Source organism: Trachypithecus francoisi, unplaced genomic scaffold (genome assembly GCF_009764315.1).
Source record: "Trachypithecus francoisi isolate TF-2019V2 unplaced genomic scaffold, Tfra_2.0 Lachesis_group5, whole genome shotgun sequence".
NCBI lineage: Eukaryota > Metazoa > Chordata > Mammalia > Primates > Cercopithecidae > Trachypithecus > Trachypithecus francoisi.
The window spans coordinates 689,669-761,757 of record NW_022681470.1 but is presented as its reverse complement, the minus strand read 5'-3'; the positions used below and the strand labels follow the sequence as shown (position 1 = coordinate 761,757).

The window sequence follows — 72,089 nt, the reverse complement described above, 5'->3', positions numbered from 1 at the left end:
CATTTTCTGAAGTCCTCTCTTCATATCCCTGTTCCTTATGGTGTAGATGAAAGGATTCAGCATCGGGGCCACCACTGAATACATGATGGTTGACACAGTGTCACTCTCAGGCATATGGGAGGATGAAGGACTGAAGTAGACAGCGATGGCTGTGCCATAAAACACCACCACCACTGACAGGTGGCAGCTACAGGTGGAAACAGCTCTCTGCTTCCCCTGAGTAGAGGTGATCTTCAGAACAGTGGAGAAGATAATTCCATAAGATATGAGGATACAGACAAGGGGCATGATAGCCAGTAGACCTCCTACTGCAAAAATGATCATTACATTGAAGGAGACGTCAGAGCAAGAGAGCTGCAGGAGAGGGTTGAGATCACAGAAGAAATGATGGATGATATTGGAGGCACAGAAGGACAGCCGTGCTGTTAGGACAGTATGCAGGAGGGCATGGAGGTAAGTAACAAACCACAGTCCAGCCATTAGCTGGACACAAAGGCACAGGTTCATTGTGGCAGTGTAATGTAAGGGGTGGCAAATCGCCACGTATCTATCATATGCCATCACACACAGAAGGAGGCTGTCCATATTCACAAAAGAAACAAAGAAGAAGAGCTGACTGAGGCAGCCTGAAAAAGAGATAGTCTTGGTGCCAGTCAACATATTCACTACCATTTGGGGGACAGTAGTCGACGTAAAACAAATGTCAACGAAGGCCAAATTACTAAGGAAGAAATACACAGGGGAATGGAGACGAGAGTCAAAGCCAGTGGTCACGATGATGAGCATGTTCCCCAAGGTGGTGGCTAAATACACACAGAGAAAAAGCACAGACAGGAGGTGCTGCTGCTCTGCTGAACTAGGGAGTCCCAGAAGGATAAATTCCCTGACGACTGTTAGATTTCTTTTTTCCATGTTCCCAAGAAATCTAGAAAAAGAAATTATTAAATTGTAAAATCCAGCAGTGTCCAGTTTCTTTTGAGAGAGAGAGAAAGCGAGAAAGAGAGAGAGAGAGTGTGTGTGTGTGTTTGTGTGTGCGTGCGCATGCAGATAAGTTCCATCCAAACTCGTGGTTGCTTGAATGCTTGCCAGTTATAGCTTGTGTTTATGATAGTCTGTCTTCATAGTCACATAGACATGCTGGATACGTCAGTATCAACTTCTTTCAAGATTGATTTCTTCCTTCAAAAGAAAATGCAAATTATGTGAATAATAACCATTTTAATTGGGTTATTTTGCCTTGTCTATAGTAATCATGTAATTCATATCGACTTTATATGTAAGGTTATTTGTTATTTTTTAGTAGTCAAGCTATTTACTCTTACCCAGTAGAAATAGTTACCTTTAATAAATAATTTTCCTCCTAATCTGATGCTTATACTTGTGATGGAAGATATCCTCATGTTAGCTTTCTTTTCTTTTAACGTATTTGGTCACTGATAATTGCAAGCTCACCTCTGTTCCTTGGGTTGACCGTTGCTGTTTTGGTCTCTGATGGTCATTTGGTGGAGCCTCTGACGTGTGTAGTAAGTTATCGAGAGCCCACTGCTTGTGGCCTGTGCTTTCAGGACCCTTCCTTATGGCATCTTGGGTGTACTACATTCTCTAGAAGATGCCAGTATTCTCCCATACCTGTCAACATTTTTCAGAGTGTTTTGCATCTTGATGTCCCTCACTGTACTCTCCAAGTTGTCATTTCTGTATCAATCCCATTTATACCTTCCTTTTAGTTATAAAAATGGTCAAATTATACAAATTTTTTATTACAATAAGCAAGCAAACATACGTCATCCATGTAATCCATATTTTCCTTCAGCAAACATTTATTGAGCAACTTCTATGATCCAGGTGCTGTGCACAATTTAGGACCAAAGTGTTTTTCTAACTGAAGCAAAATTTGTGATACTTTCCCATTCTCTTTGACACCTGAGGCCTTTCTAGTCTTTTCAAACTTACATTATTTCAGTTTATGTTGCTTAAGTCATATGGCTATCAAGTAAAGGGCACGTTGTAGAAGTGGGAAGAGATTTGGGATTTTTAGTCCAAGTATCATCATTTTCTCACAATATTCCAAGAGTTATCTAGGACTTCTATTTTACTGATTTTTACGACAAGGATCCTAATGAAAATCACATAATGTAACACCATATAATATACATGTTCTGGTTTTATGCTAAGACAGCTGATTAACCCTAGAGAACACAATGCAGTATATTTGTTTCTATTACAATGTTTTGGATTCCAACTTAATCAGGAACCTCACTAACATTAGTGATTACATTCATCTTCCTCTGATTCCTGTCAACTTTAATTAAGTTCCACGCACCCCCTTTTACCCAATTTGAAGCATGTCAGGATAAAATCTGTGCGGAAAAGAAACTACACACTCTTGTATTTGCGTGCCTTTGAGGGAGAAGCACTCTTTCAAAGACAATTTCCTTCCCCGTAGGCACTATCAGTTACGTCGTTTTTATTAATCTCATACTCACTGTACAATATTCCTTTCATGACAAGCATAACAATTTCCCTTTTTCTTGGTCTACTTCATTGTAGTTAGTGAAATTTTAGGAAAGAATTGCGATTTATTATATTGAATCCTTAGGATATAACACATATATGCATGTAGTTTGCACAGAGTTGGTGCAAAAGACTGCTTATGGAAACCACAAATGAATGAAAAATTCTGGAGAAATCATTTGATTATACAATGAATATATGAGTTTTGGAAGATATTTTTAAATTCTATATTCTCATTTGCAGCACATCATCTTAATTTCAAAATTTTCTCAACTCGGATTTGGAAAATGTTAGTCCATCTTTGAAAGGCTTAACAGCTTCATCAAAAAACTTTCATGCATTACAACCCAAAGGATTATACATTAGGTATGTCTTCACTAAAACAAAGAAAAAAAAGTATGAATACACACCCTTTTCTGAGACCTTTGCCACCTGTGAGTTTTCTCTTTCCTGAATATCCAATGACAAAAACATAGATGGACCTATGCATTGATTCCCATTTCTAGTCAAGAGTGAAAAAGAGAAAAATGAGATACAGACACGTGTGTTTCTTTCAACAGAGAATAACACTATCTCACAAGGGGAGTATTTGGTTAGATTTATTTATTTTGATAATACAAAGGGGCAGGCCTTTAACATGGCACCGTTTTATCCCTTGAGATCAGCACCCAAGAGGCTTCATGAAGTTCTAAATTTAGCTTCTAATGACTTTTATTTAGTTTATAAATTGGTATTTCTCTTATTTTGAAGAGAAGGCAAACACAGGGGGAAATATTGTATGCAGGAAGAAAGCATGAAAGCTCCTGAAGCTTCCAAGATACATTCTTGTTTTCTTTACAGGCTGCTTGGGTGAATGAATGATACAAAAAGATGGAAAACTGAAGCCACAATTTTACAAACCTATCTATTCCATCTCCATAAAACTTACAGCTTATCATGACTCCCTAGTGCTAAAGAGAGATACAGTGATGTAAATAACCACTTTTGGAGTAAGACACATTTTAGTTCAAATCTTAATTTGTAAGTTAATTCATAGTTGCTTGACCTTGCACAAGGCATTATATTTTGTATGCTTTAGTTTTTTCATCTATAAAAATTCAAATACTGCTTATCTCATTTAGTTGCTATAAAATCTATAATATTTATATAAAAACCTAGAATTGTGCATAGACCCAGAGGTTATCCTGAAGCTTCTGATCATCTAATGAATTAATGGCTGGGATAATCAAATATGTGCCAATAAAAATGAAAACCAAAAGAGAGTGTGTTTGGAAATGAGATTTTTCACTGTACATTAGATAAAGATTATGTGTGTGGGCGATTGCAGATATATACATAGATAAACAGTTTTAAATCATACCGTGAGCTACACTGTTACTCCACAGGGCTATATAACTTGGTCTGAAGACTGCAGCTAAACCAACCAATATTCTGAACATTTGAAACAGAGGCCCATTTATCTGAATCCAAAGATGCATTTATTCTTCTTTATTGAAATCAATATTTTATTAAACACATAGTTTTTGGTTTAATGTATTTTGGTAAATATAAGAACAGACTACAATGACAAACATTCAAATAACCTTAATGTATGCTATACGTGTATGTGTGTGTATATATATGTATGTATGTATGTATACAGACACACATATATAGAATGAAAGGTATACATTGTATATTATATACATATACAATTTGTGTATGTGTGTATAAGTGTACATATATATTTACAAACACATTTATACATTTTTTTCTAATATGGGGAAGACCTCTATATTATCAATTGAAAGGAGATTCATTTACATTTATGTTTAGTGATAATGTATGTCTCAGAGTTGATACAATGTGGATAACTTAACAGCTTTTGTAAATTCTTTTAGAACATAAATATAAAGCATTAGACTCTTGCAGAAGATCCATGAGCTGCTGAAAATACTTTAGATTTAGAAATCTGGAAAGGAGCAAGACAGGGATGATCTGTTAATAATTACCATGTGTGGTGCACTATGAAGTGGCTTTTCATGCATCCTCTCAGGTAATACCTAAAACAGCTTTGAGACAATTAATTTTCCTTTTAGAGAGAAAGAAACAACACTTAGAGAAGTTACGAAGCGCCTGGGTGTGGTGGCTCACGCCGGTAATCCCAGCACTTTGGGAGGCCAAGGTGGGCATGCATGCTCTATTTGTACATGTTGAATCTTATAAAAACACCCAGGTAATCGTTGCTTACATTCAAGAGACAAAATATGTTTGTGTCACTGCCAAACAAAATTTGATTTACGCTAGCTCGTGCCTATGAAGAGATGGGGTGAATGGTAAGCTTCATGTTAACAATTTGACATCCAAGCAAAACTCCACTTTTGACTAATTTCTATCTAACAGATGTGTGTGTGTGTGTGTATGTGTGTGTGTATGTGTGTGTGTGTGATGGCAAAGATCAGAGGGGGACTGAAATAGATGATGTGTTGTGGGTCTGGTGGTAGGGAATCACAATTAAAAACTGTCTGTGGTTGGGGAATGCCTGGGGTAGCCATGACCTGTCCACAGGCACTGCAGTAAGGATGTTGGAATAGTACACAAATACTACATAAAAATTTATACCATAATAATAGACAAATTCAGTAAAATTATAGAATACAAAATCAACAAACCAATCTCAGTAGTATTTTTATACATAAATAATGACCTGGCCGGGAGTGGCGGCTCACACCTGTCATCCCAGCACTTTGGGAGACCGAGGTGGGTGGATCATGAGGTCAGGAGTTCAAGACCAGCCTGACCAACATGGTGAAACCCGTCTCTACTAAAAATACAAAAATGAGTCAGGCATGGTGGCACGCACTTGTAATCCCAGCTACTCAGGGGACTGAGGCAGGAGAATCGCTTGAACTCGGGAGGCAGAGGTTGCAGTGAGCCAAGATCGCACCACTGCACTCCAGTCTAAATGACAGAGCAAGACTCCATCTCAAAATAAATAAATAAATAAAATAATAATAATGACCTAGCTGTCAAAAAAATTAAGAAAAACAATCCCATTTATGATAACATTTAAAAACCTTAGCAAAAAATGTAACTAAGGGAGTAAAAGATCTGTACACTGAAAACTAAAAAACATTGATTAAAGAAACTGAAGAAGGTGCAAATAAATGGAAAGGTTTCCATCTTGGATAAATCGCATGGAGCAAAACAAATTTACTAAAACAGGAATTGACTTTGAATTTTTGCCAAAGGATCATAACGTGTCATTGATATAAATGTGGAATTTGGGAAAGTTGAGAGGACCTTAGAATCCTCTGGGTTATCAGATCACCAAAAGCAGGAAAATGTTGAGCTCTGATGGCTCAGAGTTTCAGGATCTAAGCCTGCTCTGTGAGGAACTGTTCAAACCTCAGGATCACAAACAAAATCTGACTTCAATAGGACAAGTTTTTCTGCACCAGGTCTTCCTGGTGTTTAGAAGATAATCAGTTTAATTAATGAGAAGAAATAACACAATTTGAGGAGATCCGGAAATACATTTCCAGAGAAGGGGAAGCAAATGGTGGTCTTCTCATGGAATGATCCTGAGACCCAGTTAGAGTGTGGATCTATGACTGCAAGGATGAAGCTTGACCAGCTGCATCCCCCACAGACCGGAGGGAAGAAGGAGCTGCTTTGAAAGCATTAAGGGAATCTTCACATCAGTTCTACTGAACTTCATTTCTAAGATGCATTAACCCACTTTATAAATTCAAGACATATTAAAACTCCTGACATCTGCAAGTTCAGAAGAACTGGCAATGTGAGGAGAAACAGAAACTATTTTTCTCTTATTTCAATAAGAGAAATGAATATTTCATTTAATAAATGAAATAAATAAGCTTTATTTCATTGTTTATTGGACATTTGTATATTATGTTTTGTTAAGTGTCTTTCAAGTCTGTTTTTGTCATTGCTATTGTATTGCAGTAATTCAATATACATTTAGAACACAAATCCATGATTAAATACACATGTGTTAATAATATTTTCCCACAGTGGCTTGCCTTTTTATTTTCTTCAACACGTCCATTGATATGCATATATTTTTAATATCCTGTCAATTTTATCATTTTGGTGAAGATTAGTGCTTTCTGTGTCTTCAAAAGAAGTTTTTGCATACCCCACTGCTTTCTTCTAAAACCTTAGAATTTTACATTTTATGCTCAACTCTATGATTTCTCTCAAATTAAATGTTGTGTACAGTATGAGGTAGTAATTAATAGTTTTTTCCAATATGGATATACAGTTTTTCCAACATAATATTTTGAAGAGATTTTTCAATAGCTTTGATGTCTTCCCTGACAACAACTTGATCATAAATGTATCAGCCTCTTTCTGGACTCTCTGCTGTTTCATGGATCTGTTTGAAAATTAAAATACATATAAAATAATACTCAAAACCATCTTGGAATATATGTGTAAATTTGAAAGACTTATTCTAACTTCAAGAAGTATCAGGAAGAGTGTGGTAATGATGATAAATTATAGACAAATATATTTTAGAATCAACCTGTCAATAGTCTCAAAAAATTTATCTGTGACTTAAGTTGGAAATGTGTTGAGTATATACATATAGAGCCTCATTTGGAGATACTTGGAAATGTATTGAATATATACATATAGAGCCTAATTTGGAGATTCTGGACATTTACCAGCAATGTGTCTCCCAACATGAGAGAAAGTTGTAACTTTGAATTTACATGGGTGTTTTTTTATTTCTCTCAGCAGTGGTTTGTAGTTTGCAGTTTATTTCAGTCCACTATTCTCTAAGAATTTTCCATTGTTTTCATTATATTTTAAATGACACTTTTAATATCACTTTCCAGTTGTTGCAAATATACATTAAGATGGTTGATTTTTATATTGTCTTTGTATTTTGACCATGAACAATTCAGTAATTACTTCTAAAGTTGCTTTTTAGATTTCTAAGGGTTTCGTATGTACATAATTGTGTCATCTGTGAGTCAGCACGGTTTTCCTTCTGCCTTTCCAATACGTATTTTTTATCTTTAACGCATTATTACACTGGCTAATACTTCTTTTTTTTTTTTTTTTTGGAACGGAGTCTTGCTCTATCACCCAGGCTGGAGTGCGGTGGCGCGATCTCGGCTCACAGAAAGCTCTGTCTCCCGGGTTTACGCCATTCTCCTGCCTCAGCCTCCCGAGTAGCTGGGACTACAGGCGTCCACCACCACGCCTGGCTAATTTTTGTATTTTTTAGTAGAGACGGGGTTTCAGCATGTTAGCCAGGATGGTCTTGATCTCCTGACCTCGTGATCCGCCCGTCTCGGCCTCCCTGGCTAATACTTCTAATCCAGTGATGAATGGGAAAGTTAAGAGTGGACCTGCTCGTTCAAATCCACATTTTAAGGAAAAAGCATTCAGTATTTCACTGTTTATTAAGATATTGACTGTAAGCTTTTTGTAATTGTCCTTTATCAATGGAGGACATTTCCTTTTATTTTTGGTTTTCTGAGAGTTTTTAAGTTGCATGTGTGATGACTTTGTCAAGTGCTACTTCTACATCCACTGAAAGTCATATACATTTTCTACTTTAATCTGTTAACATGGTTAAATTCCTTGATTTTTAGAAAATTTTATATACATTTTTAATTGTTGATATACACAACTGTATATACAGTAATTGTATTTGTATTGATATGCAATGCTTTGATCTTGTTACTTGCTATTGTTCTGTTCAGGCTTTCTGTTTCTTGATGGTTCAATTTTGGTAAGCTGTATGAGTCCAAGAAGTTTTTATTTTACTTTATTTATTTATTTTTGAGACAAAGTCTCACTCTTTCACCAGGCTGGAGTGCGGTGGCGCAATCACGGCTCACTGCAGCCTCAACTTCCCAAGCTCAGGTAATCCACCCACCTCAGTCTCAGGTGTACCTGGGACTACAGACATATCCACCACGTGCAGCTAATTTCTTTTTTTTTTCTTTCTTTTTTTTGTATTTTTTGTAGAGACAGGGTTTTGCCATGTAGCCCAGGCTGGTCTCAAACTCCTGGGCTCAAGCAATCTGCTCACGCTGGCCTCCCAAAGTTCTGAAATTACAAGCCTGAGCCACCATGCCCGGCCTATTCTTTTCTTTTAGGTTTTATAAGTTGTTGACATATAGTTGTTCAAATAGTCTCTAATTATCCTTTGTATTTTTGTGGTATCTGTTGTAATGTCTTTTTGTTTGTTTTTAACTTTATTTATTTGGGTTGTTTCTCTTTTTTTCTGAGTTGATCTAGCTAAAGTTTTATTTAAAAAAAAACTTTTTGTTCAGTTAATATTTTGCATTTTGTTTTAGCTATAATTTCGTGTATTTTTGCTTTGATTGTTATTATTGATTTCCTTCTACTAACTTTGAGCTTGGTTTGTTTTTGCTTCTCTAGTTCCTTGAGATGCATTGTTAGGCTGTTTATTTGACATATTTTTCAGTTTTTTGATGTAGGTGTTTATTGCTATAAACTTTCCTCTGTGTATTGCTTTTGCTGTATCTTATAGGTTTAGGTATGTTGTATTTCCATTTTCATTCATTTTAAGAAATTTTTAAATTTTCCTCTTAATTTGTTCACTGACTCATTCTGCAGTCAGGAGCATGTTGCTTAATTGCTATGTATTTGTATAGTTTTCAAACTACCTTTTCTAATCTGTTTCTAGTTTAGTACATCATGGTAAAAGAAAGAAAAAGATACTTGAATAGCACTGCAGTGAACATGCAAATTCATGTATCTTTGTAATAAAATGATGTATATTCCTTTGGGTATATACCCAGTAATGGGGTTGCTGGGTCAAATAGTGTTTCTGGTTCCAGATCTTTGAGAAATCGCCACACCATCTTTCACAATGGTTGAACTGACTTACATTCCCACCAAGAGTGTAAAAGTTTTCCTATTTCTCCACAACCTCACCAGCATCTGTTGTTTCTTGCCTTTTAAATAATCGCCATTCTGACTGGCATGAGATGGTATCTCATTGTGGTTTTTATTTGCATTTCTCTAATGATCAGTGGGATCAACCCAAATGCCCATCAGTGATAGACTGGATAAGGAAAATGTGGTACACATACACCGTAAAATACTGTGCAGCCATAAAAAGGAATAAGATCATGTCCTTTGCAGGGACATGGATGGAGTTGGAAGCCATGCTTTTCAGCAAACTAACACAGGAACAGAAAAACCAACCACCACATGTTCTCATTTATAAGTGGGAGCTGAATAATGAGAACACATGGACACAGGGAGGGGAAGAACGCACCCTGGTACCTGTCGAGGGGTGGAAGTAGAGCATTGGGAAAAATAGCTAATACATGCTTGGCTTAATACCTAGGTGATGGGTTGATAGGTGCAGCAAACCACAATGGTACATGACACGTTTACCTATGTAACAAACCTACACATCCTGCACATGTACCCCAGAACTTAAAATTAAAATTAAAATTAATTTTAAAAATCCAGTGGGGGAAAAATGCTACTTGATATGATTTAGCTTTTTGAATTTGTTGAGACTTTTGTTGCCAAATATATGATCTATCATGGAGAATGTTCCAAGTGCTGATCACGAAAATGTGTGTTCTGCAGCTGTTGAATTTAATGTTCTATAAATGACTCTTAGGTCTATTTGGCCTGGAGTGTAGGTTAACACTAACATTTCTTTGCTGGTTTTCTGTCTGGGTGATCTGTTTATTACTGAAAGTAGGGTATTAAAACCTGTCTATTATTATATTGCAGTCTATCTCTCTATTTAGGTCTATTAGTATTTGCTTTCTATATTTTATTGCTCTGGGGCTGAATCCATATATATTTACAATTGTATCCTTTTGCTGAGTTGATATTCTTTTGTCCTTACATAATAACTTTCTTTGTCTCTTTTCACAGTTTTGACTTTAAGGCTATTTTATCTCATAGAAGTGTAACTATTCCTACTCTTTTGTAGTTTCAATTTGCATGATTTTTTATTCATTTTTTCGTTTCAGTCTGTGTGTGTTCTTATAGCTGAAATGAGTTTCTTGTAGGCAGCATATAGTTGGCTCTACCTTGGATTCAACTGCTCAATGTCTTTTAAATGAAGAATTTAGTCCATTTACATTCAGTGTTATTATTGATAGATAAGAATTTACTATTGCCATTTTGCTACTTGTTTTTTGGTTGTGCTATAACTCCTTTTATCTTTTCCTTCTTTCTTACTGTCTTCATTTGTGATTATGTGATGTTTTTCGTGATATTATGTTTTAATTATCTGCTTTTTATTTTCAATGTATATATTATAGATTTTTGCTTTGTGGTTACCATGAGGCTTACAAAAATATCTTATAGTTCCAACAAGTTATTATGAACAGGTAACAAATGAACGTTCATCACAAAAAAGGGAAAAAGGGAAACATGTTAAAAAAAATCCTCTGCATTTTAACTCCATCTGCCCACAGTTTGAATTTTGTTGAATTGCCTACCTCTCAACAAATTGCCTTAGTTATTATTATTTTGATATATTTGTCCTTTAGTCATAACATTCAACATATGAGAGATTATTGGATTACTATTAGATTCTTCGTGTTTGAAGAACAGGTTTTCTAAGTAGGTATTCTCTATTGACAGGTAGATTGCATGCTATAGGGATTTGGTGTACACATTATTTCATCACCAGATAATAAGCGTAGTGCCTGATAGGTAGGTTTTTGATCCTCTCCTTCCTCCTATCCTCTGCCCTCAAGTAGGCCCTGGGATCTGTTGTTCTCTTCTGTGTGTCCATATGTCTCTCTGTTTAGCTGCCACCTGTAAGTAAGAATATGTGATATTAGGTTTTCTGTTCCTGCATTAGTTTACAAAATGGGTTTATAAAAACTATGTTTAAAATAGAAAAAACCTGGCAATAACTTGTGTAATTATTAATATAAACAATGGAAGAATTCAATAAATTAAGAGTCAGTAAAATATCACACAGTTGTTCAAAATGAAGTTGATGCCTATTTAAAGAAACTGAATGTGGAGGAAAAGTTAAATATTAAATCTGAACTCAGTTGGACATGGACACAAACAATGGTCACCAAGTCCTGGAACAGGTTCCATGAGCCTCCTGAGGCATTCATCCAGCTCTGTTTTGGAGAAATCTCTTTCCATACATTAGTTATTGAAAACAACAGACAATCCCCAAAACAAGTTGACCTTTTTGTGTTCCTCGAATCCAGTCGTGAAGGGCCCTCACGACTGGGCACATGCCAAACAACTAGTTACAGAAAGAGCTAGGGTCGCAGACCACCCCAAAGCTTCATGAGACCTCTCCTCTTCTGTGCATGGACAGGTGGCCGACTCTGGAGCCCAGGCTGTTTCTTCCCATCTAGTGAGGAGTCCTCCACTGTCTGGTGAATGTAGTGGCTGACTCTGGAGCCCAGACTGTTGCTTTCTGGTCTGCTCATGCTTCCTCCATAGTCTGGTGAGTGTAAATATGTATATATACTTTTTCTTATCCCTTTCCCACTGTGATTTGCTTATTATATCTGTATTGCCATATACTTGGGATAAAGGGTGTTTACCCTTAAAAGTATTATGTGTGCCTTGTCTTCTACCTCGTGTGTATTTCCTGCACAGAACACTGAATGATGACAATTTTAAATATTAAATATATATTCAGATAGGGTTTTAAAAATTTACTTACAAAGACATATAAACAAAATGTAGGGTCCAATACCTTTTTATGAATATAAATACCATACATGGGCAGTGTGTTTGCCTATGTGTCTATGTGTGTGTGTGTATATATGTATCTATATATACACATATATACACACATATATGTATATACACACACACTCTATGCTATAGAGAGATACACAGAGAGAAGTGTATAGAGATTGTTCATAGTTATTTTCACACACACACACACACACGTTTCCCTATATTCTTTCTCCCACTTAGCCTTATACTGTACATGTGCAGTATGTCTGCCTATGTGTCTGTGTGTATATACATATGCATATATATGTATATACACACAATCTATATGCTATATATAGAGAGATACACATACAGAAGTGTGTGGAGATTATACATAGTTATGCACACACATGCACACACACATGCACACATCTTCCCATATTCTTTCTCCCACTTAGCCTTATACTGTACATGTGCAGTGTGTCTGCCTATGTGTCTGTGTGTATATACATATGCATATATATGTATATACACACAATCTATATGCTATATATAGAGAGATACACATACAGAAGTGTGTGGAGATTATACATAGTTATGCACACACATGCACACACACATGCACACACACATGCACACATCTTCCCATATTCTTTCTCCCACTTAGCCTTTGTTCACAATTAAGTTTCATCTGAAACAAATCTCTCAGTAAGAGATAATTGAATTAATTACAATCATACACAAAGTAAGAAGTAATTTGATTGCATAGTTCATTAATTTAGCCAAACATTTGATAACAATACTTGTAAAAAAGCATAAATGATTAGTTTGAATTATTGAATTGGCTGGCAGATGAAACCATGATAGTTATTCAGATAATCCTAAATAGATACAACATACTTTATCTTTCAAGAAAGTGTTTTGAATTAGGCAAACTTATGTGAAAAGTTGATATTACCTTATGTTACTCCAGAAGTTCACATGTAAGTTAACCACCTCTTAGGCCTGGTTAAGAAAAATTTAAAAAATATTAAGTACAGTCAAACCCTGTTTGCTTGTTTTCCCTTCTAAAAGGATTAGGTAGAAATTGTGCAAGCATACATTTTTTCTCACCATAAATCAATTTTCTGTCTCCTCCTTGCAGATTTCCTAAACTCTGTGTATTTTCTGCCTTTAAAACTTCTATTGCTATCTACCATTACACACCTCCTTTGCTGTGTTTTTAAAAAATCTTTATGTCAGTTTTTTTTTTTTTTTTTTTTTTTGAGACGGAGTCTTGCTCTGTCGCCCAGGCTGGAGTGCAGTGGCCGGATCTCAGCTCACTGCAAGCTCCGCCTCCCGGGTTCACGCCATTCTCCTGCCTCAGCCTCCCGAGTAGCTGGGACTACAGACGCCGCCACGTCGCCCGGCTAGTTTTTTGTATTTTTTAGTAGAGACGGGGTTTCACAGTGTTCGCCAGGATGGTCTCGATCTCCTGACCTCGTGATCCGCCCGCCTCGGCCTCCCAAAGTGCTGGGATTACAGGCTTGAGCCACCGCGCCCGGCCATGTCAGTTTTATCACTCAATCACAAACACATGCAGACATGAAGGTATTTATTTACTTTGTTGTTTGTCCACATTTTCCCACAACATGCACAACATTTTATACATCATGGATGATATCTTTGCATTCATTATATTTTTTTAATCATGGTGCTAGATTTCTAAATAAGAGAGATCATTTCGTTTTGTCAAGTTTCCCAAAACGCATACTAGAATTTAATGCTTATAGAATAGAATCAATTTCAATAAGTCTTCAGGGAATATGAGGGCAAACTGCATAATCCATGAAGTTAGTTTGCATTTTATTCAAATTCTAACTCCATCAGTTACTCTGTAAATAATGTTTCAATGCTTTCTTTTTTTTTACATGTCGTGTGATTCTATTAAATATTTGTATAACATTCTTAAAATGACAATTACAGAAATAAAGTACAGGTTAGTTGTTGTGGGGGTAGGGAATGGAAGAGGAAAGAGAAGTGGGAGGTAAGGAGGTGTTGTTAAAAACGGGCTACACGAGGGATCCTTTGGTGATGGAAATGTTCTGGTTTTTTTGTATTTTTTGTTTGTTTGTTTGTTTGTTTGTTTGTTTTTTGAGACAGTGTCTTGCTCCGTTGCCCAGGCTGGAGGGGAGTGGTCTGATTTGGGCTCACTGCAACCTCTGCTTCCTGGGTTCAAGCGATTCTCCTGCCTCAGTCACCGAGTAGCTGGGACTACAGGTGCGCACTACCACGCCCTGCTAATTTTTGTATTTTTTTTTTTTTTTGAGACGGAGTCTTGCTCTGCCGCCCAGGCTGGAGTGCAGTGGCCGGATCTCAGCTCACTGCAAGCTCCGCCTCCCGGGTTCATGCCATTCTCCTGTCTCAGCCTCCGGAGTAGCTGGGACTACAGGCGCCCGCCACCTCGCCCGGCTAGTTTTTTTGCATTTTTAGTAGAGACAGGGTTTCACCGTGTTAGCCAGGATGGTCTCGATCTGGATTTCACTATGTTGGCCAGGCTGCTCTCAAACTCCTGACCTCAAGTGATCCGCCTGCCTTGGCCTCCCAAAGTGCTGGGATTACAAGTGTGAGCCACTGCATCTGACCTGTTCTGTATCTTTTTTTAAAAAAAAATTATTTCTATAGGTTTTTGGGGAACAGGTGGTATTTGGTTACATGAGGAAGTTCTTTAGTAGTAATTTGTGAGATTTTGGTGCACTCATCACCCGAGCAGTATACACTGAACCCAATTTGTAGTCTTTTATCCCTCAACCCCCTTCCCAACCTTTCCTCCTGAGTCCTCAAAGTCCCTGTATTATTTTTTGTATCCTTATGGCTTAGTTCCCACTTATGCTTAGCATGGTGGCCTCCAGCTCCACCATGTTGCAGCAAGGAACATGATCTCATTCTTTTTTATGGCTGCATAATATTCCATGGTGTATGCATACCACGTTTGCTTTATGCAGTCTCTCATTGATGAGCATTTGAGTTGATTCCATGTCTTTCCTATTGTGACTAGTGCTGCAACGAACATACACATGCATGAATTCTTCATGCTACTCATTTTCCCTGACTTAGAAACCGAAATTTTAGTGTTTTGATGCCAATTTCTGGCTGGGTTTGGTGGCTCACGCCTTGTAATCCCAGCACTTTGGGGGGCCAAGGCAGGTGGATCACCTGAGGTAGGGAGTTCGGGATCAGCCTGACCAACATGGAGAAACCCCGTCACTACTAAAAATACAAAACTAGCCAGGCAAAGTGGTGCATGCCTATAATCCTAGCTACTTGGGAGGCTGAGACAGGAGAATCACTTGAACCTGGGAGGTGGAGGTTGCGGTGAGCCGAGGTTGTAGCAAGTCGAGGTTGCACCATTGCACTTTAGCCTGGGCAACAAGCGGGAAACTCCATCTCAAAAAAAAAAAAAAGCCAGTTTCCAGAGATGGTACATCAATGTTAGTCTGGCACCTTAAAAGCAATAGGTAGCAGAATTTCCCTCTGTCCTATATTGGGCATATGCTGTAATAGAAAAATAAAGTTTCATTAAGTATTAGAAATTTGAGGCTTAAATTTCCATCACAGAAGATTGCGTTGGATGAATGAAGGATAGTGCAGGAGTTAAGCATGAAGGCTGCAGAGCAGTACTCCCACCAGAACTTGCTGCGTTAGTGAGAATGGTCTGTGTTGGTGTTGTTTCTTGTGTGGAACAACATGTGGCAACTGAGCACTTGAAAAGTAGCTAGTTTAATCAAAAAGTGGCACTTCAAATTATAGGTAATTTAATGTTATTTAAATTCAGATATAGTTGTCCAGTGTGGCTAGTAGCCACACACTGCGAACCACAGTTCTATTGTCCAGCAATGTGAGTAACAATCACTGCCCCACAATTATTTGCTTTCAAGCCTTGAGGACATTACTTGAATCTTAAGTGACTCCATTTCCACTTCTGTAAAATGTATATAAAATATATTATAAAATGTTTATACTGATTAAATAAATATATGAGTGTGAAAATTACAAAAGGCAACCTTGAGGGAACTCTTTAAAATTTTTTCTATATTGCTGGTGATACTGTTTCTTGAGATGGGTGCTGTGTACATGGATGCCATCAGTTAATGAAAAACGAATTATATTATTAATATATAAATTTTATAGGCTTTTTTATTAGTTTTAAATATTCTTATTTATTTGGTCTAGAAGATGACGATGGGAAAACCTTTGTAGACATTGGCTTAGGCAAAGACTTCATGACCAAGAACCCAAAAGCAAATGCAACAAAACCAGGAAAATAGATGGGACTTAATTAAGCTAAGAAGGTTCTACACAGCAAAACAGATAATTAGCAGAGTTAACAGACAATACACAGAGTGGCAGAAAATCTTCACAATCTATACATCCAATAAAGGACTAATATCCAAAATCTACAATGAACTCAAACAAAAAGCAAGAAAAAACAATCCCATCAAAAAGTGGGCCAAGGACGTGAATAGGCAATTCTCAAGAAAGAATATACAAATAGCCAAAGAACATGAAAAAATTCTCAACACCACTAATTATCAGGGAAATGCAAATAAAAACCACAATGTGATACCACCTTACTCCTTCAAGAATAGCCATGATAAAAAAATCAAAAAGTAATAGATATAGGCATGGATGCAGTGAAAAGGGAACACTTCTACACTGCTGAAGGGAATGTAAACTAGTACAACCACTGTGGAAAACAGTGTGGAGATTCCTTAAAGAACTGAAAGTAGATCTACCATTTGATCCAGCAATCCCACTACTGGGTATCTACCCAGAGGAAAAGAAGTCATTATACAAAAAAGACACTTGGACACACATGTTTATAGCAGCACAATACACAATTGCAAAAATGTGGAACCAGCCCAAATGCCCATCAATCAATGAATGGATAAAGAAACTGTGGCATATATGTACAAAGAAATACTACTCAGCTATAAAAAGGAGTGAATAAATGGCATTCGCAGCAACCTGGATGGGATTCGATACTATTATTCTAAGTGAAGTACCTCAGGAATGGAAAATCAATGCTTTCTTGATGTTTCAACCCCTTAATTTTTTAATGAACAATTCAGGAAATAATAAATATTTCAAAGATAATATAAGCAATCACTTTCTTGTATTATATGGGTTAATACCTAACATATATTTACAGCAATTATTATAAGTGCTTTGGATATTAGTTGTCATTATAATCAGAAACATATAAAACAAAGTCCTTATTTCTTTTTCACTACCTATTTTCTATTAAAATCACTGTAACCCAAATATAACTTTAAATGTGTTAAGAAGTATATCTAAATAATGTATTTTTATCCTTGAATTTGCTTAGGTCATCAGAAATCTAGACACCTGACAGATATGATATAGATTTGATCATATGTGTTTATTCTGTTCTACATCTGTGGTCATGGGGCCTAAAGTAAAAGCTGATCAAATTCTATTAAAGTTTTCATCCTCAAAACTGACAAGTATGATAAGTATGATATACTTATTATTGTTTAAAAGATAGGCTTGTGATTGGGGTTTCTTTTGTTTTGTTTTGCTCTCAAATCTTTACTCTGGGACTTCATTCTGTCTTCTTGCCAAGTTATAGCCCTTGAGTGAGTCAAACCACTCTTGTTACAATAAAACCTTGGGGAATAAATCTCAAATGACCAACACTGAGGAAAACAATATTATAATTCTTGTTCTTATTCCTGGAAAAACAGTGCTGTGGAAATTTTGTGTGGACTTTACTAACTGCAGAGTTGATGAGGCACCCGAGAGCCAGCAAGGAAGAGAAAGAAGTCATGCATGAAATTTAGGTGAGATTTATTTTACTGAGAACGTAAAATGATTATACAAAGACCCTGTAACCAATTCAATTAAATGGATATAAATTCTAGTAAATTAGGTGAGCAATATAAGTCAATCACCGTTTACTGATGAACTCCAATTAATCTATGAAAATGGCAGACCTCAATTTAAACAATATTGGCAGCACTTTGGCAGGCCGAGGCCGAGGAGTTCGAGACCAGCCTGGCCAACATGATAAAATGCCGTCTCTACTAAAAGTACAAAAATTAGTCAGTGTGGTGGTAGGTGCCTTTAATCCCCGCTACTCAGGAGGCAGAGGCAGGAGAATCACTTGAGCCAAGGAGGCAGAGGTTGCAGTGAGCCAAGATCGTACCACTGCACTCCAGCCTGGGTGACAGCGTGAGACCCCATCTCAAAACAAAACAAAATAAGACAAAACAAATAGCATTGGTCAATAATATACTCAATAATAATATTAATACTGACTTAGATTGTATTTATTATACTAAAAACAATAATGACAGTATGTGCATTGCATTTACATTGTACTAAACATAGTATTATTAACAATGGAAATACTTACATTGTGCTTATTTACCAAGAGATCTCCAAAGTACTTTCATCTGTGAAGTGCTTTAGCTTTCACAGTGAAGCACATGCTCTTAATACTTACATTTGATAGGTCAGACTAATAAAATATAAAAAGAAAGAGGCATTTGTCCAAGCGAGTACAAGTGTTTGAACTAGGGTTGCTGGTCTCAGAGTTCTTGATGTTAACCACTGTACTCCCTAGAGTTCTTGATGCTAACCACTGTACTCCATTGACATTTTGTAGTATAGTGCCCATGTCACTGTATTTCTTCCACACGAGTAAAATGTGTTTCTACAACATCATGTATCATGGTTATTTAAAAGTACATACACCAATATTTAGATCTTTTAAGTTGAGGATCACTGATACAAATTTAAAATACAAGTGTATCATAAAAATAATAATGCTTTGACTTCATTTTGTAAACGTAAAAAGACAAAATTTAAAAGTATGAACAGTTTATTCCGGTCTCTAATAAATAGGCAGAGGGGTGTGGGTTCTGGAGCCAAATGTTCTGGGCTCACATTGTGACTTCCCTGTTTATTAGTAGTATGAACTTGGATAACGCCTCTGACTTTCTCAATCTTGTTTTTCCTCTCTGTACAATGAAAGTAATTATAGGGAAACCTCATATGGTTTTCAGAAGAATCAAATGACCCAACGTTTCTATAATGGTCAGGCCCTGCCTCACATGGGAAATCTACTCAATCCGTCTTACTACCGAACATCACAAAGCACATTGCTCAACTCTTTTATTGGGCTATTGGCAGATTAGGAGCTAGAAATGCATTTCCAGATTTAGAGTTCAGGGAACACTCTAATATTACATTGATTTTTCACACCATCATATCCTCAAATATTCTTTCATTTATAAGTTTGTATTTTCTGATAATATTAATCCAAAGAAACAACGAAGTATTGTGACATCATGGTTAATGTTTCATTAGATTTTCCACCTTATTTCCACAGATATAACAAACAGATAGAGTAAGATATAATACAATGAAAAAAATTAATAGTATTAACAATGAATGAATCTTGGCAATCAGCTATTTCAAGGCTTCTGTCTCAAAAGATTTTATGCATATATTTCTCATCACAAAACTCATTATTGACCTAATCAGAATTAGACACCATGCTTGATGAATTGCATTGTGCTACCTCTTAAGATAGTGGGATTCTAGTGAGTACACTGAATGTTTTGCACCAAGGGATAATGATCCAGCAAAAAATCTGAAACACATTAGCACACAGCATTGCCAGAGACACTGATCTTGACATGAGGGCTTGGATTAAAACAATGGCAAGTCAATGAGAGGGCAAGAGATTAGGCCCTGGAGTCAGGCCAAAAAACTCGGTTATTTTCTAGAGGGAAAACCTGGCACATTTCTTAATTTCCCTTGAAGAACTTACTAATATTAGCATGTGCTTGGGGCTTGGGGCTTCTGTGAGCATTAAATAAAATAAAGATCATTTAATTTTTTTAGATTGATTAGCCTATAGCAATTGTCCAATAAATGTTAGCTTTTTATCTCAGAATTAAATTTGTGCTCTTTTATTTTCTATATCAGTTTATTAGATTGGTGCAAAAGTAATTGTGGTTTTTGCCAATGTAATATTAGTTAATAATTAATTGCCACTAATATTACAGTGCAACCATGAATACTCATATCAAAGCACCCAAAACTGGGACCATCAGTTAAATGAATGTTAAGTCCTCCAGTGTTCACAAAAAAGGAAAAATCAGGTACATAATTTTTCTGTGGTTGTTACTGATACTTCCTTTGTTTTGTGAGATTCTGTTGCACTGGCTTTTCTAGGAAAATGAATGGCCTTTGGTGAGACGAGAACATGCATTGTTTCTCTGGGAGTTATTTGGTTTATGCTACTCTAAAATGTGCCTCCCTCTAAGATAAAATAATACTATCTACACCATGTTTATTGGATCTCAAAAGTGCGGCAGCATGCACTTATGACCATAAACTGTAACTACTGTTTAACATAAAAATGACTTGCTTTGCTTCTCCTTAAACATGGAATGGCTTTGTGATTTGTTTGTTTCTACTTAGACTTTACTTTAGATCTTGGAATCTAGACTTCCAACAACATAAACTCTAATACTCAAAAGTAAGGAATTGTGTTATACTTTGCCCATGATGAAAAGCATGTGAAATCAGTTCCACTCATGAAATCATTCCATTCATTGAGGAATCATTTATTCATTCATTCAATACATTTATTAGAGTCTTGAATCTCAGCCAAGTGTTATTCTATTTGCTCAAGTTTGATTGGTGAAGTAAACAGCACAATCTTCTCCTGGAGCCTGGAGCTTACATAGAAACAATGTGCTCCCATATTTAGTTGGGCTAAATTATCAGAACACAAGGAAAGTCAAAAAATCATAGAAGCATGATTATAGTTTCATGAAATCCCAAAGATCTAGAGAATTGAAAGTTGTAATGAATTTTTAAAAAAAGTTTCTGATACCTTCTCACCGAGAAAGTAAGAGTTATTGAATTAATGGTACAAATTTTATGAACCATGGTACATAAGAAAAGAGAACAAATTCATCTCCATTTTGCATTTATTCTGAACAAAAATGTCCATTTACTCTGTCTTTGAATATTCCCAGGGTAGGTTTATTTCCATTTTGTATAGAGTAAGAAACAGTATCAGGAAATTTCCAAATGACAAATTACCACACACATGCAAACACACACACACATATACATGCACACATACAAACACATGCATTGCTCTATCCCATGCTTCCTGTTCCACAGATGCAAGTCACACCCCACAGTGGAATTCCAACTTATTATAGTTCAAGTAGTCCTAAGGTAAACTGCCTAAATATATTACTGTTTTGTATACAATATTTAATAAATAATGGAATGTACGAGAGAGAGAGCTGTTACAGGTAAAAAGAAATAAAAATAGGTTGATAATCACTGATTCAGAAAGATGCCACATCAGTGATTACAATAAAAAGGTCTAATTTGTATCACTAACCTAGCACATATTGTTAGATTTCTTTCACCTTATAATATAACCAAAATTTCATAAATCTATTCAAAATATATCAAACAGATAGTATGGTAGGATAAAAAGTGCCCTTCCAAGATGTCCATCTGGTAAATTATGAAGCCTGTGGATATATTACCTTACATGGTAAAAGGAAATTTGCAGATGTGAATACTAAAAATGTTGAGATGAGATAGCATCCTGGTTTATCTGGAAGGTCCCAATGTCATCACTAAGTTCCTTCTAAGAGGGAAGTAGGATGGTTGGGTACAGGAGATGTAAGACCAGAAGCAGAGGTTGGAGAGAAGATGCTGTGCTGCTGTCTTAAAAGCAGAAAAAGGGGCCATGGACCATTGAAAAAAGGTGGACTTTAGAAGCTGGCGAAGGAAAGCAAACACATTCTTCTCTAGAGCCTCCAAAAGAAACATGGGCATGCTAACACACTATAGGTCTTTAAAACTTACTCTGCACTTTTGTCCTCTGGAACTGTAAATTAAATAATTCCTATTGCTTAAGGCCATTAAATCTAAGATAGTTTGTTTTAGTAGTACCAGGAAACTGATAGAAATGTGACCAAAAATTCTAAGTTAATTGATTTTACGCACATCATCAACTCCACTTGCCAGCATCTCCCTCAGGCCAGATTAACAATTCTTGAAAAGAAAAACTAACTAAATAGTTAAGTCTCAGGTGTCGTCATGTTTTTCTGCTCTGATTTTGAGACCTCTTTAAATTAAAAAAAAAAAAAGAGCTAATGATGTGGAGTAAAAAAAAATTACTCATAACACCTGAGTATTTTGAGATTAGAGTTGAATTATATGGCGCCATATTTATAGATGCAGACTATTTCTACATAAATGATTATTTATTTCCCATTTCTTTCTCTTACAGCTGAACTTTTCTCTTTACATGAAATGCAAAACATAGTAGACCAAGACCTTATTGCATTAAATAATTTTTGCCTTGGCTTACAAGTGTTTTCCTTCTTCCTCCTCCTCTCCCATCTCTCTCTCTCTTTTTCTCTTTCTCTCTCCCTCCCTCTCTCTCTCATTCTCTTTCTCTCTGCAGTTACACAATGGTGAATTTTACACTTGTCTCAGAGTTTGTTCTACTTGGATTCCAAGGGGGTCCCGGAATGCAGGCAATGCTATTTCTGATTTTTCTGATCCTCTATGGCATAGCTGTGGTGGGAAACCTTGGCATGATTGTAATTATCTGGGCAGATGCACACCTCCACACCCCAATGTATGCCTTCCTGCAAAGCCTTTCGTTGTTGGACATCTGCTATTCTTCCACAATTGCACCCAGGGCTCTGGTGAACTCCATGCAAGAGGACCACACAGTTTCCTTTGGCGGGTGTGCTGCTCAGTTCTTTTTCCTGTCTCTCTTTGGTACCACGGAGGCTTTCCTCCTGGCTGCCATGGCCTATGACCGCTTCATCGCCATCTGCAACCCTCTTCTGTACTCTGTGAGCATGTCTCACCGGGTCTGCGTGTTGTTAATATCAGGATCCTACTTGTGGGGTGTAGTCAATGCCGTTGCTCAAACAACCATGACCTTCAGGTTGCCTTTCTGTGGGTCCAATGAGATCAACGACTTTTTCTGTGATGTTCCCCCACTCTTGTCCCTCTCATGTTCGGATACGTTTATAAACCAACTGGTTCTTCTTGGTTTATGTGGCTCCATTATTGTCAGTACCTTCTTGATTGTCCTGGTCTCATACATTTACATCCTCTCAACAATTCTGAGGATTCCGACCACGCAGGGACGCCAGAAAGCCTTCTCCACGTGCACCTCCCACCTAACAGGAGTGTGCTTGTTTTTTGGTACCGTTTTCTTCATGTATGCACAACCCAGTGCCATCATCTTCATGGAGCAAAGTAAGATAGTGTCCGTATTCTACACTATTGTCATCCCCATGCTGAATCCCCTGATATACAGCTTGAGGAACAAAGAGGTCAAGCAGGCTCTGAGACGGAGCATGCGGAAGCTGTCTTTGTGATCTCCATGGATCTCCTTAGTCATCCTGGACCTCACCCCAAAGCACTGCTGCCCATGGAGGTTATGTCTTAGGAATATGGCATTCCAGGGCTTCTTAATTTCTTTCTTGAAGTCTGTGATCCAGAAGACCAGGGGTATTTTAATTGTCTTTATATGTTTAACGATAAACAAAATCAAGGCTTATGAGGAATAAAATGCAGACTGGCGGAAAAGGTGACTGAATATTCTTTCAATAAAATTATTAATTCTTCTGATGAATTCTGGTAAGTTTAAGAGGTTATTAAATTTGATGCAATGCTTATTTCTTGATTTATTCCTTTTATCTATTTTATTATCCCAGTACATGTAACTTACAATCACGATTTGGCTTACTACAATTAAAAAGAATTTCAAAAAAAAGTATTCACACTTTTTTTTCTTTACAAATATCTTGCTTGTCTGGCCAATTAATATTCTACAGACACATAATATTTGCTTCTTGGCCTCATAAACCTCATCAATACCATTGACTGGTATTTTCGTGCAAATTTTGGATAACTGATAATAGCTTTTTGACATTGAAAAATTCTATTCATGAACACAGTATATAATCCTATTCAATTATGTTTGTTCATTGTTCATTATATTTTTCACATGTTTATATATTCTGCCAACAAATAATATATTTGATGCATTATCAAATGGGATATTGAAAAACATATCTCAAAGTTGATAGTGGTATATGAACTTGCATGGCTTTCATGTATTTATCTCACGGATTCTCACTAACTTTCTAACTTCTCTTAATATCTAAAATCGATGTTCATAAATTATTATAATTATTGACAACAATAACCCAAGTCTGCTAAGTCATAATAGAGGAAATTCTTCTTAGCCATCTTATTTTAGCTCAGTGTAATTAATTAACGAGATGGAAGAGAAAACTTATTTCGCCCTAGTGTCCAGGGGTGGCTTTTTTCTTAAATGATACTTTGTTGAATGTGTTTCTATGGTGAGATAATTTTAGCATTTTATCACGTGTTATTGTGTTGATCTGTTATAATAGATTTCATTACATTGATGCAAATTTGCACTGCTGGAGTAATTCGAATGTGGTCATGATTGTTTATTGATGTAGTGTTTTATCTGTTATACTGAAACCTATGCCTCCGGTAAGGACTGGCTTGCCACTCCTTTTCTTCTAATGCCATTGTGTGGTTTCGGTGTGAAGCTACACCTAAATAGCTAAAACATGTTAGATCGCATTTCTACTTTCCCCTCAAGACTTTACATGCGTTAAAAGCACATATATTGCTTAAATATTGAGTACAATTCACCTTTGCAAGGATTCATGCTGGATTTTTTTTTCTTTTTTAAAAAAATTGATTTAGAGCATGCAAGTGCGGTTTTGTTACACCGATATATTGCATAGTGGTAAAGTCTGAGTTTTTATAACTTACCTATCACTCAAATAACGAACGCTATACCCAATAGGTAACTTTCCAATCCCCACTTCCACACCAACCTCCCCACTTTTGGAGTCTCCAATGTCTATTATTTTCTTCTGTATGCTGGAAGAATACAGCATATTCTTGGAAATATTTTCTCATCCCTGATTCAGTTTCTATAGTATTGTAGGATAATTTGGGCTTTACATTTCTTCCTGAGTCAGTTCCATACAATTTAACTCATTTAAAAATATTTTCATACCAGGCATGATGGTGAGTGTCTGTAATCCCAGCTACTTCAGAGGCTGAGGCCTTGAGTTCACTTGAATTCAGGGGTTTAGGCTGTAGTGCGCTATGGTCACTCCTGTGAAAAGCCACTTTGCACTGTAGCCTGGGCAACATAGCAACAACTATGTTGCTAAAAAAATAAAAATGAGCCAACAAAAGTGTTTAAAAGTATTTCTATTTCATGTAAGTCTGCTATTCACTAATATATAATAATAGTTTCAGAATGTTTTAATCTTTTAAAAATGTACGTGACATTATAATATAATTTTGTGACATGACATGTAGATAATATATAAATTATATTATAAATATAATTTATATCATTAATCAATATGTTACACATATAATTTTCCAATATTTTCTTCCATTCATCATGGATTGTCTTTTTGATGACGTACTTTTATTATGGTAGGAAAATGATGTGGCATTAAATTAACCATCTGAACCATTTTTAAGAGTACAGTACAGTAATGTTAAGTATATTTGTATCGTTAAACAACAGATCTCTGGGAAGTTTTCATCTTGCAACACTGAAACTCTGTACCCATCAAACACCAATTTCCTGACTCTCATCCCCCCAGAGCTTGGGAACCACCTTTCTACTTCCTATTTCTGTGATCTTGACTACTCTAGATACTTCATGTAAAGGGAATTACACAGTATTTGGCCTTTTGTGTTGTAGCTGGCTTATTTTGTTTAGTATAAAGTTTTTGAGGTTCCTCCATGTTGTAATATGTGACACGATTTCCTTCTTGTGTAAGGCTGCCATAATATTTCCCTGTATGTAGATGTCACGTGTATTAAACCATTCATTTACCAATGGTCATTTGGCTTGCTTGCACTTCTGGCTATTGTGAATAATTCTGGATGAACACAGATGTGCAAACATCTCTTTGAAATCCTCCTCTGAATTCTTTTGGACATAAATTCAGAAGTAGGGTTCTTGAATTATACAAAAATTCTGTTTTTAACTTGTTGAGGCATCTCTGTACTATTTTTCATAATGACTGCATCATTTTACATTCCCACCAACAAGGCACAAACAAGGGTTCAAACTTCCCCAGTTCGTCACGAACACGTTATTTTCTGTTTTCTTGATAGTGTCCATACTGATAAATGTGATGTAAGATCTTGTGGTTATTTTGATTTGAATTCCCTAATTTTGATTTAGAAATATTGAACATCTTTTCATGTGCTTATTGGCCATGTGTATATCTTATTTGGAGCAATATCTATTTAAGTCACATGTCCATTTTTAAATCAGGTTGTTTTGTCATTATTTTTTAACTCTTTATCAGATACATGAATTTGGATTATTGTTTCCTATTCCACAGATTGCCTTTTCAGTTTATCAGTTGTTTGTTTTATTTTTACTTACTTTTTGAGACAGAGTCTTGCTCTGTCACCCAGGCTGGAGTGCAGTGGCATGATCTTGGCTCACTGCAACCTACGCCTCCTAAGTTCATGCTATTGTCCTGCCTCGGCTTCCTGAATAACTGGGATTACAGGCGCCCACCAACACACCCGGCTACTTTTTTTGTATTTTTAGTAGAGACAGGGTTTCACTATGTTGGCTAGGTTGGTCTCAAACTCCTGACCTCATGTGATCCACCCACCTAGGCCTCCCAAGGTGCTAGGATTACAGGCATGAGCCGCCATGCCCGGCCTCAATTAGTCAATTATTTATTTTAAATGCTACCCTGAAACATCGGACTTCAAGTTCTCCTATATAGGGAAGTTTATTAAGGAGTATTAAACTCACATGATCACAGCATCCCACAATAGGCCATCTGCAGGCTGAGGAGAAAGGAAGCCAGTCCGAGTCCCAGAGCTGAAGAATTTGAAGTCCAATGTTTGAGGGCAGGAAGCATCCATCACGGGAGAAAGATGTAGGCTGGGAGGCTAGGTGAGTCCAGTCTTTTCATGTTCTTCTGCCTGCTTTTATCCTAACTGTGCTGGCAGCCGATGAGATTGTGCTCACCCAGATAAAGGGCGTGTTGGCCTTTCCCAGCCCATGGACTCAAATGTTAACCTCCTTTGTCAATACCTTCAGAGATACACCCAGGATCAATACTTTGCATCCTTCAATCCAATCAAGTTGACACTAAGTATTAACCATTACATATCCACTCCTTGTCAACTTGAAGCTATACACGTCTCCTGAGATCATACATAATTTTCAAATAAAGACAATAATAAGGTCTTATGCCCAACATAATACAAGTATCCTTCGTACAACCAGAAACACACCAATCCCCACCCAAATGCTGTTATATAAAGTGAACAACACTAAAATGCTGATATGAAGTCAATAATTTTATGTCACATGATAAAGAAAAAAGGAAATAAAATGAAGGGATTTCCTTAGTGCAAGAGCATATGTTCGCAAACAAATTTTTAACGAAAGGAGGATAAAATACTCATGACAATTACAATCCCTGTTTCTGCAACTGGTCACTTGGTCACTTGGTCGCAGCTGGTATTGATGACTACCTACTTTTACTGCCCACTCTGTATTACCTTTGCCTTCAGCAAGCACCTCAGCAGGTTGTGTTTCTTTTATGCCTACAGGTTTTATTCTACACCTCTTCTTGGAATCAAGCAGTGGGTCTTTTTGTCTCTCTGTTTCCATCTCACTCTCTTTGCCTCAGCCCCCAAATCCGGTAACATTATCAATGACACTGACTTAACACCATGGGGACTGTTTGGGAGTCTGATGTTTGCTTTCCATTTTACCTTTCCTTACACAATCTCCATGGTTATGGTCTCCAAACCAAACTTCTTAAGGCAGTGGATGCATGACAACGTATTGTCCACTGGAACTTCATTTTGCGTGAGTTGAAAATTTTCTTCTTTCAGTTTCCATCACAAGTAAAATAAAATATTAAAAATATCTTCTTAAAGTTATGCATATTTGTCCTAAATTGCTATAGTTTATAATAGTATTTTATCATCTTTGGTAGATTTTTAAAGTATATCAATTACTCTACGAGATTGCATTTAGTTTACTTTACCAGTTTTTAAAAATTGATCTTGATATTTGATTGGAATTATAATGTATACATGAACAAATTTTATATAAATTTAAATTTTTAAATATTGAGGCCAGGCATGGTGGTTCATGCCTATAATCCCAGCACTTGGGGAGGCAAGGGTGGGAGGATCACTTGAGCCTCAGGATTCGAGACCAGCCTGGGCAATATGGTGAAACCTCATCACTACAAAAAATACAAAAATTACCCCAGTGTGGTGGTGTGTGCCCGTGGTCCCAGCTACTTGGGAGGCTGAGGCAGTAGGATCGCTTGAGCCTAGGAGGCAGAGGTTTCTGTGAGCTGTAGTTGTGCCACTGTACTCCAGCCTGCGCAACAGAGTGAGATCCTGTCTCAAAAAAAAAATTAAATATTGATTTCAAATAAATGAATAGAATATTCTTTTCCATTGATTCAATTAATATGTACACACCCATAGCATGAGTGTATTTTTATAATTTTAAGGGCTTGACCTCATTAATACTAAATAATGTTTATTTTATGCTCTGTTAATCATAAAACATGAAGAAACTGTGTCCAATTCTCTGATTACTATTTTATTATGTTCTAATAATCCTTTCATTTCTAACATCTATTTTTCCCAAACATGACGCAATGTAACTTGTGTAATAAATTCACATATATGTGTCTTTACTGAAAATATTTTATTCTATGTCAAATCACCTTCCTTGTCTTTTTCATGGGATTCCTTTTTCATCTTGAATTCAAATTTGTCTGCTATTCGTATTGTGATATCTACTTCTATTCTTTTTCATTTTCTTTTTTTTTTTTTTTAATTATACTTTAGTTCTAGGGTACATGTGCATGACTTTATATCATGTATAACTCCCCAATGCAATCCCTCCCTCCTCCCCCCCCCATGATAGGCCCCAGTGTGTGATGTTCCCCTTCCCGAGTCCAAGTGATCTCATTGTTCAGTTCCCACCTATGAGTGAGAACATGCGGTGTTTGGGTTTCTCTTCTTGTGATAGTTTGCTAAGAATGATGGTTTCCAGCTGCATCCATGTCCCTACAAAGGACGCAAACTCATCCTTTTTTATGGCTGCATAGTATTCCATGGTGTATATGTGCCACATTTTCTTAATCCAGTCTGTCACAGATGGACATTTGGGTTGATTCCAAGTCTTTGCTATTGTGAATAGTGCCGCAATAACATACGTGTGCATGTGTCTTTGTAGTAGAGTAATTTATAATCCTTTGGGTATATACCCAGTAGTGGGATGGCTGGGTCATATGGTACATCTAGTTCTAGATCCTTGAGGAATCGCCATACTGTTTTCCATAATGGTTGAACTAGTTTACAATCCCACCAACAGTGTAAAAGTGTTCCTATTTCTCCACATCCTCTCCAACACCTGTTGTTTCCTGACTTCTTAATGATTGCCATTCTAACTGGTGTGAGATGGTATCTCATTGTGGTTTTGATTTGCATTTCTCTGATGGCCAGTGATGATGAGCATTTTTTCATGTGTCTGTTGGCTGTATGGATGTCTTCTTTTGAGAAATGTCTGTTCATATCCTTTGCCCACTTTTTGATGGGGTTGTTTGTTTTTTTCTTGTATATTTGTTTGAGTTCTTTGTAGATTCTGGATATTAGCCCTTTGTCAGATGAGTAGGTTGCAAAAATTTTCTCCCATTGTGTAGGTTGCGTGTTCACTCTGATGGTAGTTTCTTTAGCTGTGCAAAAGCTCTTTAGTTTAATTAGATCCCATGTGTCAATTTTTGCTTTTGCTGCCGTTGCTTTTGGTGTTTTAGACATGAAGTCCTTGCCCATGCCTATGTCCTGAATGGTACTACCTAGATTTTCTTCTAGGGTTTTTATGGTATTAGGTCTAACATTTAAGTCTCTAATCCATCTTGAATTAATTTTCGTATAAGGGGTAAGGAAAGGATCCAGTTTCAGCTTTCTACTTATGGCTAGCCAATTTTCCCAGCACCATTTATTCAATAGGGAATCCTTTCCCCATTTCTTGTTTTTATCAGGTTTGTCAAAGATCAGATGGCTGTAGATGTGTGGTATTATTTCTGAGGACTCTGTTCTGTTCCATTGGTCTATATCTCTGTTGTGGTACCAGTACCATGCTGTTTTGGTTACTGTAGCCTTGTAGTATAGTTTGAAGTCAGGTAGCGTGACGCCTCCAGCTTTGTCCCTTTGACTTAGGATTGTCTTGGCAATGTGGGCTCTTTTTGGTTCCATATGAACTTTAAAGCAGTTTTTTCCAATTCTGTGAAGAAAGTCATTGGTAGCTTGATGGGGATGGCATTGATCTAAAATCACCTTGGGCAGTATGGCCATTTTCACGATATTGATTCTTCCTATCCATGAGCATGGTATGTTCTTCCATTTGTTTGTGTCCTCTTTGATTTCACTGAGCAGTGTTTGTAGTTCTCCTTGAAGAGGTCCTTGACATATCTTGTAAGCTGGATTCTAGGTATTTTATTCTCTTTGAAGCAATTGTGAATGGAAGTTCATTCCTGATTGGCTCTCTGCTTGTCTGTTACTGGTGTATAAGAATGCTTGTGATTTTTGCACATTAATTTTGTATCCTGAGACTTTGCTGAAGTTGCTTATCAGCTTAAGGAGATTTTGGGCTGAGACAATGGGGTTTTCTAAATATACAATCATGTCATCTGCAAACAGGGACAATTTGACTTCTTCTTTTCCTAACTGGATACCCTTGATTTCTTTCTCTTGCCTGATTGCCCTAGCCAGAACTTCCAACACTATGTTGAATAGGAGTGGTGAGAGAGGGCATCCCTGTCTTGTGCCAGTTTTCAAAGGGAATTTTTCCAGTTTTTGCCCATTCAGTATGATATTAGCTGTGGGTTTGTCATAAATAGCTCTTATTATTTTGAGGTACGTTCCATCAATACCAAATTTATTGAGCGTTTTTAGCATAAAGGGCTGTTGAATTTTGTCAAAAGCCTTTTCTGCATCTATTGAGATAATTATGTGGTTCTTGTCTTTGGTTCTGTTTATATGCTGGATTACGTTTATTGATTTGCGAATGTTGAACCAGCCTTGCATCCCAGGGATGAAGCCCACTTGATCATGGTGGATAAGCTTTTTGATGTGCTGCTGAATCCGGTTTGCCAGTATTTTATTGAGGATTTTTGCATCGATGTTCATCAGGGATATTGGTCTAAAATTCTCTTTTTTGTTGTGTCTCTGCCAGGCTTTGGTATCAGGATGACGTTGGCCTCATAAAAAGAGTTAGGGAGGATTCCCTCTTTTTCTATTGATTGAAATAGTTTCAGAAGGATGGTACCAGCTCCTCCTTGTATCTCTGGTAGAATTCAGCTGTGAATCCATCTGGTCCTGGACTTTTTTTGGTGGTAGGCTATTAATTGTTGCCTCAATTTCAGAGCCTGCTATTGGTCTATTCAGGGATTCAACTTCTTCCTGGTTTAGTCTTGGGAGAGTGTAAGTGTCCAGGAAATTATCCATTTCTTCTAGATTTTCTAGTTGATTTGCGTAGAGGCATTTATAGTATTCTCTGATGGTTGTTTGTATTTCTGTGGGGTCGGTGGTGATATCCCCTTTATCATTTTTTATTGCATCTATTTGATTCCTCTCTCTTTTCTTCTTTATTAGTCTAGCTAGCGGTCTGTCAATTTTGTTGATCTTTTCAAAAAACCAACTCCTGGATTCATTGATTTTTTGGAGGGTTTTTTGTGTCTCTATCTCCTTCAGTTCTGCTCTGATCTTAGTTATTTCTTGCCTTCTGCTAGCTTTTGAATGTGTTTGCTCTTGCCTCTCTAGTTCTTTTAATTGTGATGTTAGAGTGTCAATTTTAGATCTCTCCTGCTTTCTCTTGTGGGCATTTAGTGCTATAAATTTCCTCTACACACTGCTTTAAATGTGTCCCAGAGATTCTGGTATGTTGTATCTTTGTTCTCATTGGTTTCAAAGAACATCTTTATTTCTGCTTTCATTTCGTTATGTACCCAGTAGTCATTCAGGAGCAGGTTGTTCTTTCCATGTAGTTGAGCGGTTTTGGATTGAGTTTCTTAGTCCTGAGTTCTAGTTTGATTGCACTGTGGTCTGAGAGACAGTTTGTTATAATTTCTGTTCTTGTACATTTGCTGAGGAGTGCTTTACTTCCAATTATGTGGTCAATTTTGGAATAAGTGCGATGTGGTGCTGAGAAGAATGTATATTCTGTTGATTTGGGGTGGAGAGTTCTATAGATGTCTATTAGGTCCGCTTGGTGCAGAGATGAGTTCAATTCCTGGATATCCTTGTTAACTTTCTGTCTCGTTGATCTGTCTAATGTTGACAGTGGAGTGTTGAAGTCTCCCATTATTATTGTAGGGAGTCTAAGTCTCTTTGTAGGTCTCTAAGGACTTGCTTTATGAATCTGGTGCTCCTGTATTGGGTGCATATATATTTAGGAGAGTTAGCTCTTCCTGTTGAATTGATCCCTTTACCGTTATGTAATGGCCTTCTTTGTCTCTTTTGATCTTTGATGGTTTAAAGTCTGTTTTATCAGAGACTAGGATTGCAACCCCTGCTTTTTTTTGTTCTCCATTTGCTTGGTAGATCTTCCTCCATCCCTTTATTTTGAGCCTGTGTATGTCTCTGCATGTGAGATGGGTCTCCTGAATACAGCAGACTGATGGGTCTTGACTCTTGATCCAGTTTGCCAGTCTGTGTCTTTTAATTGGAGCATTTAGTCCATTGACATTTAAGGTTAATATTGTTATGTGTGAACTTGATCCTGTCATTATGATATTAACTGTTATTTTGCTCGTTAGTTGATGCAGTTTCTTCCTAGCCTCGATGGTCTTTACATTTTGGCATGTTTTTGCAATGGCTGGTACCGTTGTTCCTTTCCATGTTTAGGGCTTCCTTCAGGGTCTCTTGTAAGGCAGGCCTGGTGGTGACAAAATCTCTAAGCATTTGCTTATCTGTAAAGGATTTTATTTCTCCTTCACTGATGAAGCTTAGTTTGGCTGGATATGAAATTCTCGGTTGAAAATTCTTTTCTTAAGAACGTTGAATATTGGCCCCCACTCTCTTCTGGCTTGTAGAGTTTCTGCTGAGAGGTCTGCTGTTATTCTGATGGGCTTCCCTTTGTGGGTAACCCGACCTTTCTCTCTGGCTGCCCTTAAGATTTTTTCCTTCATTTCAACTTTGGTGAATCTGGCAATTATGTGTCTTGGAGTTGCTCTTCTGGAGGAGTATCTTTGTGGCGTTCTCTGTAGTTCCTGAATTTGAATGTTGGCCTGCCCTACTAGGTTGGGGAAGTTCTCCTGGATGATATCCTGAAGAGTGTTTTCCAACTTGGTTCCATTTTCCCCTCACTTTCAGGCACCCCAATCAGACGTAGATTTGGTCTTTTTACATAATCCCATACTTCTTGCAGGCTTTGTTCATTTCTTTTTCTTCTTTTTCTTTTGGTTTCTCTTCTCGCTTCATTTCATTCATTTGATCCTCAATCGCTGATACTCTTTCTTCCAGTTGATCGAGTCGGTTACTGAAGCTTGTGCATTGTCACGTATTTCTCGTGTCATGGTTTTCATCTCTGTCATTTCGTTTATGATCTTCTCTGCATTAATTAGTCTAGCTGTCAATTCTTCCTTTTTTTTTTCAAGATTTTTAGTTTCTTTGCGCTGGGTACGTAATTCCTCCTTTAGCTCTGAGAGGTTTGATGGACTGAAGCCTTCTTCTCTCATCTCGTCAAAGTCATTCTCTGACCAGCTTTGATCCGTTGCTGGCGATGGGCTGCGCTCCTTTGCAGGGGAGATGCGCTCTTATTTTTGAATTTCCAGCTTTTCTGCCCTGCTTCTTCCCCATCTTTGTGGTTTTTATCTGTCTCTGGACTTTGATGATGGTGACGTACTGATGGGTTTTGGTATAGGTGTCCTTCCTGTTTGATAGTTTTCGTCTGACAGTCAGAAGGACTGTCTGTTGGTCTGTTGGAGATTGCTTGAGGTCCACTCCGGACCCTGTTTGCCTGGGTATCAGCAGCAGAGGTTGCCGAAGATAGAATATTGCTGAACAGCGAGTGTACCTGTCTGATTCTTCCTTTGGAAGTTTCCTCTCAGGGGTGACGCCACCCTGTGAGGTATGGGGTGTCAGACTGCCCCTAGTGGGGGATGTCTCCCAGCTAGGCTACTCAGGGGTCAGGGACCCACCTGAGCAGGCAGTCTGTCCGTTCTCAGATCTCAACCTCCGCGTTAGGAGATCCACGGCTCTCCCCAAAGCTGTCAGACAGAGTCGTTCGCATCTGCAGCGGCCCCCCGCTCTTTCCCCTAATGGACTGCAGCTGTGCGCTGTCCGCAGAGGTAGAGTCTACAGAGACAGGCAGGCTTCCTTGAGCTGCTGTGGGCTCCACCCAGTTCGAGCTTCCCAGCGGCTTTGTTTACCTACTTAAGCCTCAGCAATGGCGGGCGCCCCTCCCCCAGCCTCGCTGCTGCCTTGCGGATAGATCGCCGCAGACGGCTGTGTTAGCAGTGAGGGAGGCTCCGTGGGCGTGGGACCCTCCCGCCAGGTGTGGGATATATTCTCCTGGTGTGCCTGTTTCCTTAAAGCGCAGTATTGGGGTGGGAGTTACCCGATTTTCCAGTGGTGTGTGTCTCAGTTCCCTGGCTAGGAAAAGGGATTTCCTTCCCCCTTGCGCTTCCAGGTGAGGCGATGCCTCGCCCTGCTTCAGCTCACGCTGGTCAGGCTGCAGCAGCTGACCCGCACCGATTGTCCGGCACTCCCTAGAGAGATGACCCCAGTACCTCAGTTGAAAATGTAGAAATCACCGGTCTTCTGTGTCGCTCGCGCTGGGAGTTGGAGACTGGAGCTGTTCCTATTCGGCCATCTTGCTCCGCCCCTCTTTTTCATTTTCATCCCAACTCACATCATTTCAAAACTGTTTTATCCATTGTATTAGCATACATTTCTTATAAAATAATACAATAAAATATTCTCTTGATTCAATCCAATAGTGAAACTAGGTGAATTTAATTCATTTTATAATTCAATTATATTGACATAATTGATATATTGACTTTCCATTGTAGAATTTGTTTCTTTGTTCTTTTCTATTTTTACTTTATTTTCAAAAATTTGCTTATTGTTTTTTCTGTCTTCTTTAATATGAGAATCCACTTTGAGATTTTTCTTCCCTGTTAAAATAACATTGTTAATATTTTTATTTAAAATATCATTTTAATGTCATCTTCAAATTTAGAGGTTTTTCTCTGCACACCCATTTACCAATTCCTTTTAATTATGCAATGAGAGATTAATCCTGGAACCAACTTCTATGATGAGAAGTGTTGGCTCAAATATTTCTGGCCAAAATTAATTCAGCCACTTACGTTTATGGAGACATGCCACAATATCATCAAAAGTGATCTGTTTGTTCTAAAAATGTACCCTGGAAAATTATATTTTAAACTTAATACTCTACCTAGTTTGTTTCCTTTAGGTTATTTATAATTTATAAAATCTCCCTTTCCAGATTAAACACCATTGAATAAAGTAAAATTTAAAGAAGACATTAGTAAGTTTCAATTCTCTAAAGTGAGCATGTTAAGTATCTAAAGAATGGTCAGCAAATTCCCTTTGATTTCTGCATGCTAGTGGCCAGTATTTGTTGAATTGTGCTGTTCATTCTCAAGAGTTGAACATGAAGACTTAGAAGCAACACCCAGCTGATCTGTTCCCTACAGGTTTCGAACTAAGGCCTGTTGCTTACTGGATAATATCTCACATCTGTGGTGCAAGCCAGATCTTGTGAAGTAAAAATCAGTTATAAAGTTAAATTCTACTTATTTAGTAAAAAGAGAGATCTTTTTATTGCTTTCATTGGACAAAATAATCATCTCTTATGCAAATAATCATAATGACATCGCAACAGGATGTAAATACATTGCAGTTACTGTCTTTTCATTACTTAGGTTATAAAATCAGAAAGTCAGGTTAATAAAGACAGTATTAGGGACACTGATTTTTCTATATTTTATCTGAAAGTTATACAAAATGAACACTAACCATATTTTTCAATCGTGTAGTTTATGTTTGCTAAAATAAAGCATAAATAAAATGAGCCTAACTCCACAAATCTTAGAATATTCTGTTCTAATGATTGATGTATCTTGCTTCTTTCTGTCTTTCGACCCAATGAAGAGCAGATTCCCCACCCAGCATGGAGAGGCGGAACTGGACCATGATGACTGAGATCATTCTCACAGGAATACAAACGACCACTGCCCTTGGGGGGCCTCCTCTTCCTGATTTTTTTAGTGGCTTCTTTGATGACAGTCCTTGCAAACACCCTTATTATTACCCTGATTCTTGTGGATTACAGGCTCCACTCACCCCTGTATTTCCTCCTCAGCAATCTCTCTTTCAGCGAAATATTAACCATAACCTGTGCTGCTCCTAAGATGCTGGAGGGCTTCCTGTCAGAGGGGAAGAGCATCACAATTGGCGAATGCTCTGCACAGTCCTCTTTCTATTTTCTTTCCAGATGCACTGAGTTTATTCTTTTTGCTGTCATGTCCTATGACCGCTACACGGCCATTTGCAGTCCTCTTCAGTACCCTGCAATTATGACCAGCTCACTCTGTGCCCACCTCGTCATCCTCTCCTGGGTGGGTGGCTTTCTCCTCATCCTCCCATCCACCATCCTTAAGGCAGGACTGCCATACTGTGGTCCCAACGTGATTGGTCACTTTTTCTGTGACAGCACCCTCTCCTGCACCTGGCCTGTGCTGACATTCGTGCCACTGAGCTGTTGGACTTTCTCAGCTCCCTGGTCCTGCTCTTCAGCTCCCTCTCACTCCCGGTGGTCTCCTGCATTTACATCATCTCCACCGTTCTGAGGTCAACGCAAAGCCTTTGCCACCTGTGCCTCTCACTTCACAATGGTCTCCATGCGCTATGGGAGCTCCATCTTCGTCTATGTTCGCCCCTCACAGAAGAGCAGCCTGCACCTCAACAAGATCCTCTGTATCCTCTCCGCGTCATCACAGGTGTGAGCCACTGCGCCCGGCTGACTCTTTTTTTTTTTTAAGCTTTCCTCCCCAGACATTAATATTTTGTTTTGTTTTGTTTTGAGACAGGGTCATGGTATTTTTGACCAGGCTGGTCTCAAGCTCTTGGCCTTATGGGATTCTCCTATCTTGGCCTCCCAGTGTGCTGGGATTACAGGTGTGAGCCACCGCACCCGGCCTCCAGGTCTATTTATGTCACGTTTTATCCACTGGGACTGACCTACTTAGATTGCATTACATTTGTTCAACAAGCACATTGAATAGTAGCTATGGGGCAATGTTAATATCCATGCCTGGATTCAAAATAAAAATAGCTTTTCTTTCTGCTACCACTTGCATAGTCAACCAACCAAGAGCAGAGTCTGAAGAAGAGCCGCTGAAGTGGCATAGTTCCCCGGCTGTACCAGCCACAGAAAGATCAGCGATTGTTCCTCATGAGTCAGGCTATCGCTGCCATCATTTGCATGATCACTGAAGTTCCATATCTACCTTTGTGGCAGACCACAGATTGCCTTTTGGCAGAGGAACTAATTTTATGTAGTTGAAAACATAGCATTGGGCTCACACCATGGAATTCACCAGCACTGCCCCATCATCTGGTAGCAGGCGGCATGACAGAAAGGGGGACTGGCGAGCCTAAGGCTGGGGCACATCCCTCAGTGATGCTTGGATGATATACGTGATAGAGTAGATGCTTTAAACTAGAGGCCAATACATGGTGGCATTTCCCCTGAGTCAGACTACCTAAATTTAGAAAGCAATGTAGAGTGTGGGGTGGCCTCTGTCAATATTACACTTATTGATCCATGAATAGAGAACAAGTGTCTCAATATTGATCCATGTGTAGAGAACCAGACACAGTACTGGTCAGAGGGCTGGATGCTGACTGCCAAAGGGAAACAGTGGTGTTGCACAATGGAAACGAGGGAGTCTAAGCCTGGGACCAGGAGATTGACTGTTCCACTAAACACTTAGTACTTGGTGGTTTATTCTTATTTTATTTATTCATTTATTTAAATTCATGTATTTATTTTTTGAGGTGGCGTCTGGCTCTGTTGCCCAGGATGGAGTGCAATGGCATGATCTTGGTTCACTGCAACCTCTACTCCAGGGCTCAAACCATTCTCTCATCTCACCCTCCAGAGAAGCTGGGGCTACAGGCACGTGCCACCACATCCTACTAAGTTTTGTAATTTTGGTAGAGACAAGTTTTTGCTATGTTGCCCAGGCTGCTATGTATGTATGTATGTATGTATGTATGTATGTATGTATTTGAGGCAGTCTTGCTCTGTCTCTCAGATTGAGTGCAGTGGTGCAATCTCAGCTCACTGCAACCTCCCTTTCCCAGGTTCCAACAATCCTCCCACCTTGGCCTCTTGAGTAGCTGGGACCACAGACTTGTGCCCAGCTAATTTTTGTATTTTCGTAGAGACTGGGGTCTTCCTATGTTGCCCAGGCTGATTTCAAATTCCTGAGCTCAAGTGATCTCCCTGCCCCAGCCTCCCAAAGTGCTGGGATCACAGGTGTCAGCCACTGCACCCAGCCAAAAACACTAACCTTCCACCTAAGAAAATGTGTATGTTTTACAAAAATATGATGTTCTTAACACACTACTTTTAGAACTTCCAAACTGAGCTGTTTCTTTCAGAGAAACAATAGAGTTAACAGATAGCACCCCAAATAGTAAATTATAAACTGCATTAACGAGCTATCTGCCATCAGCAGTAAGTGGAACATAAATTGTTTTTCTTTTTTTTGCATGAAGTTAACTGGTTCCATTTGGGATCTCAGACTGCCTTCACTAATCACTGCTGGAAGCTGATGCTCCCATGGCAGTGGAAATTCCTCTTTCAAAGGCTAAAGAGTGCCGCTGGAATAATTTAGAACTCCTGAGCACATGGCAGATAATGAGGCTCAAAGAACCGAATGTCTTCACTGATGCTGCATACCTGTGTTTAGATGCTGCAGCCCTCCCTTTTATGATGGCCTCTTTTTGTAAAGAAATCTCATGTCAGACTATCCAAGAATGTGAATTCATTACTCTGTCATAAAATCTGACTGTATTCTGATATACAATGCCATATGAGAAAAAAAAAAAGAAGAATCAAATCTTCTGTAGAGTGAGACAGTAAGCACCTAATTTATAATATTACCTACAATGTCTGTTTCTCCATTGCAACATTCTACAAACGTGCATGTGAATGTTTTCTGTGCGTGTACCCCAAATTGTACATGTTCATTGTGCAGTGACCACATCTTAGTGACTTTTGTTGAAAGCTACACTGTCTCTGTGATCTAAAGCATTGCCAACTTACAAGCACAATTATCCACTGGCATCATATCCTGCTCTCACCATCATTGCTGCAGCCGGTGAACCAGCCCAAGAAAATGGTGTGAAAGGGAAGAGACACTGTGTACAGAATCAGAAGGGCTGAATAAAATCCTTCCTCAAACCAAACTTTGTAAACACTGGGGCCCATTCTACTTAACTTGAATTTGATGACCAGACTAGCTTTAGTTTGTAGCACATTGATCATTTTATTGTTCTCATTTATAGTCCACAAATAATGTAAGAATATTGTGTAAGATTGTGGTAACAGTTAAGTAAGTCTAGAGCCAACATATATGCAGTAAAACCACTGTGTTCCTTTCTGTTATTGTTTAAATAACACTTTTTGGGTGAAATAATTTGTTTTTATTTTTATTTTCATGTTTTAGAGACAGGGGCTCCCTATGTCGCCCAGGGTGCTCTCAAATGCTTGACCTCAGGTGATCCGCCTGCCTCGGCCTCCCAAAGTGCTAGGATTTCAGGCGTGAGCCACTGAGCCCAGACAACCTGAAATGACTTTGAAGTAGCATCAGATAATTAGTTGTGAACTAGGAATCCCAGTTTGGTATAAATCAGTAGTTACCAATATTAAGAGTTTTTTTTTTCCTCCTAGAGAATCATAACAGGCCTCTATCCCCTCCATTTTAATTGAATGCCTAATGCTGAGTTTTTTCTAAACAAAACCTCCAGAGTGCAAATGTGGTCTATTTTCTAGCAATCCCCATTGTTTGTTACTTTTCCAGCCTAGTGAAAGAAACTTTAATTTCTTGTATAATAATCTCGGTTAACACCTTTGGGAAACAACCTGAGTTTGACTAAATTTTCTGCTTGATCTCATTATTCATTCTCACTTTTGGTTAGACCAAATTTCACTCCGCATCAAAAGCAGATATTTGACTGACTGCTGATAATATGGGGTCATACAAAACTAACTAATTTTGCCGTCAAGTCTGTCATTGGAAACCATAGGCAAAAGCACAAATGGACAAGAAAGTGCAATTACGGGAAGATGATGTGGAGCAGTCAGTCTCCCTAAGGGTTCATTACAAGAAACCTTCTCTTCGAGTAGTGATAGCGTAGTCTTCTCAGAAATCTTAATGAGATCATGGTAGGGAAATAAGTTTCTTAATTTTGGCTCAATACTCTCTCAAACATAAATGAGAACCACTTTTTTTTTAGAGGTTTAAACACAAAGTTGGATCCTTATACACAATCAGTTTGACTATTTGAGAAGAGCTGACTTGTTAAATAAATTAAGTAAAGTCTCACTAACTTGGTTCTTTCTAGTTTACAGAGGGCAGGCTTGTGGGTGTGAGTGTGTGTGTGTGGGTGGGTGTATAAGATATGGGCTTAAGAATTAATTCTTTGTTGTGTGTTCTAATCAAACATTTAATATATTGCTGAATACTTAGAGGCAACAAAAATTTTGGTCTCTTTCAGCACTGCATTACAAATTAATCTCAGAACCAAATACTAATGTTTACTCCAAAAATTAAATATATATATATATTTTTTTCACATATATATGCATATACCTACAATATACAATCCATTATATAATATATATACCTTTTATACAAATATAAAATATATGTGTAATATGTATTATATATGCATATAATATATGTTATATATGTATAATATATAACCCCTATATATACGGGGTATATGTGTAATACACATATAAAGCCACTATATATAGGGGTTATGCATATTATACATAAAATATGTATTATACATATATATTTGTTGTATATTATATATTATACATATATAAAATCCATTTTGATTATATTGTTGTTAATGGTGTAAGATGAGGGTCCAATTTCATTTTTCTGCATGTGGATAGGCAGTTACCCCAATACCATTTATTGAAGAGACTGTTCTTTCTTCAATGTGCCTTTCGGTCACCTTTGTGGAAGAACACATATATCGATATATTTGCAGAGTATCTAATTGTTTCATTAAACACCATGTCTGTTTTTACCAGCATGATTCTGTTTTCAGTACTATATCTTTTCTTTTTTTTTCTTTTTCTTTCCTTTTTTTTTTTTTTTTTTTTTGAGACAGAGTCTTGCTCTGTGGCCCAGGCTGGAGTGCAGTGGTGCCATCGCGATCTCCGCTTTCTGCAAGCTCCGTCTCCCAGGTTGAAGCTCCTGGGCTCAAGCAATTCTCCTAAGTCAGCCTTCTGAGAACCTAGGACCACAGGCATGCACTACACCTGGCTAATTAATTATTATCATTATTATTATTATTATTATTTTTGAGACGGAGTCTTGCTCTGTGGCCCGGGCTGGAGTGCAGTGGCCGGATCTCGGCTCACTGCAAGCTCCGCCTCCCGGGTTCACGCCATTCTCCTGCCTCAGCCTCCCGAGTAGCTGGGACTACAGGCGCCCGCCACCTCGCCCGGCTAGTTTTTGTATTTTTAGTAGAGACGGGGTTTCACCGTGTTAGCCAGGATGGTCTCGATCTCCTGACCTCGTGATCCGCCCGTCTCGGCCTTCCGAAGTGCTGGGATTACAGGCTTGAGCCACCGCGCCCGGCCAATTATTATTATTATTGTAGAGACAGGGTCTCACTATGTTGGTCAGAGGAGTCTCAAACTTCTGACCTCAAGTGATCCTCCCACCTTGGCCTCCCAAAGTGCAGGGATTATTGCTGTGAGTCACCACATTTAGCCACATTTTCCCCTTTTTTGAACAGTTTGAGAAAAATTGTTGTTAGCTCTCCTTTAAGTGTTAGGTAGAATTCAGCAGTGAATTCGTCAAGTCCTGGGCTTTTCTTTGTTCCGAGGTTTTTGATTACCAATTAGAACACCTTACTAGTTATCAGTTTCTTCAAATTCTCTATGCCTTATATTTTTATTTTTTTAGAGATGAGGTCTCACTCTGTCACCCAGACTGAAGTGTAGTGGTGAGATAGTAGCTCGCTACAGCCTCAAATTTCTGGGCTCAAGCTATCCTCCCACCTCAGCCTCCCGAGTAGTTGGGATTATAGCTGTGTGTCACCAGGCCTGGCTCAGATGTATTTCTTCATGGTTTAGTCTAGTTAGATTTATGTTTTCCGGAATTTATCCATTTCTTCTATGTTATCCAATTTTTTGGCAAATAATTGTTCATCGTAGTCTCCTATTTCTTACCTCCTCTTTTATTTTTCCTCGTTTTCCTGACATTATTCTAAATTTCCTTTTGTTTTATTTGATATGAAGTTGCTAACACTTTTCCCTCAGACATATAATGGGACATCTTTCCTCTTGAATGTTATTCTCTCATCAAAATCATTTATCTTATTAAATGTTACAGAATGTAAATAAAGTGTGATCTAAAAGCACCAGCTTTTCTCCAACTTAGAATCCCTCTGAAAGGCATATATTCTCAATCAGCAGCACAACCTAAACATTTGTACTGAGCATGGTTATGAAATGCTAAACTTTCTTCCCAAATTTTTACAATGGTAAATCATTCCTACATATTTGCTTTGCCACTTCTCATCTGGGAAATGTTTGCACATTCTTTAACCATTTCATACCACTTCCAATATAGGGGTATAAATATATGCAGTGAATAACGCTAGACATTATCCCAATATTAATTATAATAATGGTTATTATTTAATCTAATAATAAAGTGGAAATGCTTCTTTAGTTATGTAAAAGCTATTTATTTCCAAACAAGATATCATATCGATGTTAATTGTTATGTTGCATAGAGTCACAAATGTATGCACATATCCAAACTTACCAATTATAAATTAATGCCTTTTACTGACTTAGTATTCCAGTTACTCTCTCCTACAGGCTCTGTGTATCTGAGGATCTATGTAATAAAGAAATTATATTTTTGTTTAAAACAAAACCTTAGGGCAGGGCACAGTGGATCACACCTGTATCCAAGCACTTTAGGAGGCTGAGGTGGGCTTATAGCTCAGGAGTTCCAGACCAGCCTGGGCAACATGGTGAACTTTCTCTCTGAAAAAATACAAAAATTGGCCAGGTGTGGTGGCACATGCCTGCAATCCCAGCATCTCTGGAGACTGAGGTGGGAGAATCATTTGAGCCCGGCACATTGAGGCTGCTGTGAGCTGTGATCTGGGCGACTGAGCAACATCTAGTTTCCAAAAAAAAAAAAAAAAAAAAACGAAAAAACAAAAAACTAACATCCTAAAATAATCTGAGGTAAGTTTGCATCTCAAAAATAAGTCTAAACATCAAGTCAGAGTGCCAGATAGATGGTAAGAATACGTTGGTTTGATTATATTTTTTCATTATCTTTAACTACAACTTTTTTTTTTTTTTTTTTTTTGAGACGGAGTCTCACTCTGTCGCCCAGGCTGGAGTGCAGTGGCCGGATCTCAGCTCACTGCAAGCTCCGCCTCCCGGGTTCACGCCATTCTCCTGCCTCAGCCTCCGGAGTAGCTGGGACTACAGGCGCCACCGCCACGTCTGGCTAGTTTTTTGTATTTTTAGTAGAGACGGGGTTTCACCGTGTTAGCCAGGATGGTCTCGATCTTCTGACCTCGTGATCCGCCCGTCTCGGCCTCCCAAAGTGCTGGGATTACAGGCTTGAGCCACCGTGCCCGGCCAACTACAACTTTTTAATAGAAAATTTTCAGGGGAAAAATGTCAAAGAGGTTGCATATTAATAAGTTAAATAATTACCTAAGGTGCAACAAATATAACTTATTTAACATGAAAAAAATACATTATAAAATACGTTAAAATAAAATACTTTACCTTTACATAATGACATTGGGCAAGACTAATTTTGATGCAATGACAGAAATCAATATTGACATCATGTGAAAGAAACCAACGTTAAATTTGTTGGATAAAAATTAGATTATCATTGACTACACATGGACACAGTAGACACCGGGGCCGACTTGAGGGTGGAGGGTGGAAGGAGGGTAAGCACTGAAAAGCTACCTATCAAGTACTATGCTGATTTGCTGGGTGACAAAATTGTCTGCACACCAAACCCCTGGGACACGCTATTACTCATGGGACAAAAATATACATGTGTCCCCTGAACCTAAAATAAAAGTTGCAAAGAAAATAAAATTAGTTTATGATACATGCATCTCACTGCATGTAGCAAGAGAAATGGAGCAGATGATATACAATACGGGACATGCAGATCTTTATTCATAGAACACTTCTGCAACACACAGACCATTTCTAATTTGGCAATAGTTAACCCACACATGTGCCTATTTTCCTTCTTTCTTTTCCTGTTGTAAAATAATTCCATTACTTTCCTCGATTGCTTTGCGCAGAAGTCTTAGTGAGAAGTTTGAAGAATGGTTCCCACTTTTGATAATGTCCTGTGATCACTATGCAGCCACCTGCTCCCCTCCGCACCATGAGGTCATCGTGACCCCAAGGCTCTGTGAAGGTGGTGACTTCAGGGCTTACGGGTTGGAGGAAGGGGGACATAGCTGCTGTTCTCTCCCTTGGGGAATCTAGTGTTATCCTCAGTTCTTGACATCTGTTCATCGTGAAAGCTCCCTTCTAAATATGAACCTCAGGTGCTCTCTGTGAGACTCTCTAGCACATTCCCTCTGTGTGCTGTGTGCTGTGCTCCGTACACTGAACTCTGTCATCTCTAGTCTGAGGAAAAGCTATTCAGGAGGCTGAAGTAGGAGGGTTGCTTGAGCTCAGGAGGTCAAGACTTCAGTGAGCAGTGTTTGTGCCACTCCATTCTGAGTGACACAGTGAGATACTGTCTCTTAAAACAACAACAACAAAAAAGAGGCCAGATGCAGTGGCTCACACCTGTAATCTCAGCACTTTGGGAGGCCGAGGCGGGTGGATCACCTGAGGTCAGGAGTTTGAGACAAGCCTGGCCAACATGGGGAAACCCTGTCTCTACTAAAAATACAAAAATTAGCTGGGCGTGGTGGCAGGTGCCTGTAATCCCAGCTACTCAGGAGGCTGAGGCAGGAGGATCACTTGAACCCGGGAGGCAGAGGTTGTAGTGAGCCGAGATGGTGCCACTGTACTCCAGCTTGGGTGACAGAGTGACACTCTGCTTCAAAAAAAAAAAAAATAAAATAAAAGGGAAAAGAAAAATACTAATGATGCAATTAAAAATGGGGAGCTGGCAAAGATCTTTTGGATATGTTTCCAAAAGCACAGATAACAAAAGCAAAACTCCATGAATGGGATCGCAAAACTGAAAAGTATCTGTTCAGGAAAGGAAACAATCTACAGAGTGAATAGATGACCTAGGAATGGGAGAAAATACTTGAAAATCACACATCTGATAGGGGTTACAACTCAAAATATGTAAGGAACTTGAACAACCCGACAGCACGAAAACAAGTCAATTAAAAATGGGTAAAGGTGCTGAACAGACATTTCTCAAAAGAAGACATTCAAATGGCCAAAAGGTGTATGAAAAGTTGCTCAGTGTCACAAATCATCAGAAAAACAAACAACAAAACCACAATGAAATATCACTTCACACTTCATAGGATTGCTATTAAAACGAAACAAAAACAATAGATAAATGTTGGTGAGATAATGAAGGAAAAAAGATCCCTTTGTACACTGTTCATGGCCAGGCAAATTGGTGTAGTCACTATGGAACACAGTACAAAGGTTCCTCAAAAAATTAAAACTAGAACTATCACACAATTCAGCAATCCCAGATGACAAAAATGGCCCAAGCAGGCCACCAGGGAAACCTGGGCCCAGCGTGCATCAATGCAGAGCATCAAGCACAGCATAACAGGTGTACAGTTGCCTGTTCCTGTCCAGAGAAAACTGCATCCCTCACTCTGGAAAATGGGGAAATGCAGAGAAGCAGATGTAACTGAAGAAGCCAGCTGGAGCAACAAGGAGGGACAACCACAGCCTGGGAGGGCACCATGCCAGAGACGCCTGGACCTCACGCTAGACTCAGTGCCCGTTATACTCTTGGGACCCAGCGCTTTCCCTCTGCATCACTTGGCATACTTGACATTATTTGTTGCTTAAAATAATGTCCTAGTGTTCACCTTTCCTAGGAGACCTAGGCAGATCCTGTGACACTACAGCTTCAGCACACAGTAGGTGCATCACAAACATCTGCTGCGTTCACACACTCTTGCCTTCTCCAACCTTCTTGAGAAGTCTTCAGTGAAAAGGAATTGCTGATTGAGCAAGAATTAAACTTCTAGAGACTCCTGGATCCGCTGAAGTTTGAGACAAGGTGAGATTTGTTTACTGCCATATTCCTAGCTCATAGCACTTAGTATGTAGTCAGTTAATAAATGTTTGTTGAATAAATGAGTCAAAGGAATCATATATCTTACTTAGTTATATATTTTCTGAGTAAAATGATTAATAGTGTATTTCTGGTATAATTTTACTTTACATATTCAACAAACTTGACAATTCAACTAGGTGCCAGGCACACAGCTGCTGAAGAAAAGGACACATAAAATACAATTTCTGTCTACAGGAAAGCCACAGTCTAAAAAGTAGAAACGTGAACAAATTATAAAAATCAGAGGGGTTTGTTGCTATTTTAAACAGCTCCAGTCAGGAAGTGTTAAAATAGAAAGTTCTAAACAGGAAATGTCCCAACACACCATCTAAGCATGAAGCAGAAGCCACCCATAGTTGAGTTTGCTACCGCCAACCCCAACAGCAAGAATTCCAATCCTGCTGCTACAAAATTAAGTGTCACTCTAATTTTATTACTGCTATGTAACCCAGTTTTAGGACTCTTTGATTGCCACTTAATGTTCTAAAGAAGTATGAAAGAGAAAGCCACCATGGCTGGCTTGGTCCTTTCCATGTCATTGTGTTTCCAGGAAATTCAGACTGTGGCACAGGACATGGCATGAATCATGAGATTAAAAATATTTGTAGAATTAATGAATCGAACAGTGGGCAGGCTTTGTAGAGATCTTCTACACTGGCTGAATAAAATAAAATGTAAAAGTGATTTAAGAGGCTGGGCACAGAGGCTCACCCCTGTAATCCCACCACTTTGGGAGGCAGAGGCGGATGGATCATGAGGTCAGGAGTTCAAGACCTGCCTGACCAACAGGGTGAAACCCCATCTCTACTAAAAATACAGAAATTAGCTGGGTGTGGTGGTGCATGCCTGTATTCCCAGCTACTCAGGAGGCTGAGGCAGGAGAATCACTTGAACCTGGGAGGCGGAGGTTGCAGTGAGCAGAAATAGCACCATTGCACTCCAGCCTGGGCGACAGAGTGAGACTCTATCTCAAGAAAAAAAAAGTGATTTAAGCATTTTAGTGACAGCCTCTGACTCTCAGGACTCACAGTAGCACAGAATACTGAGGATCTTCCCCTCCCTTCCTTCCTTCCCACAATTTCATTAAACAAAAAAACACTAAAACATCTAAGGTCTTGTAGATGAATATTTGGTACTTCAAAAATCCTTACTTTTTTCTTGTCATTAGAAGACAATGTAGGTCAACAAACATTTTAAATGTCTGTTTTTTGTGTGTGATTTATTCTTTCTACTACTATTTAATAAGCACCAATGGCACCCACCAGGTTTTAGGTCCACAAGGCCAGTCTACTAATAGTACTTAAAAGATGCAGGTCTTTCTGTATATAAGGTTATATAAACAAAAGAGAAATCTTATTGTAGAATGTGAAAGTAATGTGTGTGTAATCACCATCCACTGGAATTCAATCAGATTTTCCTAACAAGATGTTAGAAAGTGTCTAGGACAAAACTGACCTCAAAAAGGTTTGGTGGAGGCAATTTATCTTCTGACCAGTTGCTGGCGAGGAACCCTCAAAAAGCTGTTGTTTTGTGGCTTACAGAATTCAATGCAGTTCTGACAAGGAGCTTCAGGTTTAAAGGTCTGACTCTACCATTCACTTAACCCCGAATTTAATCCACTGCATGTTCTGTGCAATTTTCCTCATCTAATAAAGGAACTTCCTTTTGCTCGTACTCCATAGATACCACATTTCCTTCTCATGAGCTTTCTAACAGCTTCTTTGAAGTTTTTGTTCCTCAAGCTATAGATAACTGGGTTCAGCAGTGGTGTGACCACAGTGTAGAAGACAGAAATGATCTTGTTGACTTCAGGCAACAGGTGGGGACTGGGGTGCACATACATGGAGATCATGGTCCCGTAGTAGATAGTGACAACAGCCAGGTGGGAGCCACATGTGGAAAATGTCTTTCTCCGGCCAGAGGTGGAAGGGATTCTCAATACGGAGGACACGATGAAAACATAGGACCCCAGTGTCAGAAAAAAACAAATGCACAGCACGGCAATTGACAGGATGAAGATGGTCACCTCGGTGATATAAACACTGGAACAGGAGAGCTGCATGAGTGGGGGGAGGTCACAGAAGAAATGGTTAATCTCATTGGGCCCACAGAAGTCCAACCTGGAAATCATCAGGGAAGGCAGAAAGCCTGTGCCGATTCCTGTCCACCAGGAGAACGCCACCAACCTGGTGCAGAGCTCACGATGCATAAGGAAAGGGTAGCGGAGCGGGCTGCAGATGGCCAGGTAATGGTCATAGGCCATTATGGCCAGGAGAAAGCACTCGGTAGCGCCAAGGAACACAAAGAAGTAGAGCTGTGCCATGCAGGTGGAGAAGGAGATGGCTTGGCCCCAGGACAGCAGGTTGGCTAGGAGAAGGGGCACAGTGGTAGATGTGTACCAGACCTCCAGAAAGGAGAGATGCTGGAGGAACATGTACATAGGGGAGTGCAGTCGCTGGTCCTGGCTCACCACAGTAATGATGACGACATTCCCTGTAATGGTCAGGCAGTAGATGAGCAGGAAAATGACAAAGAGCAGGGTCTGCCATTCAAGAAGGTTCTGGAATCCTAACAGCTGAAAGTTAGTCACAGTGGAGGTATTTTGGGGCTCCATTGCCTGTGGGGGATGAAAAACATTTTGGAAAAGCACAGGATGCAAGGCGCAAATGTGTCACTATTGATGTTTGGCACTTCAGAGATTAATTTTTAAATAGTTTAGAGCTGTATACACAGCTTTTTAGAAGGATAAATGCATAATTCCGCATCTCTTTTCTAAGAACACATTTTGAAATCTTAAGCTGAATGTGAATGTTAGATCTTGTAAGGAGACTCAGCAAGTTTCATTTATCTGAGTTCTCTGAAATCTTGAAGTCTCCTATCCAAAGACAGGCAAAAGAGGACTCTGATTAGTAGATCTTCAGTGTTCTCACCATACAAAAAAGAAAAATTGAGGTGATGAATATGTTACTTGGATTGACTGTGATGATTATTTCACAATGAATACTTCTATCAGAACAAGGTTGTACACTTTAAATATATAGTATACAATAATATTTATCGACTACACCTCAATAAAGCTGGACAAAAACTCAAAAAACTGACAATAACAACAAAACTTAAAAAAAAAATTCCTGCACGGCTGGGCGCAGTGGCTTACACCTGTAATTCCAGCACTTTGGAAGGCTGAGGCGGGTGTATCATGCGGTCAAGAGTTCGAGACAAGCCTAACCAACATAGTGAAACCCTGTCTCTACTAAAAATACAAAAATTAGGTGGGCGTAGTGGCACGTGCCTGTAATCCCAGCTACTTGGGAGGCCAGGGCAGGAGAATCATTTGAACCTGGGAGATGGACGTTGCAGTGAGCCAAGATCATGACACTGCACTCCAGCCTGGGCGATAGGGCGAGACTCCATCTCAAAAAAAAAAAAAAAAAAAAAAAATCTTGCACATATGGAAGCAAATGCCTTTCCCTTCTCATACGTGGGCTTTGTCTGAAAAAGAAGCCAGACACAGCACGTCTCCTACACCATCTTGGGAAAGTGTATATATTCTACCCTCAAACAATATTTATTGGTCCCTGCTGTGTGTGTGTGTGTGTGTGTGTGTGTGTGAAGGCCTGTGCTGAACTAATCTGTCTCACTCCACTGGTGTCCTTTCTTGCCTTACCCGACACCATACTCATGCCCAACCACTGTCATTGAATCCTCATGTACACCTTTTCTTTCATTTTATTCCCTATCTATAGATCTGGATAAAGTAAACATCCACTCATGCCCAACCACTATCATTGCATCCTCGTGTATACCTTTTCTTTCATTTCACTCCCTATCTATAGTTCTGGATAAAGTAAACATCCACCTGCCATACAGGAGCTTCTGTGAAGTTGAGGGAGTGAGACATAGCACAGAATAGAACCTCTGTAAAATGTACAACCAACAAACTCGGTGTGCCCTTACTGCTGGAGAGCAATCATTGTATATTTCCCTTATACACCAACAATAAAATTCTAAACCCCACAACTGACCGAGCAGACTCCTCCTTTCAGCCAAGGGGATTTCAAAGAAACCTAAAAAATCTGGTTCAGGCCATGATGGGAAGAGGGGGTTGGACAAACCTCATCACACTCTCCTTTCTCCAGAATTCAGGCACAACTGAGCAGCAATAACATCAAAAAAGAGATTTTAAGGCTGATGCAACAGACTCTGTAGCAATAACGTACCGGATTTGAACCTGACTCTAGTATAGCATCATGACAGACAGCCGACCCTGAAAGAAATGGAAATATTTTACCACAACATATATGTATTTGTCATATTTAAAATGGCCCTGCAAAGCTGTCTCTTGTGGGGGAAATCTACATTCTGCAGAGAACCCCTTTCCCTCTCCAGGCCTTTGTCTGATCCTCAAGAGATGAGCTGAAAGTCTAGCAGCTTTTAAAAGTCTCAATAGAACATTTCTGCCATCTGCTGCTTCTCAGGCTGGCAACATATGAGACTTCATCTACACCGTGAGAACCTTGGTTTCCCCAACCCCCTTATCTTTATTTATTTATTTATTTTTATATACTTTAAGTTCTAGGGTACATGTGCATAACGTGCAGGTTTGTTACATATGTATATTTGTGCCATGTTGGTGTGCTACACCCATCAACTCGTCAGCACCCATCAATTCGTCATTTATATCATGTATAACTCCCAGTGCAATCCCTCCCCCTTCCCCCTCCCCATGATAGGCCCAGATGTGTGATGTTCCCCTTCCCGAGTCCAAGTGACCTCATTGTTCAGTTCCCACCTATGAGTGAGAACATGCGGTGTTTGGTTTTTAAGAAAATGTGGCACATATACACCATGGAATACTATGCAGCCATAAAAAAGGATGAGTTTGCGTCCTTTGTAGGGACATGGATGCAGCTGGAAACCATCATTCTTAGCAAACTATCACAAGAACAGAAAACCAAACACCGCAAGTTCTCACTCATAGGTGGGAACTGAACAATGAGATCACTTGGACTCGGAAAGGGGAACATCACACACCGGGGCCTCTCACGGGGAAGGGGGAGAGGGGAGGGATTGCATTGGGAGTTATACCTGATATAAATGACGAATTGATGGGTGCTGACGAGTTGATGGGTGCAGCACACCAACATGGCACAAGTATACATATGTAACAAACCTGTACGTTATGCACATGTACCCTAGAACTTAAAGTATAATAAAAAAATAAATAAAAATAAAAAATAAAAAATAAATAAAAAGACAAAACAGAGAAGAATAGGTCTAGAGGCTTTGCTGTTCTCCGAATACCACCTGCACTTTTCTGCTCCCTTTCCCTTCTGGAGGGCACTGCCCCTCCCCGCTGCTCCTTGTCCTCTGCCTCCTTGCTCACTGGAATGCACTATGATCTGGATGTTTCTCTTGCCACTGCCCCAGAAGGGCATTGCCCTGCAGCCACCCATCGCATTCCCAATCCTCTTCATCTGTGGCATCATCGCACTGTTGATCCCTCCCTCTTCCTGGATCCACTGGTCACTTAATATCCACAACTACATACTCTCTTAGATTAGCGACAGCCCTGGTTTTTCACACTTGTACAGGGCTTCATGTCTCTCAATCTACCTTCATTTCTTTCACAGTTTCAGGCAGTCTCTTGACTTGAATACTGTCACTTTGCTCTCAGCCCTCAAATTTATGTCTCGAGCTTGAACACAAGCCTCCTGTAAACAACTGCCGTATGTGAAATGCTCACTCATGTCTTGTCAGCATTTGCAATGTAACAGACCTAACTTAGCTGACCAGCACTCCTGACTACCCCAGCCTGCCCCAGTGCAGCCTTCCCGTCTCCATCGTCCCACTTGCTCAGACCAGAAACTCTGAATTTGACTCTTGTTCCTTTCAAACTCAATGTCCAGTTTTTCAGCAAGATTGACTAGCTCACCTGAAAATGTATCCAGAACTGATCTGATCACCCTTCACGACCACCATCGCTTGCCCCCCGGAAAAGGCACCACTATCTCTCATCTAGATTGTTGCAATCACTTCCTTAAAGCACCTCCACGTCCAGCCTGCCCCACTCAAGAAAGCCATCAAAGAGAACATTTTAAAACACGGGAGAGTTTTCACAGGGAACAGAGATGTACTGTGAATTGTTCCTGAAAAGGAAGAAAACATTGTGGCCGGACAATCCACATATTCACCTCTGCAGTTTCCACTTCATCAGAATCACGTTCTGTTGACTTGCTGTTTCTGTTCTTCATGTCTGTTGTAGTTCACTATTTCTGCTGTGTTCTACGTTCTCCTCTCATCCTTGGCCAAAGTTACTGGGAATATTATTTTCATGTAGCTAGGAAATAATTATATCAAGAGAAAACGATATCTTAACATTATTGCACGTGCTACAAAGAGTATAGTACTGAATGTGTCATATATATTGAACTATATAGTACTTGATTTCTTCAATAAAGCTTAAGAAACAAACAAACAACAAACAAACAAAAAACAAAGCCTTGACAGGTTACCCAGCCCTGCTTGTTCTCTCCTCCCACAGCCTCACCAAACTCTTACTCTATTTTTTGGTCCGTTCCGCACCAGCGCTTCCGCCTCCTTAGTATTCTTCAAGTTACCTGAAACTGCCTCGTTTTCTCCTTAGCATGTTTAGTTCCCTGCAATGTTGTCCTTGAACAGCTTTGTATGGCTCATTTCTCATGTCCTTCCAGTCTGCTCAGATAACACCTTCTTCTTTAGGCCTGATCTAAATACTCTTCTGCCATTCTCAGAATGTATAACAGAGTCAAGATAAAAGTTTTAAGTATATGTGGTTTGAGGCAAAATATTCCAGCAGTTCCGGCTTGAAAACACTGAAGGAAAATTAAGAGATGTGAGAAATTGTTTATTTGATCCACATAGATTGATTTATTCATATAGATTGATTTATTCACATACATTATTTATTCAGCCAGGCACGGTGGCTCATGCCTGTAACCCCAGCACTTTGGGAGGCCAAGGCAGGTGGATCACTTGAGGTCAGGAGTTCAAGACCAGCCTGGTCAAAATGGCGAAAGCCCATCTCTACTAAAAATACCAAATTTAGTCTGGTGTGGTAGGGGGCACCTGTAGTCCCAGCTACTCAGGAGGCTGAGGCAGGAGAATCACTTGAACATGGGAGGTGGAGTTTGCAGTGGGCCCAGATCACACCACTGCACTCCAGCCTGGGTGATAGAGCAAGACTCCATTTCAAACAATAATAATAAATACTCTTAGTAAAACAACAATGCTATCTTGGAAAATGGTTCCTTTTTGCCTTGGCTTTCACTTAGTATTTTATGAGAATATGATCATGGTAGTCAATTTAAATGAATGTCCACAGAAAAATAAGGTAAACATGGAGAGCAATGAGGGTCTCCTTAGGGAGACCACAGTGAAAACAAAACAGCCCTTTATACAATAGACTAAGTTTACAGGACAATGGGCTCAGTTCCTAGTTTCTTTTTTTTTTTTTTTTTTTTTTTATTATACTTAAGTTCTAGGGTACAGGGTCATGTGCATGCGTTTATATCATGTATAACTCCCAATGCAATCCCTCCCTCCTCCCCCTCCCCATGATAGGCCCCAGTGTGTGATGTTCCCCTTCCCGAGTCCAAGGGATCTCATTGTTCAGTTCCACCTATGAGTGAGAACATGCGGTGTTGGTTTTCGTTCTTGTGATAGTTTGCTAAGAATGATGGTTTCCAGCTGCATCCATGTCCCTACAAAGGACGCAAACTCATCCTTTTTGATGGCTGCATAGTATTCCATGGTGTATATGTGCCACATTTTCTTAATCCAGTCTGTCACAGATGGACATTTGGGTTGATTCCAAGTCTTTGCTATTGTGAATAGTGCCGCATAAACATACGTGTGCATGTATCTTTGTAGTAGAGTAATTTATAATCCTTTGGGTATATACCAGTAGTGGGATGGCTGGGTCATATGGTACATCTAGTTCTAGATCCTTGAGGAATCGCCATACTGTTTTCCATAATGGTTGAACTAGTTACAATCCACCAACAGTGTAAAAGTGTTCCTCTATTCTCCACATCCTCTCCAACACCTGTTGTTTCTGACTTCTTAATGATTGCCATTCTAACTGGTGTGAGATGGTATCTCATTGTGGTTTTGATTTGCATTTCTCTGATGGCCAGTGATGATGAGCATTTTTTCATGTGTCTGTTGGCTGTATGGATGTCTTCTTTTGAGAAATGTCTGTTCATATCCTTTCCCACTTTTTGATGGGGTTGTTTGTTTTTTCTTGTATATTTGTTTGAGTTCTTGGTAGTCTGGATATTAGCCCTTTGTCAGATGAGTAGGTTGCAAAAATTTTTTCCCATTCTGTAGGTTGCCTGTTCACTCTGATGGTAGTTTCTTTAGCTGTGCAAAAGCTCTTTAGTTTAATTAGATCCCATGTGTCAATTTTTGCTTTTGCTGCCGTTGCTTTGGTGTTTTAGACATGAAGTCCTGCCCATGCCTATGTCCTGAATGGTACTACCTAGTTTTCTTCTAGGGTTTTTATGGTATTAGGTCTAACATTTAAGTCTCTAATCCATCTTGAATTAATCTTCGTATAAGGGGTAAGGAAAGGATCCAGTTTCAGCTTTCTACTTATGGCTAGCCAATTTTCCCAGCACCATTTATTAAATAGGGAATCCTTTCCCCATTCTTGTTTCTCAGGTTTGTCAAAGATCAGATGGCTGTAGATGTGTGGTATTATTTCTGAGGACTCTGTTCTGTTCCATTGGTCTATATCTCTGTTGTGGTACCAGTACCATGCTGTTTTGGTTACTGTAGCCTTGTAGTATAGTTTGAAGTCAGGTAGCGTGACGCCTCCAGCTTTGTCCTTTTGACTTAGGATTGTCTTGGCAATGCGGGCTCTTTTTTGGTTCCATATGAACTTTAAAGCAGTTTTTTCCAATTCTGTGAAGAAAGTCATTGGTAGCTTGATGGGGATGGCATTGAATCTATAAATCACCTTGGGCAGTATGGCCATTTTCACGATATTGATTCTTCCTATCCATGAGCATGGTATGTTCTTCCATTTGTTTGTGTCCTCTTTGATTTCACTGAGCAGTGGTTTGTAGTTCTCCTTGAAGAGGTCCTTACATCCCTTGTAAGCTGGATTCCTAGGTATTTTATTCTCTTTGAAGCAATTGTGAATGGAAGTTCATTCCTGATTTGGCTCTCTGGTCTGTTACTGGTGTATAAGAATGCTTGTGATTTTTGCACATTAATTTTGTATCCTGAGACTTTGCTGAAGTTGCTTATCAGCTTAAGGAGATTTTGGGCTGAGACAAGGGGTTTTCTAAATATACAATCATGTCATCTGCAAACAGGGACAATTTGACTTCTTCTTTTCCTAACTGGATACCCTTGATTTCTTCTCTTGCCTGATTGCCCTAGCCAGAACTTCCAACACTATGTTGAATAGGAGTGGTGAGAGAGGGCATCCCTGTCTTGTGCCAGTTTTCAAAGGGAATTTTTCCAGTTTTTGCCCATTCAGTATGATATTAGCTGTGGGTTTGTCATAAATAGCTCTTATTATTTTGAGGTACGTTCCATCAATACAAATTTATTGAGCGTTTTTAGCATAAAGGGCTGTTGAATTTTGTCAAAAGCCTTTTCTGCATCTATTGAGATAATCATGTGGTTCTTGTCTTTGGTTCTGTTTATATGCTGGATTACGTTTATTGATTTGCGAATGTTGAACCAGCCTTGCATCACAGGGATGAAGCCCACTTGATCATGGTGGATAAGCTTTTTGATGTGCTGCTGAATCCGGTTTGCCAGTATTTTATTGAGGATTTTTGCATCGATGTTCATCAGGGATATTGGTCTAAAATTCTCTTTTTTTGTTGTGTCTCTGCCAGGCTTTGGTATCAGGATGATGTTGGCCTCATAAAAAGAGTTAGGGAGGATTCCCTCTTTTTCTATTGATTGAATAGTTTCAGAAGGAATGGTACCAGCTCCTCCTTGTACCTCTGGTAGAATTCAGCTGTGAATCCATCTGGTCCTGGACTTTTTTTGGTGGGTAGGCTATTAATTGTTGCCTCAATTTCAGAGCCTGCTATTGGTCTATTCAGGGATTCAACTTCTTCCTGGTTTAGTCTTGGGAGAGTGTAAGTGTCCAGGAAATTATCCATTCTTCTAGATTTTCTAGTTGATTTGCGTAGAGGCATTTATAGTATTCTCTGATGGTTGTTTGTATTTCTGTGGGGTCGGTGGTGATATCCCCTTTATCATTTTTATTGCGTCTATTTGATTCCTCTCTCTTTTCTTCTTTATTAGTCTAGCTAGCGGTCTGTCAATTTTGTTGATCTTTTCAAAAAACCACTCTGGATTCATTGATTTTTGGAGGGTTTTTTGTGTCTCTATCTCCTTCAGTCTGCTCTGATCTTAGTTATTTCTTGCCTTCTGCTAGCTTTTGAATGTGTTTGCTCTTGCCTCTCTAGTTCTTTTAATTGTGATGTTAGAGTGTCAATTTTAGATCTCTCCTGCTTCTCTTGTGGGCATTTAGTGCTATAAATTCCCTCTACACACTGCTTTAAATGTGTCCCAGAGATTCTGGTATGTTGTATCTTTTTCTCATTGGTTTCAAAGAACATCTTTATTCTGCTTCATTTCGTTATGTACCCAGTAGTCATTCAGGAGCAGGTTGTTCAGTTTCCATGTAGTTGAGCGGTTTTGATTGAGTTTCTTAGTCCTGAGTTCTAGTTTGATTGCACTGTGGTCTGAGAGACAGTTTGTTATAATTTCTGTTCTTGTACATTTGCTGAGGAGTGCTTTACTTCCAATTATGTGGTCAATTTTGGAATAAGTGCGATGTGGTGCTGAGAAGAATGTATATTCTGTTGATTTGGGGTGGAGAGTTCTATAGATGTCTATTAGGTCCGCTTGGTGCAGAGATGAGTTCAATTCCTGGATATCCTTGCTAACTTTCTGTCTCGTTGATCTGTCTAATGTTGACAGTGGAGTGTTGAAGTCTCCCATGTTATTGTATGGGAGTCTAAGTCTCTTTGTAGGTCTCTAAGGACTTGCTTTATGAATCTGGTGCTCCTGTATTGGGTGCATAGATATTTAGGAGAGTTAGCTCTTCCTGTTGAATTGATCCCTTTACCATGATGTAATGGCCTTCTTTGTCTCTTTTGATCTTTGATGGTTTAAAGTCTGTTTTATCAGAGACTAGGATTGCAACCCCTGCTTTTTTTGTTCTCCATTTGCTTGGTAGATCTTCCTCCATCCCTTTATTTTGAGCCTATGTATGTCTCTGCATGTGAGATGGGTCTCCTGAATACAGCAGACTGATGGGTCTTGACTCTTGATCCAGTTTGCCAGTCTGTGTCTTTTAATTGGAGCATTTAGTCCATTGACATTTAAGGTTAATATGTTATGTGTGAACTTGATCTGTCATTATGATATTAACTGGTTATTTTGCTCGTTAGTTGATGCAGTTTCTTCCTAGCCTCGATGGTCTTTACATTTGGCATGTTTTTGCAATGGCTGGTACCGCTTGTTCCTTTCCATGTTTAGGGCTTCCTTCAGGGTCTCTTGTAAGGCAGGCCTGGTGGTGACAAAATCTCTAAGCATTTGCTTATCTGTAAAGGATTTTATTTCTCCTTCACTGATGAAGCTTAGTTTGGCTGGATATGAAATTCTCGGTTGAAAATTCTTTTCTTTAAGAACGTTGAATATTGGCCCCCACTCTCTTCTGGCTTGTAGAGTTTCTGCCGAGAGGTCTGCTGTTATTCTGATGGGCTTCCCTTTGTGGGTAAACCGACCTTTCTCTCTGGCTGCCTTAAGATTTTTTCCTTCATTTCAACTTTGGTGAATCTGGCAATTATGTGTCTTGGAGTTGCTCTTCTGGAGGAGTATCTTTGTGGCGTTCTCTGTATTTCCTGAATTTGAATGTTGGCCTGCCCTACTAGGTGGGGAAGTTCTCCTGGATGATATCCTGAAGAGTGTTTTCCAACTTGGTTCCATTTTCCCCTCACTTTCAGGCACCCCAATCAGACGTAGATTTGGTCTTTTTACATAATCCCATACTTCTTGCAGGCTTTGTTCATTTCTTTTTCTTCTTTTTTCTTTTGGTTTCTCTTCTCGCTTCATTTCATTCATTTGATCCTCAATCGCTGATACTCTTTCTTCCAGTTGATCGAGTCGGTTACTGAAGCTTGTGCATTTGTCACGTATTTTCGTGTCATGGTTTTCATCTCTGTCATTTCGTTTATGATCTTCTCTGCATTAATTAATCTAGCTGTCAATTCTTCCACTTTTTTTTCAAGATTTTTAGTTTCTTTGCGCTGGGTACGTAATTCCTCCTTTAGCTCTGAGAGGTTTGATGGACTGAAGCCTTCTTCTCTCATCTCGTCAAAGTCATTCTCTGACCAGCTTTGATCCGTTGCTGGCGATGGGCTGCGCTCCTTTGCAGGGGGAGATGCGCTCTTATTTTTGAATTTCCAGCTTTTCTGCCCTGCTTCTTCCCCATCTTTGTGGTTTTATCTGTCTCTGGACTTTGATGATGGTGACGTACTGATGGGGTTTTGGTATAGGTGTCCTTCCTGTTTGATAGTTTTCCTCTGACAGTCAGAAGGACTGTCTGTTGGTCTGTTGGAGATTGCTTGAGGTCCACTCCAGACCCTGTTTGCCTGGGTATCAGCAGCAGAGGTTGCCGAAGATAGAATATTGCTGAACAGCGAGTGTACCTGTCTGATTCTTTCTTTGGAAGTTTCCTCTCAGGGGTGACTCCACCCTGTGAGGTGTGGGGTGTCAGACTGCCCCTAGTGGGGGATGTCTCCCAGCTAGGCTACTCAGGGGTCAGGGACCACCTGAGCAGGCAGTCTGTCCGTTCTCGGATCTCAACCTCCGCGTTAGGAGATCCACGGCTCTCCCCAAAGCTGTCAGACAGAGTCGTTCCCGTCTGCACCGCCCCGCTCTTCCCCTAATGGACTGCAGCTGTGCGCTGTCCCACAGAGGTAGAGTCTACAGAGACAGGCAGGCTTCCTTGAGCTGCTGTGAGCTCCACCCAGTTCGAGCTTCCCAGCGGCTTTGTTTACCTACTTAAGCCTCAGCAATGCGGGCGCCCCTCCCCCAGCCTCGCTGCTGCCTTGAGGATAGATCGCCGCAGACGGCTGTGTAGCAGTGAGGGAGGCTCCGTGGGCGTGGGACCCTCCCGGCCAGGTGTGGGATATATTCTCCTGGTGTGCCTGTTTCCTTAAAGCGCAGTATTGGGGGGGAGTTATCCGATTTTCCAGGTGTGTGTCTCAGTTCCCCTGGCTAGGAAAAGGGATTCCCTTCCCCCTTGCGCTTCCAGGTGAGGCGATGCCTCGCCTGCTTCAGCTCACGCTGGTCAGGCTGCAGCAGCTGACCCGCACCGATTGTCCGGCACTCCCTAGCGAGATGACCCCAGTACCTCAGTTGAAAACGCAGAAATCACCGGTCTTCTGTGTCGCTCGCGCTGGGAGTTGGAGACTGGAGCTGCTCCTATTCGGCCATCTTGCTCCGCCCTCTCAGTTCCTAGTTTTCTAAAGTACCTCCCACAATTCATATCCAAATGCACAAGGAAACTGAGCTGTTGTGTAATCACTGCTTCATGGTTAAATACTTTCAGTAATGAAGCACTCACCACCTTTTGAAATACTGATTTTTTTTTTTTTTTGAAGAGATAAAGCCTTGCTTGGTTGCCCCAGCTGGAAGGCAGTGGCACAATCATAGCTCACTATAATCTCAAACTTCTAGGCTCAAGTGTCCTCCTGCTAGAGTGGTTAGGACCACAGGTGTGTGCCACCATGCCTGGTTAATTATATATATATATATATTTTTTTTTTTTTTTTGGTAGAGGTAGAGGTCATGCTATATTGCCCAGGCTGGCCCTTAACTCCTGGCTCAAGTGATCCTCCTGCCTTGGCCTCCCAAAGTACTGGGATTACAGGTGCTCTGGGCCTGATTATTTAAATACTGGCTATTTCCAAGTGCTAGAATTACTTTAATTACATTGAGCTGGAAAAAAAAAATCTGCCTCCCAAAAGACTGGCTTGGCTTTAACACTAGGGCAACAAGGGTAACCTCAGATTTAACTTTGTAGCTTTCTTTGAAATAAGAATAATCATGAATGTTGTTGTTGTTGGGGGTAGTGGCTCATGCCTGTAATCTCAGCCCTTTGGGAGGCCGAAGAGGGTGAATCACCTGAGGTCAGGAGTTTGAGACCATCCTGGCCAACATGGTGAAACCCCGTCTGTACTAAAAATACAAAAATTAGCCAGGCATGGTGGTGGATGCCTGTAATCCCAGCAATTTGGGAGGCTGGGGCAGGAGAATCACTTGAACCCAGGAGGCAGAGGTTGCAGTGAGCCAAGATCATGCCATTGCACTTCAGCCTGGGCAACAGAACAAGACTCTGTCTCAAAAAAAAGAAAAAAAAAAAAAGAATGTTGTTGTTCTTAGTTGCAATCTGGCCCTTTGACTTCTCGAGAACTCTTGGTTATTATTACAAAACAGTTATTACAGTTTTATAATTTAGGCAAGATCATTTACTGTTTCCATAGAGAATCCGCAAAGGCTAAAATTGCCTTCATAATGACAAATAATTTATTGAAGTCGATGTATTTTTAGAATCCAACATACACAACCAAAACAAGAACATTTATGTTATTTGACGGTAAAATACACACCATGTTGATTTTCTTCTTCTCTGCATGAACTCCCCCTACCTGTTTTCCCAGCATCCAGAGCACCGAACGGCCCCTGCTCTAGGCAGTGTCTCCGTGCCCTCCTGTGACCCAAATTCATACTGTGCTTTCATTGTGAGATCTGAACTTGGCTATCTTCTGCCGGCGTCTGACACTGGGTAAAGCCAACTTCTCCTTTCAATAACCTTGGGTTTCTTGGGGACCTGGCCCTTCTGAGAATCTCATTCCCCAGATGTTATTCTATAATTTGACAATCAAGTCAGAAAACAATCAAATCACCCTTTTGAGATTCGACTCTGCCCACTGTGGCTTGGATGTTGATAAAATACTCGAGACACATGCAATTCTTACATTCTTTTTGAAACAGAGTTTTTTTAAAATTTAAGATAGGCCCCAAAAATGTTGAACTAAAATCTGAATCAAACAAATGGAGATTTCTCTAAAATCCAGCAAGCAGACAGTGAGTGAGTGAGCCGTTCTCACTGAAAGCATAACCAGTGCTTTTTGCTGAATGGCATTTCCTCTTCATACCCTAATTACAGATGTGGCTAAATGGAAAAAATTATGACTGTAAATTAATTAATTCATTCAATTAAGGCAATCTGTAGCAAAGCTCATTCTAAGTTTAAATCTGTCAATTTAACAAAGAAAATGCAATATATAAATTGATCTGAGAGGCTATTAGCTTGAGTCTTAGAAAACAAGTTAAAAAAGAAAATATTTTCTTTTGAAATGAAGTCTCGCTCTGTCACCTAGGCTGGAATACAGTGGCACAATCTTGGCTCACTGCAACCTCTGCCTCCTGGGTTCAAGCAATTCTCCTGCCTCAGCCTCCTGAGTAGCTGGGATTACAGGCATGAGCCACCATGCCCAGCTAATTTTTTTGTATTTTCAGTAGAGACGGGGTTTCTCCATATTGGCCAGGCTGGTCTCAAACTCCTGACCTTGTGATCCTCCCGCCTCAGCCTCTCAAAGTGCTGGGATTACAGGCATGAGCCACCATGCTCGGCCTAAAAAAGAAAAGATTTTCAACCCATTCCTAATATAGCAGGATTTCTTTTTTTATTCCATTGTATAGAAGTCTAAGTAAGAAGAGCAAATTTATTAATATTTCTAGTTAAATTTATATATTTTAGTCTAAGAGAAAATATTAAAGCATTGAATAAATAAATGTATAAAAACAAAAAATCACATATTTTGTTTGGTTCTTTATGATTCATTTATTCAACAAATACCTACTATGTGCGTGGAGTTCATTCGGGCATTATGACACAACAGTGAATCATACCACGTTATAGTCTGATGGGGTAGGCTGATGGGATTTATGATTTATTGATGTTTGATTTAACCAATATGCATTTTTTCAAGATAAAATGATTCATATGTGTAGTTTTTAGAAAAGCTGGAGGAGGAAAGACAGTGCAGAAGAAAGCACATCTTTTTAAATAGTCATAGAACTGTCTTTCAGAGTTAGGTATCTAATGTTTTGCTTTCAGACTCTTTGTGTCCTACATATGGGGTAGAACCACTGGGTTACTACTTTACAGCCTGTATCTTGGTTTTCTTTGCAGCAAATTGTATATAGCCTGACTCTTGGCTATTTTGCAGCTACTTTTACAGTTAATTCCTACCATAGCTCTTTTCTCCTCCTGTTAAATTAAAGGGAAAAAAATGAATAAAGCACCCTTTATGGATTGTATAACAGTCCATTGTTTGGGGTGGTCTTTTCATATCTTATCACATATCTAGATCTTGTAAGAGCTGCATGTTTGCAGAGACAGGCATGACCTCGCCAGCAAAAATTATGTATCCACTTTCTTTTTTTTTTTTTTTTTTGAGATGGAGTCTCACTCTGTGGCCCAGGCTGGAGTGTGGCAGCACAATCTCGGCTCACTGCAACCTCCGCCTCCCGGGTTCAGGCAATTCTCCTGCCTCAGCCTCCTGAGTAGCTGGTATTACAGGCGCCCGCCACAACACCCAGCTTATCTTTGTAGTTTTAGTAGAGATGGGGTTTCACTATGTTGGCCAGGCTGGTCTTGAACTCCTAACCTCGTGATCCGCCCGCGTTGGCCTCCCAAAGTGCTGGGATTACAGGCGTGAGCCAAATAACAAAACTTCTGTACTCATCAGCAACAGCTGAGAAAATGGAGATAAAACGGTGCTCAGGCCTGCAAAACCATCAAGGCTTAGACTCGAGAGAGCACCAGGCAAAGGGTACCTGGGATATCAGCCATGTACACAACCGTAACCAGAAAGTGTTAGGCCCTCAACGTCCAAGGACAATCTTAGGCAAGATGGTTGTTTTTAATTTAGAACCACTCTTTGGAATCAAATAATTGAATAAAACTGGTGAATTAATTGAAACAACCAGCCACAAAAGGTAAATAACCAATCTAGAAATCAACAATTATTCCTTCTCAGCCACATCTTAAAAGTTCTCATATAATTTGTTGTTATCTTCACAAACCTCCTGGCACCTAACTGGGGGGAAAGTCCTCACTTCTGTATATCTCCAGGTAAAATACACAGTGGAAATAAGGAAACTTCAGAACAATTAGCCCTGCAGACAATTAAACAAAAAATATGTCCCCAAAGATTTTCATTTGCTTTTCTTTCTTCCGTGTGGATTAATTGACTGGGGAGTCAAGGGTTTGGATGAGCATTTGTTGAGTGCGTATTAGATTCCAGACACTCCATGTCTAATGCTCCATACAAGCCTTCTAAAAGGACCTTTTCACCACAGAAGGCATAGGCAGAGAGACTTACATAACACACCAGGGTCAGAGGAAGGGTGCATTACAGCACTGTTGTTTGAAGGCAGGTCTGTTTCAACTTCATTGTCTGAATTTCAGTTTAATGCACTGCTTTCAAGACAGTTATGGAAATTGCAGGGATTGTATTAGTGGAATCTAGTTCAAAGGGCATCTAAAGAAACGTGTAAATACTAGTTATGGGAATGATGCAAAGTTTCTGGTTCTGCTAAGTAATTCAGGAGCTAGTAAGAGGGACAAATGAGGGAGAGACCTGATATATGAAGTGAAGAGAACTTCTACTGCCGAGTGGTAGACAAGGTCAGCGGGAGAGGAGTTGATAAGGAAAACCATTCTGCAAGGGTCCTGGGAGAGTGCTGGAGATGTAGCCACTTGGATTGGTACTTCTTATCAGCATATTCTTCTAGGAAGATCTGCTTTTCAGACAAATTTTATTTTTTAAAATAATTTTTAAAAATTTACTTTTCAAAGACCCAACTTGGATCATATTACCTTCTTTATTTATATACTTTGAACAATGTGCTCATTTCTTTCAAAATTGAGGTTAACGTTTATAACTTTATTGATTTGGAGGGCTTCCCTCTTGCTGTTTCCACTATTGGGAACCACCTCCCTTCAAATGTCATCATAAATTTGTTCCTGCTTTTCTTCCTACCCTGCCATCAATTAATCAAATATATATATGCCTCTTATCTTTCTTTCAGTCATATATAATGCAGGAGAAAATACTCTTTTATAACTCATGCATTTTGTCTTCTTGTGCTATGGCGTGTGTTTGTGGAAGATTCTTGAATTCACAGACATTCTTAGCACATGTCATATAAGTATTAAGAGCTAATACATGTTTTTTGTATCAAACTGATTTACACAATAGGATTTACACAAACGAATTTAACACAATATGAAACACTGGATCCATATTAGGCCATTCATTGCAGACTCATTGCGGAAGTCTGTATATCTGGGAAAATGCCGCAGTGCCTTTTTCCTCCTCATTTAACACGGAATAGAGATAGAAAGGGGGTGTTGAGGGATCACTTCAAACTCATTAGCTTTTGTGGGCCTTCCTGGGAGAAGCGGCTAGAGAGGCCTTCTATGGGTGTTTGTGCATTTATCAGCTGGAACAATGCAATCTATGCAAATGCATTTGGATCCAGGCTGCCTCCAAAGGCTATCAGAAAACCCCACAACTTTGCTGTCCCATTCCGGCCACCCCAGTCACCCTAGAGCATCGTTTGGACAGACAAAGCCTCTAATTCACAGTCATCCACAGGATGTCAATGCTGGCAACCACTGGGAAAGAGAAAAGTAGGGTCTATACATCACATCCAGTGGTGATAATTGTGAGTGTCATTGATATCCATTGCCTACCAATAAAAACTACACTGTTTGGCATAGCATACAAAATTAGCCATGATCTCTTTCCCTGCATTGCCACCTGAGTGGGAGCCACATCCAGCCATAGGTGGTTCAAAGACACACCATAGTCTTTCATCCCCAGCTGGACTCTCCATGTGCTGCTTTCTCTGACCAAATTCCATTAGAAGTACAGAGGCTGGCTGGGAAACCCAGGCCTCCTAAGGACTGAATTCAAATAGAAGTTTATCTGTGAACTTTCTCAGACCTCTCCCTCCCATGCTCACATGTGGTGTCTTCCTTCTGGTGTCTTCCTTGTACCTGTATGTGGTAAGATGGGTTCTCTCTGTGTTATCACTTCGTCCATGTGCCAGTTCCTCCCTATAGCAGGATGTGAGCTCCAAGCTCCTCTTCATAGTTAGCTCTGTGTCTTTAGCCAATCCTTGGTGTCTGGCTCCTAAATGTGTCTGCTGAACAAGTGAAGAGATGCCTGTGACCAGTTTGCATAGTATGGCAGGAACATCATCCAACACTAGACCTAGAATGATAGATGGAATTCGCTCATTACATTTGCTCAAATCTCAGGTTTCTCATGTCTAAAACACAGATGGGGTTTATAATACTTCCTTCAGGGAGAGATTGCAAACCTCACATTATTAATTGATTACAGATTCTATTCTGAGCCCTTATTCTGAGCAGGCTCAGACTGAAGGGGCTTTGGAATAAAATATTAAAAGAATACATTCTTAGGCCAGGCGCAGTGGCTCATGCCTGTAATCCTACCACTTTGGGAGGCCGAGGCAGGTGGATCACCATCAGGAGTTTGAGACCAGCCTGGCCAACATGGAGAAACCCTGTCTCCACTAAAAATACAAAAATTAGCCAGGTGTGCTGGCATGCACCTGTAATCCCAGCTAGTCGGGAAGCTGAGGCAGGAGAATCACTTGAACCCTGGAGGCAGAGGTTACAGTGAGCCGAGACCCCACCATTGCACTCCAGCCTGGGCAACAAAAGCAAAAACTCCATCTCAAAAAAAAACAGAGAGAAAAAAAAATATATTCTTTTCCCCAAATCAGTCAAATTATGTAAAAAAAAGAGTGTAAACCACTCTTTAAATATCCATTATTATATTAATATAACTTCATTAAAATGCACACATGTTGCTTCCATCCCGGGTGCATGGAAAACAAACCACGGACCAGATTTGATTTCTCTTTATCAATCTCCTGAAGACTACTCGGTTCACTCTCACTCTCACTAGTCACTAAGAGCTGTCTCTGCGTTAGCCTCGCTCTCTGAATCCCTTCCATAAAAGCACGGAGGTGCACTGAATTCCAGCAGGCCTTACCCAGGTAAAAATGGAGGCTGTGCCCACAGAGAACATCACATAATCTTAGTTCAACTTTACTTCAATATGGTTTCTGGAAAAAAAGGAAAAACAAAAAAATGCAGGGTTTACCACCTCATTAGGATGGTTACTATTGAAAAAACAGAAAATAACAAGCGTTGGTGAGGATGTGGAGAAATCAGAACCCTTGTGCACTGTTGGTATAAATATAAAATAGTACAGCCACTGTGGAAAACAGTATGGAGGTTCCTCAAATGAGATATAGAATTACCTTGTGATTCAGCAATTCCACTTCTGGAGATATATTCAAAACAGGGTCTGGAAGAGATATACATGCATTCATGTTTATAGCTGCATTATTCATAATAACCAAAATACAGTAGCAACCCAAGTGTCTATAGTGGAACGGATAAGCAAAATGTGGTATACACATACAATGAAATTGTATTCAGCCTTAAAAATGGAGAAAATTCTGCAATATGCTGCAACATGAATGAATCTTGCGGACATTACGCTAAATGAAATAAGTCAGTCACAGGAAGATAAATACTTACACGAGGTATTTACAGTAGTCAGAATCACAGAGACAGAAGGAATGGTGATTGCCAGGGAATGGAGGAAGGAGGAAATGGGAAGTTATTGTTTAATGGGCTTAGAGTTTCAGCTTTACTGAAGATGTCAAGGGTTCTGGAGGTGGCTGTACAACACTATGAGTGTATTAGGTACCACTGCATTGTACACTTAAAAATGGTTAAGGTAGTAACTTTTTTTGTTATGAGTATTTTACTGCAATTAAAGAAAATGGGAGAGGCTGGGCGGAGTGGCTCACACCTGTAATACCAGCACTTTGGGAGGCCGAGGCGGATAGATCACCAGAGGTCAGGAGTTTGAGACTAGCCTGGCCAACATGGTGAAACTCCGTCTTTACTAAAAACACAAAATCAGCCAAGTGTGGTGGCATGTGCCTGTAATCCCAGCTACTCAGGAGGCTGAGGCAGGAGAATCGCTTGAACCCTATATATATATATATTCGCTTGAATCTCTAGAGAGAGAGTGACAGAATTTGACCTTTCTGGTCTTAGAGCTTGAAATTTACTTTTGTTTTATCTGAGTTCCTTCCTCAGGAAAGGACCACCAGCCCTCTCAAAAAGTAAGAAAGAACTGAAACTCATCAGATCACCCCAGGTCATCTCAACCAGATAGTGAGATGCCAGTCCAGTCCGCTTATTCAACATGATTGGTTCCTTATCCCTCCCTAGTTCCTCTTTCTCCACACAGTGTTATATTTCTTCCCTGCTGCTACATAAGCCCCTAATTTTAGTCAGTCAGGGAGATGGGTTTGAGACTGAGCTCCTATCTATCTCCTCTGCTGCAGCACCTGATTAAAAGATTCTTCTCTGGCAATAATCGTGGTCTCAGTGATTGGCTTTCTGTGTGGAGAGCAGCAGGACTTAGACCGAACTCCTGGTGTCTTGGTAACAAATTGGGCTGATTTGAGGGCTATGGAGCTAAGAGATTGTGAATCCCCAAAGCTGAGGCAAAGGGTTTGGCAATGGAGATCTGAGAAACTCCATGAAAAGGGTTCAAAGTAAGGAAGAAAACATTGCTGTCCTGAAGAAATGGCTTCAGGAGCCCAAAGCCATGAGGCCAAATAAATCACAAAAAAGAGCAGGGAGAAATAATGCTCAGATGATGGCAGATCCCATATTTTAATGATGTCACAGAAGGCAGGACACAACGGGAGAAGAGTATTAGAGAAGGAGGATGGTTGCAGGTGGTATTAGCTAAAAGATTTGCAACTCTGCAACCTGTAAATGAATCAGAGGGTGGAGTTAGCCTCTAAATTAAGGAGTGGGGTGCATTGGAATTTGGTCATATTGGCATAAACAAAGAGACACTTTATTTACCCCAAAAGAAAGCTCATGAGAAAATACAAATTTAAGTTAGATTATTCCCATTAAACCAGAAACTGCCTGGCGAGGCACTCCACGTAGCATTTGTAAATACAATGACATCAAGATATAATCCAGTCCACAACTTACCTGCATGGATGTGCTGTAAGGGAAATGTGTGTTTCTAAGAACAATGGTACCGATGACATTCCTAGTCAACCAGTGTCAGAGACAAAGCAGTTTAAGCTCAGCAACTCTAGAACCAGCAGGGGAAGAAGTGAGCTCACCCACTCCGTCACACCCTCCTGAAAACCACAGTGACCCCCAACATCAGAAGCCAGAGGCCTTCCCTTAGGATCACAGGCGCTAGGAAATCTGAATTTAAGTGAGCTTGGTTATCAATTGGCCCATACATTTGAGCAAATGTATTGTTTTACTGTGTCTCGTTATGCCTGCAAAATAGAAAAATGCTCCAATATCTGCCAGAGTTATGGAGAGCCAGAGCAAGATCATATATGTAAAATGCAGAAAAACATGGATTTCACATTTGACATAATATAATCATCTTTGAACTTCCCTCTTTCATTAGCTCCTATGATAAACTGCGCTAAATCTGTTCATTCACTTATTAACTTGTTTATTCAATTAGCATTTGTGGAGTGTCCACTTGTGCCAGTTACTCTTCAAGGTCCTGGGGATACATAGAGCAGTGAACAAAATAGAAAAAAATCTCTCTTCCTAATGTAGCTTACCTTTTGACTCACCATCCTTCCATTCACTTTGCTACTTCATTTCCTTTTCTTCAATTAAATATATTTGCTACATGGCCGGGCGAGGTGGCTCACACTTGTAATCCCGGCACTTTGGGAGGTCAAGGTGGGCAGACTGTTTGAACCCAGGAGTTTGAGACCAGCCTGGGCAACATGGCAAAACCCTGTCTCTACAAAAAATACAAAAATTAGCTGGGCGTGGTGGCGGGCACCTGTAGTCCCAGGTACTTGGGAGGCTGAGGTGAGAGGATCACTTGAGCCTGAAATGTAGAGGCTGCAGTGAGTCAGGTTGTGGCACTACACTATAGCCTGGGCAGCAGAGCAAGACCCTGTCTCAATATATATACGTGTGTGTGTGTGTATTTGCAACATGCCAGGACCTATGTTAAGCATCTACTGTCTATTAGCTCATTTAATACTCTGAAAGGCCTTGTAAGAATGACACTAACACCTCTTCACTGCACCTCAGAAGAAATGCAGGGCAGAAATGTGGCACAGCTTGCCTCAAGCTTCTTAGCAGGTGCCGCAGTCCTTAATTTGGAGCCAGAGTCTGTTTTTCTTTGCTAAGTCTTCTTTCTGCTCTTTAGCTTTTTTCTCTAACGTCACATCTTTAATGTTTTGCTAATACAAACCCATGTGTGTTCTCCAAGAATCTACTCACTTTAATTATGCACTTAACCTTTAGGCAGGAGGCCTCAAAATCCTTTGCTCTGGCTGTCACCAGAGATCCAACCCAAGACGTTGTCCTTCTAATAAAGACCCACAAACCCCACAGGATCCCCAAGGACCTGAGTCATCTGGCCCCGCCTCTTGCTGCAGCCTTATCTGCTGCCACCATGCTCTGGCCCAGCTTGCCAGCCTGCCTGGCTTCTCAGTGTCATCTGGGTATGTCTTGCTCCCACCTGCTGAAGTTTACCTTGTACTCTTCATGGCTTTGGGGGGCACAGCCTTGCGGAGCCCCCCTTCCTGCTGGCCAGCTTGTGTTCACCTATCAGAGGTTAACTCAGAGACCTCAGGTGTCTGCCCCCCACCCTGCAGTCTCATTCAGAGTCCTCTGTTATATTCCTGCAGGACTGGTGAGCGACCTCCCTTGCAGTTACTGGTTTGTAATTATGTTTGCATGATTTCATATCCACCTCTTCTAGTTGATCTTGAGGCTCCTTGAGAAATTAGGTCCTACCTCTTTTCCTTAACATGTGTGTTTTCAGTAACTGGTGCAATGTATGAGACTCCTGGCTACAAACAGGCACACCCCACCATCACTTCAAATTCGACCATAGTAAAGTTATTTTGCACAGATGCAGACACTGCCCCAGACTTGTCTACTTCCTGGACGACATTAGAGACTTTAATGTACTTTATCCTGATTCAGTCTCCCATTGGATGAAGTAACATACTCTGTCAAATCACTTTGCTCCTGTCTCAGCCTCCCCCATCTGACAGGTACAGCACTGAGAGGCTAAGCTTGAATTATTCCTACTGATGAGCATCTCTATAGCTTTGTCATCTCCAAGATTGGCTTTGCAACAATCCTATAACACTTGTGTATTCCTTATAGGACCCCCATTGAACTAGGCCAGATATTTATTTAAATATTTAGAATTATTTTTGGCTGAGCTGTAAACCTATACACACCTATGGGGCATCTTCCTGTGTCAGGCGGTGTCTCATTTCTTTATCTAGAGGTAATTAGTACAAGAGAGAAAAATGAAGTTTGGAAAAAAACACTTAAAAAGTGATTATGCCATATAAAGAGGGAAGGGTTTTTAAGAAACGAATATGGTATGAGAGGACCACGGGTGGCTCAGTATACAATGGAAGGGGCTCAGAGGGTGGAAGGCGGGCGAGGGATGAGAGATCACCGAATGAGAACAACGTACACGATTACAGCGACGCCTGTGCTAACGCCTAGACTTTATGCAGTGTATCCATGTAACAAAATTGCACTGGTACCTCAGAAGTCTGCACAAAATCTACATAATAATGATGGAGGCCAGGCGCGGTGGCTCACGCCTGTAATCCCAGCACTCTGGGAGGCCGAGGCGGGCAGATCACCTGAGGTCACGAGTTCAAGACCAGCCTGACCAAAACGGTGAAATCCCTGTCTACTGAAAATACAAAAATTAGCCGGACATGGTGGCGGGCGCCTGTAATCCCGGCTACTCGGGAGGCTGAGGCTGGAGAATCGCTTGGACCCGGGAGGCGGAGGCTGTAGTGAGCCGAGATCTTACCATTGCACTCCAGCCTGGGCGACAGAGCGAGACCCTC

At 39.7% G+C, this 72,089-nt stretch overlaps 3 protein-coding genes and 2 long non-coding RNA genes across 6 annotated transcripts in view; 2 read left to right on the top strand and 3 right to left on the bottom strand.

The window, feature by feature from the left end:
* Nucleotides 1-1,192, bottom strand: part of LOC117076326 (olfactory receptor 1C1) — a 1,294-nt gene extending 102 nt beyond the window's left edge. The window contains exon 1 of the mRNA XM_033199681.1: nucleotides 1-1,192. This exon is cut by the window's left edge and continues 102 nt beyond it. Within this exon, the coding sequence (XP_033055572.1) occupies nucleotides 1-912 (912 nt within the window). The 5' untranslated portion in view covers nucleotides 913-1,192.
* Nucleotides 1,193-11,803: 10,611 nt separating this feature from the next.
* Nucleotides 11,804-18,017, top strand: LOC117076402. Its single transcript, XR_004434356.1, has 3 exons — nucleotides 11,804-11,959; nucleotides 17,549-17,687; nucleotides 17,928-18,017. It is a non-coding gene; the product is annotated as an uncharacterized LOC117076402 (long non-coding RNA).
* A 4,193-nt stretch (nucleotides 18,018-22,210) lies between these two features.
* On the top strand, nucleotides 22,211-23,850 carry LOC117076565 (olfactory receptor 12-like). The gene has a single exon (XM_033200211.1). It carries the CDS (start codon nucleotides 22,707-22,709, stop codon nucleotides 23,631-23,633), a length of 927 nt encoding a protein of 308 aa, XP_033056102.1. The 5' UTR covers nucleotides 22,211-22,706; the 3' UTR covers nucleotides 23,634-23,850.
* Nucleotides 23,851-48,344: 24,494 nt separating this feature from the next.
* Nucleotides 48,345-49,629, bottom strand: LOC117075797 (olfactory receptor 11L1). The gene is given in 2 exon segments (XM_033198503.1): nucleotides 48,345-48,657; nucleotides 48,660-49,629. Coding segments are annotated over 2 exon segments (966 nt in total). The 5' UTR covers nucleotides 49,588-49,629; the 3' UTR covers nucleotides 48,345-48,619.
* A 14,062-nt stretch (nucleotides 49,630-63,691) lies between these two features.
* LOC117074957 lies at nucleotides 63,692-70,562 on the bottom strand. 2 transcript variants are annotated; one of them, XR_004433791.1, is made up of 5 exons: nucleotides 70,483-70,562; nucleotides 67,431-67,477; nucleotides 66,133-66,349; nucleotides 64,709-64,868; nucleotides 63,692-64,609 (listed from the first exon to the last, which is right to left on the bottom strand). It is a non-coding gene; the product is annotated as an uncharacterized LOC117074957 (long non-coding RNA). The 2 variants fall into 2 exon arrangements; XR_004433790.1 differs by having other exon boundaries at nucleotides 63,692-64,868.
* Nucleotides 70,563-72,089: the final 1,527 nt, after the last annotated feature.

Coding starts and splice junctions, on each gene's coding strand:
- LOC117076565 (XM_033200211.1), top strand. CDS start 22,707: ATGGTGAATTTTACACTTGTCTCAGAGTTTGTTCTACTTGGATTCCAA.